Source organism: Micromys minutus, assembly GCF_963924665.1.
Source record: "Micromys minutus genome assembly, chromosome: 5".
Lineage (NCBI taxonomy): Eukaryota > Metazoa > Chordata > Mammalia > Rodentia > Muridae > Micromys > Micromys minutus.
The window spans coordinates 4,347,011-4,419,099 of NC_137974.1; the positions used below are offsets into that span (position 1 = coordinate 4,347,011).

General features: G+C 43.7%; 1 protein-coding gene across 1 annotated transcript; it reads right to left on the reverse strand.

The window, feature by feature from the left end:
* Positions 1-9,686: 9,686 nt before the first annotated feature.
* On the reverse strand, positions 9,687-37,620 carry TNFSF11 (TNF superfamily member 11; the record flags this gene model as incomplete). Its single annotated transcript, XM_080917277.1, has 5 exons — positions 9,687-10,108; positions 14,826-14,924; positions 15,003-15,048; positions 29,825-29,992; positions 37,399-37,620. 5 exons carry the CDS (start codon positions 37,618-37,620, stop codon positions 9,687-9,689), a joined length of 957 nt encoding a protein of 318 aa, XP_080773403.1.
* Positions 37,621-72,089: the final 34,469 nt, after the last annotated feature.

A 72,089-nucleotide genomic window follows, 5' to 3' on the forward strand; every position in this document is an offset into this window, starting at 1 on the left:
TAACACAGTACTTCTAGGGGAAAAGGAGAGAGCTTTCTTTGGAAACACTGCTGATAACAGTGCTACCTTAACAAAGCTGACGTGAATGGGCTGGAGGTATGGGAGTCCGGCAGAGAAAGGAGACAGAGAGAATGCATGTGCTTCTCTACATTGGGAATTCATTTTGACATCCATAAGGTCAGCCTCCTAAGAGGAGCTTTGGCAGAAGTAGTAGCCCTTCCAGGCGTGACAAGGTGGATGATGGATGGCTCTCCACTATGAAAACCAGGCTAACAAAAGGGAAATGGAGGCACATAGTTCAGAAATGTGAGTCAGGCACTCTGAGTCAGTAGTAGTAGGGGTTTTGTTGTTTGGGAGTTTTTGTTGGTGCTGTTTTTTTATTTTGTTTTGTTTTTGTGGTTTCCTTTTTGTTTTTGTTTGTTTTTTTTTTTTTTTTTTTTTTGGTTTGTTTGCTTATCTGTCTGTCTGTTTGTTTGTTTGCTTGCTTGATGAGGTTTCTCTGTGCCCTGGCTGTCCTGTAACTTGCTCTGTTGACCAGGCTGGTCTCAAATTCAGAGAACTCCCAGAGATCTGCCTGCCTCTGCTCAGCCTGAATAAGTATTTTTTTCCAAGAAGGTAGTTTTGAACTCCAGCTTATATAGCATCTTCAACAACAAATAGCACATTTTCAGAGGAGTAGTAAGGCAAAGAAAAGAGACTTTGGGTCTTTCAGCAACCTGAAGGAGGAAGGATAGAAGACAAAGGCTAAACCTGGTTAAGGAAGATGCTGGTCTTAGCAGTTCCTGGCCATTGAGAGCCTACAGCAGCAATTGCTAATCAGCCGTTGTACTCCATGGAACAAGGCTGGAGCAGCTTTGTCTTTTTAAGTAAATCTATGACCGGCACGTAGGGAATCAGTGTAACATCTGCTTCTTCTCAATAGATTTCAGCCCAAAAGTCTTCCATGTTTCAGGGAAGCACATGACAGTTCTCTGCAACATTTTCCCCCAGTGAAAAGCAACTATTAATCTCTCTGGGTGACTCCCCATGAACACCCATGTGGGCCAATCTAAGCTGCTTCTGTTGGCCAAATGGAGGTGTAAAGAATGCTACCACCAGTGGTCCTGCCTGTTCTTTTGTATGCAACACTCCCCTTCCCCTCAAAAATACTAAATGGATACTTTTAAATAGGTTTAAAAAAACAAAATTATCCAGTCAGCCCTAGATTAACTCAGGATCTATATTCAGTGGAGCCAGGACACTGAGTAAGTTCATTTTCTAAGGAGTCCTATGACCACAAAACTTTCCCGGAGCCCCTGATACAAACAAGACATGTCAGTCATATGATGGCTCATGTTAATAATCTATAGACTGTGAACATGCTGAATGCAATGATATGTGCCTTTAGTGTAGGAGGCAGAGGCTGGTAGTTCTGAAGTTTGAGGTCAGCCTGATCTACATAGAGTTCTAGGTCAGCCAGAGCTTCATAGTGAGACCTTGTCTAAAACAAAAACAGCAACAGTAAGAACAATGACAATAAACGTTAACAAGACACAATGACCGGGGACTTTAGGGGCACACAGAGCCTGGGCCACCAGCTAGGGAGCATGCAGCAGGTAGACCTAGGCCCCCACACATTTGTAGCAGATGAGTAGCTTGGTCTTAAGTCTCTGTTTCTTGCCTTTGGATCCCCTTTCCCTACCTTGACTTCCTGATCGGGCCTCAGTTGAAGAGGATGTGCCTTGTCTCACGATGGGGTGGGACTCAAGAGCAGCTCCCTAAGAAGGGAGGGGACAATGGAGGGAGGGATATATAGGGCTGGGACCAGGAAGAAAGAAGGGAAGAGGGCTGTGATTGGACTTTAATGTGAATATAAATACATACATACATACATACATACATACATACATACATACAAGATACAATGAGTTCCTAGGATTTCATTGCACAGGCACATGAGAAGATGTTTTGCGGAAGCAGAGTCGTGGTGGGGGATTGTGATGTTTGGAAAGATTATAAATGGAACCCTATAAACAGCCTGAGGTCTCTCTTGCATTGCTATACCATGCAGTGCTTCACTGGTCCCTGATTACTAGTCATTCAACTCTTTGCTGGTCTTCACTGATCTTCATTTTGTAGAGAGAAACACACCAAACAGCTTCTTGTGGTTTTCTGGCTGATTCTTGACGCTTCCACTGATTCGAAGATTTGGTGGAGCCTTGCAGTTTCGGCTGGATGGAGCTGCTGTTTTTGATTTGTGTTCGGTGCTTGTTATTGGACTGGACTGTTGGTGTCCTGACAACAAAGAATGGAACCACCCCAGAGAACTACTTCTAAACAGCTTCACATCTTCTTTTCCTATAAACCTTCTTTTTTGCCCCTACCGTTACCTCTGGTCAGTGGGCTAGAAGGGAGGTTGAAGTGTTTAAGAACCGTAAATAAAGTAGTTTTAGAGAAAAACCTAAGCCTACAGCAGTTCAGTTTTAGATGTCCACTAGAGTGAAATAAACATTTGGAACACTGATGAGGAACTATTTTTGAGTGTGTCAGGTAGAGTGTTTGCTAAAGTGGCTGAAGGGGGGTCCACTCTCACTATGGGGATCCTCCAAACAGCTGAGAACTGGACAAAACACAGAACCAAAGGTTATTTGTCTCTGTTTTGTGGCTGGTTATCGGCTTCCTTCCCTGCCCACTGACATCAGAACTCTGGACCTTCTGGTCTTTAGAGTGTAGGACTTCTATCTACGCCCTCCACCCCAATCCTGAGGCTTTGTGAGTTAGACTGAATGGTGTGATCAGTATCCCAGGGTCCCCAGCTTTAAAATGTGGGTGACTTTAGCCGAGATGCCTCACTGTGGGGACACAGAATCTGAAGTGGCCACCTACTGCAGCCAGGCAAGACCCCCAGTGGACGGATAGGAACACCAACCCAAACTTTGTCCTGTCTAAAAGAAACACAGGGACACAAATGAAGCAGGGACTGAAGGAGTGGCCAACCAATACCAGCCCAACTTGAAAACCATCATATGGGGCAAGCACTAATCCCTGACATTATTAATGATACTGTTATGCTTGCAGACAGAAGCTTAGCATAAATGTCTTCTGAGAGGCTCTACCCAGCAGATGCAGACATACAGACCCACAGCCAAACACTGGACAGAGGTCAGGGACTCTTATGGAAGACTTGGGAGAAGGATTGAAGGCCCTGAAGGGAATATGATCTCCACAGGAAGACCAAGAGAGTCAACTAACCTGGATCCCTGGGAGTTCTCAGAGACTGGCCCACCAACCAAAGAACACACACAGGATGGAACAAGTAGCACATATGTAGCTCTGTCCCCATGTGGGTCCCCCCCAAACTGGAGTAGAGTCTCTTCCTAAAGCCGTACCTGGTCTGTGGAATCCATTCCCCAACAGAACTGCTTCATCTTGCCTCAGCTGGAGAGGAGGAGCTAGCGGTAGATGCTCTGCAAACACCCCAGTCTCCCAGGCTAGACTTCTAGTGACTGACGTCTCCTGGGTATATATAGGAAGTTGGGTGTGACAAAACAGTTTCTTTTATAAAAAGAAACTCTTTCTCCATAAAATTATATCAGCCAAAAAGAGACAATTTAACTTTGAGCTTCTTGTAACAATCCATTAGAAAGAGACAGAGACATACCTGATTAAATAGCCATGCCAAGAGGATACCATCTTTGAGCAGTTACATGCTAAGGAAACATTTCAATTAATTTATCTCTGTCTCTGTCTTGCTTACTCCCTTGTTGATGGCAGAAAACAAGTTGTCAAGTAATCTTTGAGAAATTACCTGTGAGCCCCTTAAACAGACACTTGAGGCACGCAGGACCTTGTTCTCTCTTCTTCAACAACAGTCTGCTTCCCGATCTCATCTGTAGGATCAGGAAGATGGAGGGAAGACGAGTTTTAGGAGAAAGTGGTGCGGTCAGTAGTTGTGACTGAGCCTGACTCCCACGGGTATTTTTAGCCTGTAATCGGGAATGGAATCCAAGTCAAAGGCTATAACGAGTATCCGGCTGTTTGTAGCTGGGAGAAGTAGCCCCTTCACACTCCAGCTTTCCAGTCACTACCCAAGCTACTTCCCACGCACACAGGCCCCTAAGCCACAGTCTCTTTCCTCTTCAAGGATATTTCCATGCTCTTTAGTACTGACAACAATAGCAGTGTGGGAACAGTGTGGGAACAGGAAGAAAGCACCCATAATCCCACCTCTCCGACACAGTTCCGTGCTGGGGCTGGACTACCTTCCTGGGGCTTGCTCCACAGCTTTAGGAATTTGCACACACACAAAGGGATGTGCATTGCTCGTTACTCTCCTAGTAACAGTCTCTTCACGCCCAATCCCTCCCTCAAGCCAAGGCCCCAAAGGGGAGGGGAGGAAGGTGACTGGCCACAGAGCAGCTTAGACATGGCACCAGAGAGAGTCTGGAAGGTGGATAATGACCCCCGTTGAAAGATATGCCCACGGCCTATAAATTCTGGAACTCGTGAATGTGGCTTTCCTTAGTCAAAGAGCCATTGCAGATGTAAGGCAGTATGTGAAGATGAGGGGAGGGCTGTGCCTTTATAAGAAAGAAAAGATGAGGCTGGAAAGGTGGCTCAGTAGGTAAAGGTACCTTGATGTGAAGCCATTTCCCCGAAGAAGTTCTCTGACCTTCATATTTTAGCCATGATATGCTGGTATCCACACACAAATAAAATAAAGAATGCAGATGGAGGACCAGCAGACAAAAGTACGGAGAAGTGGAGAAGTGGGAAGACTGGGCAGAGGCAGGTTTCCCTGGAAACCAAAGAGGCAAGAACTGGCCCTCAGAATCTCCAGAAAGTTACGGCCCTGCCAGAGCCTTTGTTTCAGCCTCCAGAAGTAAAGAGAATGCATTTCTGCAGTGCTCAGCCACCAGGTTTGTTTGTTATATTTGTTATAGTGGCCATACCAATTCAGAGGTCACCAGAGATTGTCACAGTTTCACGGACGTCATGGAAGCGTTGAGAATCCACCCTGCAGTGTCTCTCTGTCTAGGGCGCACAGGCCCGTGGCGCCCCCTGGTGTCTGGGTAGCCACTCCGCGTCTGGATGGTTTCTGGTGATCCTGCCAGTCTTCCTCCTGAGCTACATACTCTGAGCTAAACAGATGCGGGTAGTAATGGTCATGAAACCTGGGTTAACATGGAATCCCCAAGAATGTTCTATCTCATCCGCATGGGTCAGACGCTCCTAATGACTCTTGTACTATGAACCTGGGAATGAACTCAGCTCAGGGAATTGTGTTGCCCACATTCACGCCAAGTCTAACTTCAACAAACCTAATCTAGATACTCTCTCATGGGCATGATCAGAGATTTGTTTCCATGGTAACCCCATCAAGTTGAGAAGTGATATTGCCTTCGTCCAAGTCCGTTTGGGCTTCTAAAATAAAAACTTCTTCTAAGTTGTGTTATAGGTGACTCAGCCCTCCCTGTAGCATGATGGTTAATTTTATGAGGCAAATTCACTAAACCACCATAGGATTCCCAGACAGACAGAAAAACACTATTTCTGAGCATGTCTGTGAAGGTGTTTCTGGAGTTGATTAGCTGAGTCACGGCTGTCTTCCCCAGCACGGGTGGGCAGTATCTGATACACTGATGGTCTGAGTAGAAGGGAAGCCATTTGTGCTCTCTGCTTGATCTGGGACACCCATCTTCTGTGCTCGGATGCCAGAGCTCCTGGTTGAGGCCATGTCTAATTAAAACAAAAATAGCTGGAATGCTGATTAAGATGGCATAGTGCCAAATGAGCTTCCAATAGAATCTTAGGTTACCAAAATAAAAACAGGGCTGGAGAGGCTCTACATTAAGAGCACTGACTGCTCTCCCAGGGGACTCAAGTTTGATTTTTACCACGCTCATGGTGGCTCCCAATAGTCTGTGACTCGAGTTGCAGGGCATCTGATACCCTGTCTGGCCTTTGAAGGCACCAGGCCCATGCATGATACACAGACAATGATGTAGACAAAATACCAACACATATAAAACAGTATTTTCCAGAAATAAATGAAAGCTAGAGAGCGTAGAGAAAGCACTAAGAGTCGCTCCGTGTCCTCTTTTGGATGCATAGGCCTGGTGTGACTGTAAACATTGATTCAGGAAGACAGATAACCTGGGACTTGGCATACTTTCCTTCCCCAGACTTGGCAGGTTAAGAGGGCTGAAATTCAGCAGGTAAAATGAGCCAGCATCTCAGATCCACTCCATCCAACAGACACAGGTTTCCTGGCACTGCTTTGTCACACTTCCTGCTGACTCAGTTGGAGGACGGGGACATACTCCAGTCTCAGCTCACGGACACGCAACAGCCTCCTTATTTTCTAAGAACCATGAGTATGCTGGTCAGTTTTTGTCAACTTGGCACAGACTTAGACCTGTCTGGGGAGAGAGAACAGCAAGAGGGGGAAGAACCTTCATCAGATCATCCACTGGGAAAGTTGTGGGACATTCTCTTGATCAGAGATTGCTGCAGGGAGGTCCAGGTCACTGTGGGTGGTGCCAGCCCTGGGATGGAGGTCCTAGATATAAGAAATCAGGCTGGGCCGTAAGCAGTGTTCCACTATGGTCTCTGCCTCAGTTTCTGCCTCTGCTCCTGCCCTGACTTCCCTCTCTAATGGACTGTAATTGAAACATATAAGCCAAATAAACCTTTTCCTCCCCAGTTGCTTGTGCTGTGGTTTCTAGCACAGCAACAGAAAACAAACTAAGAAGTGGGAAGTATCGGAGCCTGGGCAGGCAGAGGATAGGAGGCTAAGTCACAGAGAGCAGAAACAACAAAGAAATGCATGGGAAAGCAAAGCAGAAATAAAGCAGGGAAGTACTGTATGTTCCCACCTGCATTCAAACCTGCACTTAGAACATGCTGCTCAGAGCCTGGCAGACCAACTGGAAGAGAGATGGCTTCTTATCTCTCGCTTTGTCCTGTCCCTGCTGTTACCCTCTTAAAAACACTGACTGATCTCTAAACACATCACTAAGTCACTATTGTTCCAGAAAACAAACAAACACAAACAAAACAAACCCAACCTGGAACCTGCAAGTGCAGTTGTTCACGACACCGCACCTCATACTCTGCCTGACTCCCCAGTTCTTCCACAGAGGCTCTTCTTGGCATCACATGAGGCTGTCACAGTTTGGACGGCCCCCACGAATCACCTCAGGAGCTCCTGACACTCTATTCCAGCATCTCTGAGAGAGTGCAAGTTGGTTATTCTTGATGAATATCTGATTTCAAGGGTCAACTAGTCTGGACTGAGAAGCACCTAGATCAGGAGGGCACACCAAACCAGCATGGATGTTTCCTGAGAGGACTGAGGGAGAGACGCTGGCAGCATAGGCTTGCTTTCCGCCGCCTGACTGCCCCACTGTGTTCTTACTGCTCTGCCCCACCATGATCTCTCCATCATGACGGACTGAAACCCTTAAAACCTTGAACCTGAATAAGCCTTCCTCCGACTAAGGTGGTTACTTTAGGTTTGTATCACAACAGTTCAAAAACAACTAACATGCTGCCCCCAAGTAAAAAACAATGCTGGATATTCTGTGTCCGCATTGTAGACGCTTGTTCTACTTCCTATTGGATATTCATTTTAGACTCAGATTCCCAAGACTTGGATGAAGCAGAATATGTTTCTTGCCTCATCTAGCAGAAGAACCAGCTCTAGCAAGGGAGGCTGGGCTGGGAGACTGCCCCAGTGACCATGCTACCCAGCACTGTGCTTAGCGCATCACTGATGCTCCCCAAATTAATGCGGAATGAGCAAGCAGAAAGTGCAGGAGCAGGCTCTAAGGTGGGCTCAGCTACTGAGGATGTGCCAAGATTCTGTGTCTAAGGAAGCCCCAGAAACTCAGCTGCTCCTCGAAGTTTTTCCTTAAAACAAGCAGCGGCCATCAGGATACATGCTTTGCATGGTTTGGACTCAGACTTGCTGACCGATGTAAAACAGGGCATGTATTTGGCCAACACCATCAAGTCCCCCATGATAGCTCTGCTGTTTAGAACTTCGATTTCTTCTGTTACATCGGCTATTCCTTCCTCCGTCATCATCCGAAAACATGCATCTTCAAATGAATATCTCAAATAATGGCTGCCTGTGCCTTCCCAAGCCATGCTCTCTTGTCTCTACATTTCACAAGTAAACGCTGTGGTTTAGACAACTCATCCACACAGATCTCCATGAGAAAATGTGTCCAGGCCAATGTGAGCCCCCCTTAGCTATGGTAAAGAAAAATATGCCCTAATTTCCCCCTGCTCAAAGCACCATGTTTTTCTCATGATACAAGAAGAGCAAACTTTTCTTTTTTTGAGTGAAGAGCCCGTTTTCTCTCTGGCTACATCCTTGCATACAAATCCCCAGCAAATTATTTTTCAGATTCCAAGGTTCATTAATTTAATTGAATCTGTTCCTGGTTTTTAATTAAATCTGCACTTCTCCCAGTAACCTTTGGAGAAAGACAGAAGCTGCATTATCACAGTGGAGAGAACAGGACCACAGAGCAAGACCCAGACGAAAGTGAACAAGAACAAAAAGCCCTAGGCAGGTTTCCTACAAATTTATTTTTGTACCAAAAAATTAACATTCAGAGACAACGCTTTCATTGTACGGTATAATAAAATAACTTTCACTAAATTAAAAAGTGGGGTTTTTTTTTTTTTTTTGGCTGATAAACCACAATACTTTTTCTATAAAAAAAGAAAAAGAAACAAAATTTACAATTTGTAGCTCTTGTAGAAAAAGACACCTGTTTAACAATTACACAAATACTCCTGACAGACTTCAGTAGCCTATTATGTCTCCTTTTTGACTATGTCAGCCCCTAAAGTCAATTAGCTTCTAAATTTGAAAGGCACCTGGTGACCAACTTCCTACTTGTTATTCAAGGTATTCATCTTAATTTTTCTTGTTTGCAAAGGCTTGACAAGTCTGAAAACTCTATTAAGTTAAAAAGAATAAAGAAGCAAACTACGTGTGGTCACCAGAAACAGTATTCGTCCCCCTTAGCTACAAGTGCCCTCAGGGGGATTACAAAGTGCACCAGTTAAAAACATCTGTACATTTAAAACATTAAATATGTCAACAGTGAGACATTTTTAAATATTTCGAATCAAATACTATAGCACAAATATAATTTACAATACTTTGCACAGAAAACATTACACCTGAAATATAACTTTAGATATTATATAAAAATACATATATTTTCTCTCCTCGTTAGAAAAAACCTACTTATTTGCAGGTTCCAGCGCAATGTAACAATTCAAAAGAACTTAACCCTTCAAACTATCATTTCTCCACAACGAACCAGCACCCTCTTAATTTCAAGGTTCTCAGTGCCACATGTCCAGGAGTTAGACCCAGAGACTATGACCCCTTCCGTAGCTCACGTGAAACTTTTCATAAGCATCAGTATACTTCTTCCAATTCCATTTAATTCTAGGAATTCATTACAAAATTGTAAAACTACTGTGTCATCACCATGAGCCTAACATTCCCTATGAACTTTACATATACATGACCTGTACAGAGTCAAGAGAGAGGACCATGAGTTTTGTACAATGTGGGCCATGTCTCTTAGTAGTCTTACACACGTATATACATCATCCATGTTTTAAGAAGTTTCCATACATCTAGGATATCTGTGCCAATGCTCCACGAATGAGCCTCAGTCTATGTCTTGAACTTTGAAAGCCCCAAAGTACGTAGCATCTTGATCCGGATCCAGCAGGGAAGGGTTGGACACCTGAATGCTTATTTCTTCACCAGCTCTGAGCTTGAAAAAACCTCCAACATTTATGGAATAAAAGTGGAATTCAGAATTTCCTGACCAGTTTTTAGTACTCCCGCCTTTCATCAGATTATGAGAACTTGGGATTTTGATGCTGGTTTTAACGACATACACCATCAGCTGAAGATAGTCTGCAGGTACGTTTCCCGACGTTTCGTGGTGCCGAAAGCAAATGTTGGCATACAGGTAATAGAAGCCATCTTGGTTAACCCTTAGTTTTCCATTGCTTAACGTCATGTTAGAGATCTTGGCCCAGCCTCGATCATGGTACCAGGAGGACAGACTGACCTTATGGGAACCTAAAGAGAAAAAAGGCACAGGATTTAGAATCCACATGGAGGAGAAAACCTCATTATTTCCATAGGACGGTGGGGTGGCTCTATACACTAACACAACAGTCCTTATTCCAACACAAAAACTTACCTTGATGCTCATTTTCTATATGGTCTGGGTGCATTCAAATGTACTTAGTGCTTTCTGTCAGGCTCTCTAGAGGGACAAACCCAAAAGTCTTCTATCCTGCCCTTAAGGAAGTTATAGGGAACAAGTGATGAGTCAGCACGGTCCAGAGAAAAAGCAAGACTTCGAGGAAGTACCTAGAATTAATATAAGAATGGGGGGAGGAGGGAGGGAGGGAAGGAGGGAGGAAGGGAGAGAGAGAGGGAGGGAGACAAAGACAGAGAGAAAGAAAGAGACAGAAAGAGAGAGTGGCAGAGAGAGAAAATTTCCATCCTTCATATAGCTTAACCTTTATTTAGTTTGTGGAGAGAGGTGTGTTAAGGGATGTGAGAATTAGGGTCACAGAAGCTCCATGGAGGTCACCCTCCATCTGTTTCACTATCCAGTATCCCTCCCCTCCCCGCAGCCTGAGTCACACAACTGAGTGGCTATCCTCAGAGAAGCTCGAAGCTTCTCAGCTTATCCCAGCTCCTCAACTTCACACAAAAGCATTCACACATTGTGAAGTTACCCCCAAGTTCCAATGTCTCCACCAACCCCTGCTGGTCCATGGAATGAAATGACAGGGGACTTATGAACTACTTATTTTGGAGAAGTCAAAGTTCTCCAGAACATTCTAAATCAGCTGTGTGCCCAGTGGTTTTCATAGTCCATGTCTTTGATGTGTATTACTGGGTCTTTAAAACTTGGTGATACCTCTATAATAAATCAAATGATCCCATATGTATACGAATGTGGACATTTATTATTCTCCTGGAAAAGTGATAACTTGTTGGGTGAGAGGAAAGGACCAAAACCCACATCTTTTCTCCAGGGATCTTATGAAGAGTTATACCAAGCTAACGTTGCCAACCCTCTGATGTCAGCAAGAGCAAACACAGGCTCTTGGACTGCAGAGGCAGGGGACATTTTGTTTCCACAGCATAAAAAAATCCTAAGGTGTCATGTTGCCTTTAGCTTGTTACTCTTGAGATGGTAAGTGACAGAAGTCAGTCAGGGAGACCAAGAGAAGACAAAGATTGAAAGTTCTTGCTCCCTATAAAAACTAGGAGACACTCACGCCCCCACCACACAAACAGAAGGGGCAGTGTTTGTGATTGAGTGTGATGGAAAGTAAATAAGATCAAACACATGATACGCATGAGCAAACATGCCATTATGAAACCTATTGCTTTATACAGCAATATGCATAAATAATTTTATAAGAAAAAAAGAAAAAAGTCCAGAGACTGATATTGAAGCCACCACTCATGAACTAGATTCCAGTTCATGAAAGTTGACAAGTCATTCGTTTGGTGGATCCAAGGAGATCCTTTTATAAATAATAATAATAATAATAACAGCAGCAATAATATTACTTACACTACAGTATATAGAAAGGAATACTACTTTCCTACCATAGCCTGGTCCTGGGAAGACTTTAACACCTGCATCCTTCCCTCGAGAGTCAGAGGATAAACCAGAGAATGGCCTAAGGTCTCTTGGATGTGATCTGAGGACCTCCAAATCAAGCTACAGCAGAAACTGAGCATGTATCAGAAAAAGTGGGAGGGGAGCGAGATGGGGCCAAAGTTGGTCTGCAGTGGGACAGCCCATCGTTAAATGACCAAGAAAGCAATAGTTCCAGTTCCCAAAGAGGACAGGAGTGTTCTCAGAGTTTACAGCAGGGTCTACAGCCAGCAGTCTGCAGACACTGAACATCAGTTGTCCTTCTTTCCCAGCTCTCCCCAGAGTCAAGTGTTCCAAATACAAACACCACTCTAGGGTCCCAAGTGAGTCAGCACGAGACTATAAATCTTGCTCACACATTATCACAAGCACTGGCATTGTAACTACTCCGGCTTGGTAGACAGCCACCTAACCCACAGGCAAATCTCACAAAATTCAAGACATCCTCTTCCCAAGTTATCTCTTAATAGAGATGAGTTAAATTTATAATGTGAAGTCCCTTCCTTCTATGGGTTTAGCTAACTCATGTTGGAGCAAGCTGGCCAAGGAAGGCAAAAAAGTAATACACAATGGTGGTGAGAAAAGACAGGAATCCTGATCAAGTGCCACTCGCAAAGGTCAGTGAGTCCAGCGTATGCTTCTGTGCTATAACATGTCTCTCTGCTTTTCTCCACACCTGTACTCTAGCCTTAGTTAGTCCTGGAGATCCCAGGAGCACACCAAATGAGTCGCACTTTCTCTGGACACCCACTCCGCCCATAATGCAGAACTCGCTCCGTCCATAATGAAAACCTTTCTCAAGTAGTGGACCCTTGGGATGCTTACCACTGACAGTAAGGAAAGTGAGCACAACAAAATATGGCCTGCCCATTGCTGTGTGCTGTCAAGAATAGGGTTGATGTCAATGACAAGGAACTGCCCGACAAAAGCTGGAGAGACTTCCGATGCTCAGCAGAGCTGTGCTTGGTGAGAAGACAGAAGAGCTGAAAAACTAGGAAACTTCGGGTCCAAAATGGGTCTGAAGAGAGGGAGCAAGCATGTTGCTGGTGAAAGAAACGCTACTGGGCAGTGGGGAGTCATGAAGCCCACAGGAGAAAGGCTGGAAAGGTAAGAGAGTGTAATAAAAGGGCTCACCAAAGATGGCAGTCAACAGCAAAGATGGTAACTTGGAGTGGTGGAGGGCTGCCCTGGCTGCCAGGATTTCTATTGCTCAGGAACATGCTGAGAACCTCTCACCCAGTCTGGAGAACCTCCCCAGCTCTCGGTTGGGCTCCCAGCTGCTAGATGTTGGGAAGGAACCCCAGCAAGCATTTAGCCTGCACAGCTTCCTAAGAAAAATGATATATTCTGACCCAACCCCCAAGTAGTTCCTAAGAACTTTGAAACCGTATAAGGTAACAGTCTACCTACAACAGAGTCTGTGCCCTCGTGTGTAAATAAATATGTAACAGTGCTCCAAAATAAAAATAGCAAGTCAAAGCCAGCTTCCTCTGAATCATTCAGTACTGGCCAGCACTTCGAAAACATTGGGTTAGCGGGGCTGTTGGTCCAACCAGAACAACTAACTCTATTTTCTTAAACAGAAACATAGAGTGGCTCGTTTCCCTGCATCCTAAACCAAATAGCTGTCAGAACAGAATCAGGAGTTGTGCCTGGATTTTGGCACTGATTAGATTCTAGGTGCCTGTAGAGGGAGCTTTCTAACTAAAGCATGCTCGCTGTTGCCAAGCCGACTTTGGCACACACTCCCAGGCAATATTTATCCTATGCCATTTACAGTGTACTGAAGAGATAAATGCAGGGTGCAGGCTCGACACACGGCCCGCACGCCGGTATTAATCTGATTGCCTTTGTGAACCCGCGAACCGGTTTTCCTACTCGGAGAAAAGTAGCATAGCTCCATCAGCAGCACACACGGACAGAAAACCTGTTTATGGAAGTAACTGTCTACAGGATCGGAGCAGACAGCCTAGAGAATGTCCTGACAGCTCAAGAGTTGGTTTCTTGCCTTTTGTATCTCCAATCAGAAAAAAAAAAAAAAATCTCTACAACCATCGCTATAATGGTGGCTCAAAACTATTTATTAAAAGATAGGTTTTTGCTATTTAAAAAGCTCAAAAAGTTTAAACTCAAGAAAGGAGAAAAATCCTTAAAGCCATTTGTGAAACAAGGTGGAATTTAAGTTCAAATAATAATTTAAAATCACATCTACTGAATGTAATATGCCCCCCTCCACCTCCAAAACACAGCCTTTCAAGGGGAAAAGTACTTTTCATGGTTATTACATACAAGGTCACAGGCCCAAGAAGACATTGGATTCCAAACTAATCTACTTTGTGCAAAAATAATATGACCCTTGTGACAAAGCCAACCTAGCACAAGTACCCTGCAGCCTGCTTCTAGGACGTACAGCTCTGCTCTGACCAGGAATTAAGTAGAGAGGACTGTCAACTTCAACTTCTGTTACTACAGGGACCTTAAGCAAGCGACAAGCCCTATACAGCACTGTGGCACTGTCTGGACAATCTGAGAGCTAACTGAGGTGAGAGGTGGTGAACACACAGCAAAATACCTCAGCTACTGGAGGTGGGTGGCATGTGCCACAGGCGTGCCAACACTGGTGCTCAGTTGCCACTCTCCCACGATGCTCTCCGTAACCCTTGTCATCTTTGCCTAGCTCATGGCAAGTGGCCAGGGTGGCTTTGCGGTGACACCTGGCGCACTGAGGTAGCCACAGGCTCACAGTGCTGGGTCCTTATCTCAGGTCTCTGGTCTATTAACTAAATATTTACCAGAGAGTGGGAAGACAGGCATAGGAAAGGGGACAGAATGTTTCAGGTTCCGGTGGATTGCTGTCACCCGCTAGCCCTCCACGCCCACCCCAGCCTTCCTAGATGGGAAAATTTCTGGCTTCCTAAATACAGTCATCCACCAAGAACATAGGCATTGGGGGTCCAACTGATATCAAACTGTGTAACATGACTGGCAAGGTGGGGCTCAGCTGGAGGGTCTGCCTCCTCCTTTTGGTTTAGAAGGTTTGAGTATGCCCTTGTGCTGATGAATGAAAGACTGAGAACTGTTTTCAGGATGGGTGTAAATGTAACTCACCCGATGGGATGTCCGCAGCATTGATGGTGAGATGTGCGAATGGCTGAGCCTCGGACTTGCCCCGCTGGGCCACATCGAACCATGAGCCTTCCATCGTAGCTGGGGATGAAAGAACCAGGTGAGCTTAAAGACAACGCCCATATAGGGCTTCAGAAACTCGTTCAAACTCACAATTACCTGGAGCTCCTGAGAAACGTTGTGGCCCCACAATATGTTGTAATTCCTGAAATAAAGGAGAATTTTATTCATAAACTCATTCTTTCTGCAAATCAGTAAAATATAAATGTATTTGCGCACGTGTGTGTGTGTGTGTGTGTGTGTGTGTGTGTGTGTGTGTGTGACTACCAGATGCTAAATGAAGCCAGAAGCTCAGAGGCAGCAAAATTCCTGGATGTCATACTCCAAGCATCTCAGCTCCCAAAATGCCTAAAAAGTCCAACACATACGCACAATCACACACACACACACAGCACCAGCACCACCACCACCATCAGCACCACCACCACCACCACCACCACCATTAACACCACCGCCAGCACCACCACCACCACCTCTACCACCATCACCAACACTACCACCGTCAGCACACCATCACCACCACCACCATCACCACCATCAGCACCACCACTAAATAAAACCTTTGAGGCAATAAAAGATAAGACAATTGAGCATAATTAATATGTAACAGGTACACAAATGGAAATGAAGTGTATACAGTCTTCAGTGGGCCTCTTTAAATGGAACTCAGTAGTGAATTCCTATTACAATGCAGAGGCTCAGCCCACAAGAAAGAGGGTGATACGTGGCTCCCAGTAGTTAATTTTGTTTTAAAGTCAGTGTGTTTAAAGTATGATATGAAGGTCTAAAAGCTTTTGGAGTGCCAATAATTAAATGTTGCTGGAAACATGTCTGGGTGCAGTGACCTGCCAAAGAACGACTATGAATAGACAGGAGTGGGTGACTGCACATTGAGCCTAAGCTCCCAGAATGAAGTCTCTACCACGTGACCTTGTGCCCACCCCATAAGGCAGAGTGGGTTGAAGTTTTAGCTTTTGCCTTGGTTTAGATCATTGGTTTAAAGAACAGAGCAGCCAGGATGGTTAGATGAGGTAATGTAGGTGGACACCAGCTAAGGACCCGATAAATCCAGATACCTTGAGCTACAACACAGGATGGGTCCCAGTTCCCACTTAATAAGACAAATACTCCTGCCAACTATCACTACTCCACGATGTCTAAAGAACAGATCTTGTAACCAAAGTTTTCCCTAGCTAGACAGAAAGGCTTCAGCTTTACAGTGGGACCAACAAATGGGCAGATAAAATGACATGAATCCAATTCTTATCAATTAGGGTTAACATTTTACTCTTCTTTACTAATCTCTCTACCTTCAGACACCATCAAAGGAGATAAGACTGATCTTCATAATTCTTAGAGACACCACAGAGGTCACATAAGGTCAGCCTCTGGTCTGGTCTACTCCGGGGTCTCTGTACAGCCTAAAGTCCATTGTAGGGAATTTTAAGCAGATGGTGGCCCCTTGCATTGTATATATAAGGTTTATTTTATAATTATATATTCTCATGCATTTATACATATAGTGCATCATTTTATGTTGTATGTAAGTACACATTTATATGTACCATTTCCTATATCTATCACATATACAAACACATAAATAACTCATACCGTATAGTTTCCTGATTGGAATAGCCACCTTGGAGACAGAGTTATTTTGAGGTTTAAAGCTTCTGCCTCGTTTCCCACTAGCTCTGACCTGCTCCAGTGTCAGGGGAGAAGCATGGTACATCCCTCCAAATTTGTTCTCTGATTTTCAACACACTCAGCTTCACATAGAGAAAAATCAAGAAAAAGGTCACTGTGGCCAGTGCAGTGCCACTCAAAACCAAAGATGGTGCATGCTGACCTCCAGGAGGGCAGGTAGGTGCCAACTGTGCGATCAGGTAGTCTGAGATCCAGGAGGCCCAGCCCTGACAAGTCTGTGACTTGAATTTCTAATACTGAGACTATAGCAGCTGTTGCAGTCCCAGCTGAGATCAACAAATCCCCTTTGCAAGGGTTCCTCATGGGCAAATGAGGAGATTATCTTAAAGCTTGAGACCCAGACCAAAAGCAGCAAACTGAAGCCCCTGAAATAATGGGCAGGGACATTTTCCTTCCTCTCCATTGAGAATGCACTTTCTCTGCCCACTTAATCAGTGGCTTCTAGGTCACAGCTGCCACAGTCCCATTTAGTTACAAGAAAATTCAATAAATAGCACCTCTCAGAAGCACTGTCAATGCCTGCTGTCAGGGGAAGAAAGGGCTCATGTCCCAGGATGAATTAGAGCTCTCGTTAGAGACCCAGGAGGTAATGCTTTTGTGTTATTTCTCTAGAGCACCCAAGAGCTGCAATTCTCAGAAATTGAGAAAGGAACTTTCAATACCAAGAGGTGATTTTAGGATGAATCTGTGACCTCAGGTCACACACATAATCTAGTTTAACATATATATTTCCATCCCAATCTTTTGAGACCCAAAGTAACTGCTACTTACGAGCAATCATAAACATATCATTCTAACTCTACAATTTTACATTGTCTTTGAGCTTTGAGATGATTAAAAATAACCTTAGCCGAATGATAGCTCAACTGGCATAGCACAACCCAGAAGATCTGAGTTAGACACAGAACTGTAGGGGTTTGTTTGTTTGATTAAAAACAAAAACAAAAAACCAAAACAAAACAGGAATACTAGACATTGGTGCACCCTTGTGTCCTCACACTAAGTAGGTAACCCATATATATATATATATATATATATATATATATATATATTCTCATATATATTACATGAGAAGTATTGGGATTCTGTAAACCCCACCCCACAGTTACCTGGTAATAGCCAGGGATGCTCCGCCCAGTTACCTGACACTATAAAGGGAGCTGCTTGCCCGCTTCTCTCTCTTGCTCTCTTGGCCTCTTGTCATCTTGCCCCCGCCCACCCCATCCACTCCCTGTCCCTTCCCCCCTCTCTACATGCGCTCTGCTTCTCTACTCCTCTCTCTCTCTCTCTCTCTCTCTCTCTCTCTCTCTCTGCCCCTACTACCCTCTTAACCCTCCTCCCCATGCCCTGAATAAACTCTATTCTGTACTATACCATCATGTGGATGGTCCCTCAGGGGGAAGGGATTCCCAACATGGGTCCTCCAGAGACATCCCCCTTGCCCCCAGGCCTCTCCGCACCTCCATGGGCCATACCCCCCCCCCACACACACTTTCTTCATTTTTTTTCCTAACAAGAAGCATATAATAAACATCCCAGAAGCCCAGACAGTTCATAGATTGTAGAACTGAGCAAAGAGCCCTCCTCCCTCCCTAACCCTCTCCCTTGCTTAGGACCCACTGTCAAGTTTTGTTTAAGGGAACATAATTATCTACCAGACTTCCCTACCTTAGAAGATCAACAACCCACCTTCCCAGAACACCTGAACATACACACCTTGATTTGTATAAACTATCCAGGACAACAAGAATATTTAGCCTTATGAGCGTTAATAAGAAACACCATGAATTAATGAACGAAATTATATATGGTCAAACTGTAACAAGTCGTCTTTTCAAAAAGATATATTCATTTTTAGATGAGCATAATTTAGGCCTAAACTATAATAGCTTCCTTTAACAGAACAAGGAAGGGAAACAAAACAGAAGGAAAGGAGAAAAGTGAATAAAGTAGGCACCCCCCCCCAAAAAAATATGCAGCGAAATCAAGGATGAAAGAAATGTTCGGACACAGTGCCACCTAGTGGACACTTTCCCAAATTGACGTCCTCTGGACTGCCACCGATTTTCCAACTGGCAGTGGGAAGTTTCGATTCTGAGTGCTAAGTCTGTCAAATTACATTGCATTAATTTTTCATCTTTGCTGTCAGAGTACATCTGCAGAGACAAGAAGCAACTGATTTGATTTTTTTTCTTAATTTCAAGTGTAGTTTTAACTCACAGGAAACAATCCTGGGATTTCACAATCTTTCCTCCAGGGAACACAGCATAGAGAGATCAATTGTGTAACTGTGGTCTTGACTGTGGCCTTTCTGCGACTTCTCTTAAACAGGACATCCAAAAAGTGCAGTCCCAGGGGTGTGATAGGGAAGGAATCCAGTCTACGAAGACACTAAGACCCAGTTCCCTTCAGACCCCTGCATGGCCTTTTTAATGATTTAGGAGGGTTTTTGTTTTTTTCCAAACCCAGGAAATGGCTGCTCATCTTGAGAAGTTGGACCCACTTATGGGAGGCACACCGGTAAAGCATAAATACAAACTCTGAGTCGTCATTTAAAGGCCTTGGCTGGCTAGAATACAAACTGCTAAATAACCGTGCGGAACAAGACCCCGACTATATGATTAAATTGGTCTGTCTGTTTGACAGAAATCTGGATACCATCCCTCTAAATAATAAAAATATATATCCCAGCTGCTTAGGTTCCATGTGAAAAGTCAAGCTGCTGGAGTCTGCGTTTATCAGTCTAAAATCCCACTTGTGCTCAGATATGAATCATGTGATCCACTGGTACCTGTCAATCAAATCACCCGAAAAGCAATTTGTACAGCCAGATGCTCCCTCCAGACACTATCGGCACCAGCCAGTAGCAAGGGTCTCAGGTGGCTGCCTCCCTCTGCAATACCCCAGCAGCTGCAGGGACATCTGGCTGGCTGAACAAGGATTTAACACCCAGCTCACCAGATATAATACAGGGTTCATACACTTGTTAACATATGTAGTGCATTCATTTTAACATCTTAATGATACCCTTCCTGTAATTCTTCTCCAACCAAGTTACAAGAATAATGCATTCATCAACCAGTTAGCACGTGAATGCCACACTCCCGGCTGTTTCTGAAATGAATAGCCCAGCTCCTCTTCCTTCAGGGAAGTCCTGCAGATGGCTGCTTGGAAAAATACCTCAGAAATCCATCTCCTCCTCCCAGGCCACTGCCTTCAAGTTCTTCTCACTCCTCAAGAAGACAGTTGCCTCTCTCTCCTCTCACAGTCTTGTGCCTCAAAGTGATACAGGCATAGTGGCTGGAAAGAGCATCTTACAAGCAGGGGGAGCCTGTCCCTCCCCTTCTTGAAATCACTTGGTGACGTCAGGAACAAATGCAGTCCTAAGGCTTATGAGGCCCTCATGACTGGGCCTCTCTGACATTGCAAGAAACATCTTCTGTTATTCATAAACCCTTGTCAACGAGGCCTATTTATGCCAATGAGATAACTCATGAGATGGGAGCTGGTTGCTAGAGCAACCAGGTACATGATTAGGAGACTGGAGTTTTGCAAGGTGTCCCATTGTCTTTCCACATCTTAAGACTTAGAAACTGTCACTTGGTGTCTGAAGTCTTGGGGTGTAGAGAGAGCAGTAACTTCTAAGCTGACTGCCTGGCTTCATAGTTCTTCCTCCCCTGTGGGCCACCTTCTCCCACAAGGATGCTCGCAGTCCTCTGGGTAGGCCCTGTGGAGTTGCGTCTACCTCGCCCTAAGTCAGATTTAAGAGAGCAGCCCTGCTGGCCTCTTGAACTTTCTTTTTTAGAAGAAATAAGGTGTTCACAGGGGTGAGAGGTGGCTGTTAGACGTTTTTAGAAAGATAGAAGCAGAGAGATAGAACCCGGGTAAAGTATACATCATGTAAATGGGGTTGCAAACAGTTTACTTCATATCTAAGAAACGGGTGTTTGGTTCAGATCCCAGATTAAGGGACTGAACAAAGAAGACCTGCCCTTCAGATTCTCCCAGCATCCCTCAGTCCCTACTTGTCCCCAACTGTGAACTTTCCAGCCCAGAGACTGGGCTGCCCTTCCCCTAGAGGATCTTCCCTATATAATTCAGACATTTTGGTCTCCTCTCTCTCTCCTCTCTGTGCAAGCATGCTTTCTCTCTTTGCACCCCCCCCCCCAATGACAACCTCCCTGGCCTCTTTCCCTGGGGCCGGAGAATTTGCCTAAAAGCAGCTTCCCAATAAACCTACTCTTAACATAATCTAATCTGGCTTGAATCGACTCATTTCACCAGCAGAGAAATAATTTATCAACAGAAACTTAAGGTTTCTATTTCTAATGAAGAATAAGGTTTTTGTGGGGGGGTTTTTGTTTTTTTTTTTTTTTTTTTTTTTTTGTTTTTTTTTTTTTTTTGCAAAGGCTTAACACAAGACAAATAGGAACTTATTTTTAACTGTCTTAAATGCAAACAGAACCCTTAACCTGCAGTAACAGGAGTACTGGTCCTATTTGCCCCCCCCCCCCCCGTTAACTTGCAAGGTATATCATTCCTGCTTTGGTGTTCCACTGAGCCAGAGTCTCCTAGTGGTTTTCGCAGTGGATCATCTTTAGGCACAAAGCTCTTTTACCTCCATAACTAAGAGAGCAGCCAGCACCGTGTTGTACAATCCTGCCAGAGAAGGACTTAGAATCCTTACCTCAGCTTGTCCTGACCCTAAAGCTCGCACGCAGAGAGAGACATGATTATTTGTCTTTACGATGGCGCACGTCCTTGGGGGGAGTCATTGAGTCCCTAAAGCTAAGGACTTCAGAGTAGTCTGTCTGAGCAGGTACATGATGGGAGATGCTCCTCACTGCGGCTTCCTCGGGCAGAGCGCTGGGCCTGGGAAAGCTTTCAGAATGGACACAACGCCTCACCATCCCCATGAGTACTGAAGAGGACCCAGTAGCCCAGCAAGAAGAGGAGGGGCATTGGCAGAAGGGGTTCTAACCCCACGAATGCTCACTGGGCTCATGAAAGTCTTTGAAAGCTCCTGGTGAAGAAGTTGGCTGTGACAGCCACATGGGTACCATTTCTTCCAGGAGTGAGTGGAAGAGATACTGTACAGCCAGTAATGTACTTCCCACATGTCCTTGTTTTCATAAAGAAGAGTGATGCTTTTCCTGGAAGGGCAATGGGAGTTCTGGGAATAGAAAATTAGTTTTTATTGTTTAACCTTCATGGTTTAAATGAGGAAGCTTCTGTTGTGGTTAAAGGTCTCCTTGGGCTTTGATTTAAAAAATGCCTTATGACAGCAGCATTAGTCTCCGTAAAAGCCCAACTTTAAAGTGTCTTCTACTGTGCTGCTGAGTTTTTTAAAGGTGGGTATACAGGGCTCCAAGGAGGAGCACCGTGTACCTCTGCTTTGCTCTGCCCACAGCAACAAGAACGCCAGCCTTACACCTTGCTTTCCACACCACTAAACTCCACCCCTCCAAAAAAAAAAAAAGTTGGTTTTCAAAGTCTCCCAGCCCTGTTCTTAATATCCTAGGAACAGGAGTCACAGGGCAGCCAAGATGTCAGACCAGCCACTGGGGACGTTGAGGATGACAAGGGAAAGATGCAAGCCACCAGAGAAAGGCTCCTAAGAGGCTCACAGCCACCGAGAGAAAGCTGCCCTCTGGAAACAGAATATACTTGAGACCTACAGCCCTAACAAATCTTATGAGTGTGTACAACAAGTGACAGCCACACTTGCTGACTAGTTTTGTGTGAAGTAGAGTCATCTGAGAGATGGGAACTTGACTGAGAAAAAGCCTCCATGAGATGGAGCTAAGCAAGCATGTAGGGCATTTTCTTCATCCGTGGTCAACGGAGGAAGGCACAGCCCAGTGTGGATGGTGCCAGGCTTAGACTGGTGGTCTGGTTTCTATAGAAGGCAGGCTGAGCAAGCTACAGGGAGCAAGCCAGTAAAGCCACACTCTGCAGCGTTCTCTGCGCCAGATCCTGCCTGGAGGTTCTTACCGTGTTTGATTTCCTGCTCTGACTCCCTTCGATGATGAACACTGATGTGTAAGTCAAATAAACCCTTTCCTCCCCAACTTGCTTTTGACCATGGTGCTTCAGCATAGCGATTATAACCCTGACGAGATACAACGTGACACATAATTCAGGACAGGTGTGGATTATTCACTCATTAACTTTGTGCTTTATGTTGTATTTCTACAAGCCTGCCACTGGGACATAAATGAAAGTCACATGTCCTTGCAAAGCTCACCTACAGTGAGCCAGGCCCAATATGGGTGCATATAGCTAGTGTACAGACAATAAACTCCATGTGTGTTTGAGGCGGCCTCCTAATTACATGGGCAGGTGGGCTAGGGTCAGCCTTAGTGGGAACCTGTTTTGAGAAATACTTGCACTTCATTTTGAAAGACAATTACAAAACAAGCAGACAAAATGGGCCCGAAGAGAAAAAAGCACACACAAGAGCCTAACTCACTCATACATCAAGTAGAGTTCTGCCTGAATGTTTTCTGAGGAGGTAGAATCCAGGGCAGGACGGTCAGGGAGGAGTCGGTGGGTAAGAGGGAAAGACCATCCTCAAGCTCCTAGCTTGGTAACGTGATGACCAAGCTGACAGTTGGGAGAGTAGACCAGAGGTGTAGGAGCAATGGGCATGAGGAGAGGGTTTACACTCCAGAAGAGTTCGACCCTTAACGGTTTAAATCGGTATTTTTGCCGGAGCCATTGCTGTGATCACCACTTGGCCAACAACTCCATTCTCTTTATTACATTTAATTTATTAAACAAACAAACAAAAAGGCTGTTCTGTCCATCGGTGGCTCTTAGCACTCAGGCTGGCCTGAAGTGGTCACAGATTCATCCTTTTGGCTATCAAATCAGAACCTCTAGCCAAGGCACCGGGAGCTCTTAATAAAGCAAATAAGCAAGGGCCCTGAGGTCACTAAAGATGCAGCTAGTTTGTAAAACACAGCCGCAGGACACATTTTCCCTCCATTCCTCAGTTGTCCTCACACTCACAAGCCAACCCACCCCTTAGTAACACACGCTCCATTAAAGGTCTGAAGTTAGCCTGTCATGAATACTCTTCTCTCAGGATCTCTTTCAAGATGCCTATTCAGAATCTTTTCTTCCAATTATCGATGACTGCATATTATGTCTGTTCTTTTGTGACTGGGTTACCTCACTCAGGATGATATTCTCTAGATGCATCCATTTTCCTAGGAATTTCATAAAGTCATTGTTTCTAGTAGCTGAGTAGTACTCCATTGTGTAAATGTACCACAATTTTTGTATCCATTCATCTACTGAAGGACATCTAGGTTCTCTCCAGCTTCTGACTATAATAAATAAGGCTGCTATGAACAAGGTGGAGCATGTGTTCTTATTGTACGCTGGAACATCTTTGGGGTATACTAGCCCCAGAAAGCTCTGAATACCCAAGAAACAACACACAGATCATATGAAGCTCAAAAAAAAAAAAAAAAAAAGAAAGAAAGAAAGAAAAAAAAAAAGGCCAAAAAGTGGAAGCCTCAGTCCTTCTTAGAAACAACAACAACAACAACAAGTGTATAGCACTCACTCAGAGTGGGGTACACCTAGACCTTAAATCACTAATAACCCAAGAGCTAAGAAGATAAGCCTTGTGGCAATTTTTTGTATTTAAAAATCATTATGTCTAATCTATACACACCAAGAAAACTTTGACTATTTCCATGTTATGTTCTGTTTTACATGCACTTTATGCTTATGGTAACTAATAAGATTTCAATGCATACTATCAAACCTTAAAAAAAATCAAGTACTGGCAAAAATATACTCATATAGTTTTATGCCAAAAGGCTTTTAAAAATCTGTACATGTATCTGTCTTTTTATTTAAATAAAGTTGTAAGGAAGGAAAAAAAGGAATCTTTTCTTCCATCCTGTGGTACTCAGAGCACAGATCAAAGGGCACCTCAGGCATCACTTACTGGTTAGTTCTGGATTGCAACCCCCCTGACTCAACCTTCTTCCCTGGGGCTTCCCTGAGATGAGCGTCACACCACCACCATCAGTCTTCCTAGAGTGAATGACAGTGCTGTCTTGTGATTTAAATAAGAATGGCCCCACCCACAGTCTCCTGTGTTTGAACAGTTGGTGGCACTGTTTGTAGAGGTCTAGAAGGAACTACCTTGCTGGAGGAAGTATGTCACTGGAGACAGCCTTTTAGGGTTCAAAGCCTCCTGCCATTCCCAACACGTCCTTCCCTGTGTGTGCGTGCATGTGTGTGTGTTTGTGTTACTTATGACTCTGCCTGCTACATGCTACTAAGCCCTTCCATAAGCCAGCCCCTCATGATCGCCTACCTCTGAGCATCCCTAAGCTCAAACAAACCCTGTCAAACAGGAAACTGACTACAAAGCTTTGGCTCTGTAGGAAATCTCCGTGGATCTTTCTTCAGCTTTCCCATAGTGACAGCTTTTATGCACACTAAATGTGATTGGGGTCGATTGCAGTTCCCAAAACTATGATGGCAAAGGGTATGGAATCCTGGGAAACCACTACATGACTAACACATCTCGATTTGAGAATACCAGTGACCCAAACTCAAGTTTCCTTCTGGGTTTATGAGAAACTCTCTTAGGATACATATTCTTGAGCACAAAGACAAAGAGACAGTAAATGGAATTTTAACTTCCCCCTTGAGCCTCCTCAAATAAAAATAAAAATCCTAGGAGAAATAACATTCACGCAACAACTCCAAAGTCTCCAGGCAGATAGAACCTGTTTAAATTTCCAATGATTTCTAATTTACTTCCATTGAAATTTGGAGGAAATTGTTTACTATATTCTATCTATCTATCTATCTATCTATCTATTATCTATCTATCCACCCATTTACCTATCTATCCATTTATCCATTTACCCATCTTTTTACTTGAGACAAAGCTCTGACTGTCTTGGAACTTGCTCTATAAGACCAGGCTGCTCTCAGACTCACAGAGATTCACCTGCCTCTGCCTCCTGATCACTAGGATTAAAGGCGTATACACAAGCCTGACTAAGCTTTTTTCTAATAATCAAACATTAGAATGCCAAACAGCCATGAGAAAAAAGTTCCGCGAGGGGAAAAAAAAAGATATCCACACAAAACGACAAACCTTCTGTCTTGAAGCAAATGTTTCTGAATCCATAAACTCTAGCTGAAAACAGCAAGCAGCCACTCAGCATTCATTACATTTCCTCTTCAACCTGCTTTTCAGCCTCTCTCCCATGCTGTCTCTAGTTACCTACCTGTGAAGTTTAGAAAATAAAATCCTGGCCACCCAAGCCAAGGCTGGTGCTAACCCTTGATATATCTATATACAACTCTTGTGACCTATGGGAGTGTGTGTACTTGTATATAGTGTGTGTAGGTGTTGTAAACAGTGAGTCCACTCTCCCACATATCACAGACTGCTGATGGCACTTCTCTCTCTGTCCTTGCTGGTTCTAGGGAGCCTCTTCCTCAAGCATCATGGGCAAATGGCAGCTTAGCTGAAAGACAGATGTCTGGCTTCCCTTGCAGCAAGGCATGGTCTTCTTAGTCCTGCCTACCAGCCAACAGGATTCTTAGTACAAGGGCTACGACCACATACTGCCATCCCCTTTCCTATTACCCTTTCCCTATGTAGACACGAGAGCACAAGAGGCTGGGAGAATAGGGACCTGCTGTAGGAGAAGCCAGACCTGGGTGGCTCATCTTAGGAGTACAGTATGAGAGAGAAGGGGAGAACAAAACAGGAAACAAACAAAACAAACAAAAAACAAAAACAAAACCACACACACACACACACACACACACACACACACACACACACACACACACAAAACAGTCCTTGATAATATTCTTCCAGTTGAGATGATGTCAAGTAACGGTGACAATTTCATTGCAGATCAAAGCATCAGAAATGTTGGGTTCTCTAGTCTTCCTATTAGAATACAATGAGCATGTGCGTTATAAATTATACATATACTGACTGTCTCGGGATCAGAATGAGTATTGATCCAGTAAAGACGACTTTCTTACCCCATTTCTTCAGTAAGGCACTAGAGGACCAGAGGTCTGCCAAGAACATAACTTAGTGTCATTACCATCATTGGGTTGATGGTGTTTGTTGCTTGCTTTTAAATGTACTTATTTGATGTGTGTGAGTCTTTGCACACATGAATGTGTGTACCACCTGTGTGTAGTACCCACAGAGGTCAGAAGAGAAAATCAGCTGTTACAGATGGTTTGGAGCCAACATATAAGTCCTGAGAACTGAAGCCAGCACTGACCAATACAGATGCAGATGCTCACAGCCAACCATCGGACTGAGCCCAGGGACCCCCATGGAAGAGCCCGGGGAAGGACTGAAGGAGCTAAAGGGGACTGCAACCCCACAAAAAGCACAAGATCAACTAACTGGACTACCCAGAACTCCCAGGGACTAAACTATCAACCAAAGTACACATGGAGGAAGCCAGGACTCCAGATACATATGTAGCAGGGGATGGCCTTATCAGTAGGAGGGGAGGGAGGCTTGATTCCCCACTGAAGGGGGATTCGAGAGGGATGAGGAGGGAGTGGGTGAATGGATAAAGGAGCACCCTCAGAGAGGCAAAGGTGAGAATGGGATGGGGGGTTGGTAGAGGGGAAACCAGAAAGGGGGCTATCATTTGAAATGTAAATAAATAAAATGATTAATAAAAGAGAAAATACTTGACGTCATCCCCCAGCCTCTGTACATAGAAGCAGAGCCAAGCGTACACAGACACGCGTTGGTGTGCACATGTGTGTGCACACAGGCACACATGCATACAGTCGGCAGTTTTAAAAGTCTAGCTTTTAAAAGTGAATATGAAAAACAAGTGCAGACAGCACAGAAGTTCGGAATGGTGGACCCGGGTTCAATTCCCAGCATCCACATGGCTGCTCACGACTCCAGTTCCAGGGGCTCTTCAAGGACACCAGACACACATGTGGTATACAAACATACATGAAGGCAAGACACTCACACAGATTAAGCAAACAAACAAAGCAACCATGAGCCCTTTGCTTCTTCCCCCTTCAAGGCACAGGGTGTCTCCGTGCGAACAGCAAGGTGACACGTAGACATCTCTATCTGTGATATCAAACCTGTAAATGCTTTAACAGGCCAGTTCCATACAGTTTTTCTACCAAAGGCCCTAGAGTAAGACCAACAACCTGGCACACTAAAGGTGGGTGGAGTCACAGCCCCCAGGGCCCAGCATCTCTACTTGACAAAGAACAGATGTCTCTCACTGAGTCCAAACGGATGGTCCTCCCTGCCACGCATGGCAGTCCTGAACTCACCGCTCCGCCCAAGCCCGGCGTCTGCCAAAATTGAAACCAGGCATTGCGTTACAAATCAGACACCACACTGGTACTAGTGTTTGTTTTATTGGCATAGACTGTTTTGATAGACTTTATAAATTGCTGTTGGTAGAGCTGGGCCAGTAGGAGGGCTTTCAGAGTTCTGTGCTAAAGGGGAAATAAAGCCAAGAAAACCCAGCCACAAACAAAAAAAGGGGGGCGGGGACAAGATTACTTGTCTGACCACAATGAGCTGGGTAAACACCACTTTCTTCACGGCTATAATGTTAGATTGTACTCGAGTCTGGTATGTGTCACCGCTGCATGGGCTGATCTCTCAAGCCTGGCTGCAGCTACACCTGAATTGTCCTTTGGGTTCACTCAGTATCTCTTAGAACTAAAGTAAAGATGGAAACCTCCTTCCAGGATGTTTGCCACACCCATCCTATTTTTAGCATTGCCAAGACAAATTAGAAATCTGATTACGGTGTCCAAATTACGCAGTTGTCACATTAACCAGTGGTTTTCATCAAAGGATAATACATTTGGTAAACTGTTCATTTGACTGGGATAAAAGAGTACGTTCTTGGGTATAAAAAAAAAGGTCTGGCAAAGCGCCTCTGTCCACAGTTGTGTCCTGTGGATGTTAACATTCATCTTCTTCCTAAAGATAGGGCCTGTGAAGAGATGGGATCTTCCATCTCTAGCTCACACTGGTGTATTACAATAATGTGCATATTAATATATACTGGTGTATTGTGGTTATTCATTGAGCTTTTAAAAGGATTTTATAAGTTGCCCAATTTTAAAAAATGTAAATTCCTATAGCATAGCAAAAACAAGTACAAAATTAATTAATCGCAGTCCAATTCCTCTTGAGAACCTTAATTATCTGTTAATATAAAAGAGCCCCCTCTCCCTCCCTTCTCGTCTGTTCTTCCTCCCTCCCTCCTCCTCTGTCCCTCCTCCCTCCCTGCCTCTCTTCCTTGGAGGCAGTGTTTCATTATATTCTTTATGCTAATCTCAAATTCACAATCCTCCTGCCTCAGTTTGGAATTGCAGACATGAGCCACACCTAATAACCATGTTCCTTTAACAGAAGCCTTTGATTCTCCTTGTCTGGTCTTGGTCCCAGATTGCCAAGTTCTGAATCTGAACACAAGGTCTCACCCACAATAAACACACATTCCACTACTAAGGTTTATCCCCAGACCAAGAATGGCCATAATTTTTTTAAACTGGTAAAAAAAAAATTCATAATCCAAACTGTTTACTTATTTAAAATAATTGCATACTGTATTAGATAGATAGATAGATATTCACACGGGCATATAAATAGCTGCCATAAGAAATATGCTTCTTGTACTTGCTACAATAACAATGTGTGTGTGTGTGTGTGTGTGTGTGTGTTTCATTCACAAATTCAGAGAGCTATTGGGTAGGTGAAGTGTGAGATGAATCCCCTGGAGCCAAAGCTGTTTAACAAATTCACCCACTGCACTTCACCTGACAGCCAATTGCACTACCCTGACCCTTGTGGAAGCCCAAGCCATTGTGCAACAGGGAATCCTACAGAGGCAAATGGGAAAGGAGCTACCAGAAAGTCCTGGGAACCTAGAACATAACTTTTAGATCAAGGATTCAACCTAACAACGTCATTGCCTAACTGTAAGCACTCAGCTTCTCCTTCCCGATACGTTATCAAAGCCCTCCTCTTAAAATAAGGAAAGAAATCAACCGCCACCAACTTTGAAAGATTTCTCCTTAAGACAGCCTCATCAGGTCTTTTACAACTTAGTAAAGAAAGAGTTAACAGCAAGTCAGGAGCCTTAACACTTAGGTACTATAGAGTCAGCAGGACCCTTGACTTTATGATGTACCTTTTGCACGGCCCCTTGAAAGGCCTGTTTCATTCTCCTGCAGGAGTCAGGTAGAACTTCTGTGTCTTCGCTCTCCAGAGTCGAGTCCTGCAAAGCTGCGTTGTCACGGAGCCTCAGAATTCTGTAAAAGCAGTGAGTGCTGTCTTCTGATATTCTGTTAGGATCCATCTAAGAGGGGAACAGATATTAAAGGGGTTACAGTTAATGAAGTGTGACTTGATCATAAAGGGTCATGCTTAGAGTTTTCTGTCCCCCAGTGGTTTATAATTAATAAAACCATCCTCAGATCAGGCATGGTGATACACACCTTTAATACAGAAGGCACACGCAGGCAAGTCTCTGTGAGTTAGAAGCCAGCCTGGTCTACAAAGTGAGTTCTAGGGCAGCCAGAGCAGTTACACAGAGAAACATTGTCTTGAAAAAACTGTATTTGTTAGATATATAATTTTATTTTAATATATATTTAAAGCATCTTTTTGGTATGTGTAAGCATGTATGCATGCATGTGTGAATGGGTATGAGCTCCTGAATGTGCACATGTGGTGCACAGGAGTGTCTTCCACATTCCACTTTAACTTTTTGACATGGGGTATTTCATTGAACATGGAGCTCACCTATTGGCCAGACTGGCTGGCCAGCAAGAACTCAGGATCCTCCTGTCCCCATTTCCCATCGCAAGGATATAAGTAGCCAGTACTTTATTGACCAATCCATTTCCCCTGCCCTGAACAGAGACTTCTAATTCATTTTGATGAGTAGCTGACAATAACCCATGATATGCAATGCCACAGATTCTTAACAACATGTGTGTGGTTCACAGGGGATAAACTTCCTGGACAGAAGCGGTATCACAGGTATCGTATGTGATCCAGGCAGCAGGAGACTCATTGAGCTGGGTTGGTGCTGCACAGTTATAATCGACTTGAGAAGCTAAAGCAGAAGAATCACTGTATGAAGTCAGCTGGACTACGTGGTGATTTCCAGGCAAGCCTTGGCTACCGTGAAAGGCCCTGTCTCATAAACAAGAAGACACATGCAGCATGCTAGAAGAAACCACACTGAGATGAAGCCCACACAAAGAAGCAAAGCACAAAGCCTGCATAAATCAGGCGAAATTAACATAAGCTTCAGCTACTGTTACCATTGGCCTTCCTCAATCTATGAGTATTTTGATGAGTGAGAAATAGAGAGTGAGAAGTCCATCTGCACCTCAAGCAAAACAGGAAGGCACTTCTCTTCCTGATGAATACTGCGTAGCCAGTGCTCCTTACCTGGAGTGACATCTGTCACCACACTAAGGTGGAGAGGGTACTCCTGCAGCTGTATGCCTTAAGTGTTAAGAACAACTGAAATAAAAGCATTGTCTTGTCCGACATATCCCCATGGAGTTACTAGATGAATGCCAGGTTTAAAAAAGATGTCCAATGCAGCATCTCTGTGTGCTGTTCTAGAAGCTTCTATTTCCCAAGCTCCCTCAAGACTTTTCAGTGGCTTTGATCACCATAGAAAGGGGAGTTTGGTTGTTATTGTTGGGTTTTGTTTTGTTTTGTGAAACAGGGTTTCTCTGTGTGGCCCTGGCTGTCCTGGAACTGGCTCTATATAAACCAGGCCAGCCTTGAACTCAGAAATCTGCCTGCCTCTGCTTCATGAATACTGGGACTAAAGGCCTGTGCCACTACCACCCAGCTGAACTTGATTGTTTTAACAGCACATCTTCTTCCTTCCAAAGGTCAAAGCATTTCATGACCACCTAGGAATCAGTAGATTTAAAACTAGACCAAACACAAAGTTTATACTAACCAAAGCTCTGTCAGAAATAAACTATCGCTTTCCCCAGTTTAATGAAAATACTCAGAAAGATGTATGCCGTTATTAACCAATCCTCAGGAACAAACTAACGGTATACTCTCCATACACACATAGACACATGAGTTATTATTCTAGTCATGTAAATATAAGGACCGTCCATGCCTGGAGAGATGGCTCAGCAGGTAAGGGCACTGACTGTTCTTTTAGTTCCTAGCGTTCATACAGCAGTGCAAACTGTTTAACTCCAGTTTCAGGGAATGTGACACCATCACACAGACATTCATGCATGCAGAACATCAATGCACATAAATAAAAAGATATATTTAATTTTTTATAATTTCAGACACACACGCGCGCACACACACACACGCACACACGCACACACACACACACAAGCTTGTTGCTCTTCTAGAGGACCAGAGTTTGTTCCCCAGCACTGAAGTCAGGCAGCTTACAGCCACCTAAAACTCCAGCTCCAAGAGATCTGCCCCTAGTGTGGTCTCTCTGAAGGTGTCTGCACACATGCAAATATGCACACAGACACATACACATCTATAAATAAACATTAAAGCTCTAAAATATGTAAAGATGCTCTGTAAGCACAGGTGAGATCATACCAGGAAATAAAGTTACCAGCAATGTATATTTATTTCACGTAATTTCTTTACAATGAGTAGAAATCAGAGCTCGTGAGTCTTTGCTGAAGGGTAGCTGTCAATCTTCCTCTTTATTTCTTTCTTTTTTCTCTTTTTTTTTTTTTCAGACAAGAGCTTCATGGTATATAACTGGGTTCAGACCTCAGGAAAGAAGAATTCTGCAATGGCTTACTACCAGATAAGAACTAAGCTGAAGAGACCATGTGGCATTGAGAAATGCCTAGAGACCCTAAACAAAGTTCACTAAACTTGCATCTTACAAACAGATTAAAGCTATCTAAAAAAACTGGCAGGCTCCAATACTGTCAATTTTCAGGGTGCACCTAGTTACCAATATGGGCTGATGGAGAGCTGTATTTGAACTAGATCCATGTCATGGTCTCTGTATTAAACTGAAAAATAATGCTTTAAAGTATCAAACACACAAACACATGAAGCTATTCTGCTACTAACATGAATTCGAATCTCCACCCTGCTCCAAGACTCGCTGACATCAGCACAATGTCACACCACCTAATAACAGTTCATGACTTGGAACAAATTTTAAAAAGTAGAATGCACAGACTTTGTCTTTTCTCTCTGAAATAAAAATATAAACTAAAAATGGCAGTGACCAGCTCTCATTTGGACCCCCTGAGTCAACTTTATCACATGCCTAAGTTAGATCTTTCTTCAAATACTTAAAAAGCACACATGAGAGCCACTACTCACATCCCTATAATACTTCGGGCCTCATCAATGACTGTGAAAAAAGAAATAATGATCACTCAGCAAAACCTAACTTTGTCTACTTAACTATCACAAGTTAGAAATCCACTCTGTATCTCTCACAGGATGTGCTTTCTCCTTCCGGTGCCAGGAAGGAAGGCGGTACAGGAGCAAATGCTCAGGTAACCGAGGACAGTCTCTGGAAGGAAAGCAGGGCAAGGGATAAGGCTGACGGGGGAAACTTACAGAGTGCAGAGTGACCAAAAGCATGCAGCTCGCAACCAGCAGCACACTCTGGGGTGCAGGGCAGATAGGTACTTGCACGGTTGAAAACCTCTACCATTTTAGCTACTGGACACTTACTTTGCATAATGGTAAATTAGAAATGGAAAGATGCGTAGGGTTGCAAATAATTTGAAAGGCCCTTTCAGTCAATTAAGTATGTCAGGTACTGTGTTAGATGCTGGGACTTGGGGACGGGGGATAAACAAACAAGCCGTCCCCATCTTTCTGGAAAATATATCCACTCACATTCCACAGAATAGCATAGCAAACTGAGTTACCGTGAGTCATACCTACATGTGTACCTGCAAACACTAAGACTTGAGTTATCTGACTGTAAAAGGTTGGTTATGGCTGGGCAAGCATTTGTCTGCCATACTGGAGGCCCTGGGTTCCATCCCCAGTACCACACACACACACACACACACACACACACACACACACACACAGGGGACTTTGGAAATACATCTATTGGATGGTGTTGTGGTTGTGAAATAAATGTGTGAGAGAGGGAGAAAGAGAGAGAGAGGGAGAGAAGGAGAGAGAAACCAATCATTCATAGGGTTAAATGAGGCAGGATGCTTGACATTTGGGCTGCTTCCTTATCAGTTTTTCAAACAAGCTGCCTGCCCACCTCAACATCAGATTTGCAGTAGCAACTGAGGTCCTGGGTGAAAGGCAGCCAGAGGCCGCCATCTGCTATGTGCAGGAGAGTTATAGGGGAGTTCAAAAGCAAAAGGAAAAACCAAAGACAAACAAAACAAAACAAGACTCCAGCTTTCTGAGAGGCTTATCTTACCCTTACCTTAAACTTGAAACGAGTATGGCTTCCCCCACCCCACCCTCTCTCTCTCTCACACACACACACACCATACATACACACCACATATACACCACATACATCTTCATCTACATATATACCACACATACACCAAACACACACAAATACAACAAGCATATACACACCACATCATACCAAACACAGACACAAACACACACATATGCATACAACTTTACAAACAACATTTTAGAAAGACTTCTCTCTTTTCTTTCTTTTTCTTTTTATCTTTTATCTTTTCTTTTTGCCTTTTTTTTTTTTTCCTTTTCTTTGAAAACCATAGTATGGATACTAGTAAACATAGCAAAACCCACAAGGCCAACATGTTGGCAGGTCTGGTGAGAAAAAAAGCAATCTACACTGGATCTTGGCTTTTTTTTTTTTTTTTTTTTTTTGTAGACATAGGCAATCTGAAACACACAGGGTGCCTTTGCATTGGTTTCAGTTTTAATTTTGGTTTTGTTTGTTTGTTTGTTTGTTTGTTTGTTTTGATCCAGTCTAACCTGAACCCTCCTGCTTCAGAGAATTCATATTTTCTCTGTTCTGTACATTTAAACTATAATAAATCTGGCTTGCTTTCTCTTCAGGGGTAAATGTGTTCTCCAATAGTGGATGAGTTCATTTTCATTTAAATGCATTCAGAAATTCCAAATATTTTATTTAGAACTTAAAAACTAAGTGCAACTTAAAAAAAAAAACCATTCAACACCAATACCTAAAGTACAAAAGAAGGTTTTCATAATGTATAAATGTAAACAGAATTGTAGATTGAACCCTTGTGTACCCCAAGCCTATCCCCAACAGCAAGAAACCACACCTCATACATGGGCTGTGATCTCCCCATGCCTGCACACAGTCCACCATTCTGGAACATTTTGCAGACATCATGGACAAGGGTTTCTGGATGTATCTCTAGATGATTAGGATTCCCTTAGGTGTTGAATGCAGATCCCACACTCAGTGAGACTCAGTCAGAATACTCAAACATCTTTTCTAATATTACTCTAGTGATGGAGACAACCTTGTAGTAACAGACCTGGGTTCAGAATAAAGAGTAACATTATATGAAGTGAGTCTCAGAGAGACTCGATCCTTGGAGTGACTAGGAACTAGAGCTATAGTCAGTGTCCTTGGTAAAGTGTTTACCTAACACATACAAAGCTTGGTGCATTCAGTCCCAAGCAGCACAGAAATGGGGCAAAGTGATGAATGTCTGAAACCCTAGCCTTGAACACACAATATCCTTGGTTATATGAGAAGGGGAAGAAGGGACAGGAGTCATGGGAAGAGAGGAAACCACTTGTATCCAGAATTCTAATGACACTAAATTCTCCTAAAAAAAATCATCTGGCTCCAAGTGGCATCTCATCTGTTTATATTGGGAAAAGGTTGTTTCGTATAATTCGTATGCCATCAGCACTACAGTGTGACAGAAGGTGACCATGCCATTAGGGTGACAGACATCTCATGCTGCCCTACCACCATAGAATTCCTTCAGGAAAACTGAACAAGAACCCAACCAGTGACTCCTTCTTCCATAGCCACGCCAAGTCCCAGGATTCCCGGTAAGCTAAGGGCCTCTGGAGCATGCTCACTCCATACTTCTTTCTGAGCTCAACGCTCATGCCACCCTCACTGCTGGGAAAAGATTTTATGACCTAACAAGTTAAAAACAAAAACAAACAAACAAAAACCCAAAAAAAAAAAAAAAAAACAAAAGACACTGGGAAGCACTACTGCTCTTCTTCTGGCGGAAAATGTCTGAAAAGAATTGTAATAGCCTCTCATTGGGAGCATTGTCTACCCCTGGCACACGCGTAGACAATGGGGACTACATATAGAGTGAGTCTTGAGTCAATCCCATAGCTTTTAACAGTGGCATGAACTACTCCGGATGCATTGAAATGCCAGACGACAGAAAGCAACAGATAAACCATCCTTCATTGACTCCTATGTACCCCAATGAAGGAGGGGGGTGCTTACTCATGTTCGTATGGATTTGCATGATTCATACCATAAACAAACCACTCAAACCTTGTCCAAGGAAGACAATCTCCACAGGTACTACATGTGATTACGAACACGCAGACACGGTTTTGCAAAAGCGCCAGTTTATGGTTTATTTCTGCATTAGTGGATAACCACAGCAGTGCTATAAAATGCAGACTGGCAGATCTGAAGATTTAACAAAGCCTGTGATCCAAAGTCCAGTTCAAGAGTTTAGCACATGCCAAAAACCCATACAGTCCAAGCACTGACACATTTTAACATATCCAGTTTGGTTTAGTAATCACCTTTGATTCTGGTATAGCAAACGAAGTCCAAACACAACTTTCTTTTCCCATAAAAATATGCACAGTCAGCCCCCCACTTCCTCTGAGAAAGAATTCAGAGCACCAGACAAGAGTACTTGAATGAATCCAACCAACTACACTGCAATTTCCAAGAAAACACACGAGCACAAACCACCAGAAAGCATATTACAAATTTACCCCTTCCTCTCTCTGCCATCTCCCCACGGTTCTGAATCTTTAGCCTGGAGCTTCCTCCTCTCTTAAAAGGTTGGTAACTGGCTAAACTGTAGTCGGGCTATGCTAACACACACACACACACACACACACACACACACACACACACACACACACACACACCTTCCTTCCTCCACCCACCTCATAGGCAGGCACAGTGGGGCTGTCCCTTCACCCTTCAGAACCTGAGCTCCAGAGGAGCTCCAGAGCCCCAGCCCAGAGACCAGTCACATCTAGTAGCGCTGTCATTCTGTGAATCTGGAGGCACCAGTGTGTTGTCCTTAGGTGTTCCAAAGACTATTGGCACCCTCTCGCTGTGGTGACTGAGTCCCAGGAAAGCAAGGCAGCCACGTGTTAGTTAGTGGCCGTTGGGAAGCTTAGATGCCTAAGTAAAAGTTCTCACTTTCTCTACTTTCCCTAAACGAGTTAAAGTTGGTTCTTAACTCCAAGTGGGAAATTCAAGGTAGGGAGAAAGCGTGAGATCACTTGAGGCACAAGAGGAGAGCAACCAATGCTGCGTCTGGGGGGGAAATTCAAACCCATCCTCAGCCAGAACCAGAGGAGTTCAGCTTCCCCACGCTGCGCTGAAGGGAGAAGGTGCAGATGGGCGTGGCTGGAGGCCCCAAAGTTCCCTTTCCTGGAGGGTCGCTTCTGGAAAGGAACTTCCAGAATAAGCAAGATCCGAGAAGCCCAGCCCTATGGCCAGACTCAGTTTCCCTGGCAGAGAATCGGGCAGGGAAGTCAGCCACTCACCTGCGCCCGAAAGTACAGGAAGAGAGCGATGCTGCAGACCACCTGGCCCAGTCCCAGCCCCAGGAGGGCCAGGAACATGAAGCGGGAGGCGGCGGGGGGCGGCGCCGGAGCCGGTGCTGAAGGCGCGGGATGCAGCGGACCCTCGTGCGGGGCGCCGGGGCAGCCGCCCATCTCCTCCGAGCTGCGCAGGTACTTGCCGTAGTCTCGGCTGGCCCGGCGCATGGCGCGGCGCCCGTACTTCGGGCGCCCTGCTCCTCGATCGATCTCCGCCTTCCTCTGCCTCCCACCGCCGAGCAGACTCCGGGCCAGGCGGCCCCCGCCCCGACCGGTTCACCGAGGTCCTGGCAGTGGCTCCCAGGGACGCGGGAGAGAAGTCAGGGTACCCCAGGCAGCCCTAACTCTTATAAACCTCGTGGAGAGGGCTGGCCTCCGGAGCCAATCAGCCTCCAGGAGGGTGCCTCCTTCACTCCCTCTTCAGCCCTCCTTCCTTTCCTTTGCCCTCCCCCTCTTCCTCACTCTCACCGACCCGCCTCCTCCCTCCCCATCAGGGCCCTCTGTGGTGGAGGCGGTGGGTTGGGTCCAGCGGTTGGTTCCTGGCTCTCAGCTTGCCCCCATTCTTTGTTTGCGTCTCTAGGCCTCAGTTTCCTCTGTAAGATTTTAAAGAGCTCTAGTGAATTCTGAAGCCCCTCCCAGTACACCACTCCCAAAATTTTAGATGAGACCATCTTCAAGGATCGGATGGTGGGTGAGGTTTGGCCTCAGTTACACCTCCAAATATAGCCTCACAGGCTATTAGGAAGACTTGAGGGAAGAACTCCCTCTTCATCTTTAAAGTGACTTTAAATGGGGCAGATGCTCCTGTAAGAGAGAAAAGGAGTAGGAAAAGGAAGGGATTGGGGAAGCCAGGAAGAACTACACAAAGGGATGGGTAAAGGGTACAAAACTGCAAGCAGGCTTCTCAGGGTGGGGGTGACCGGACAGTCAGGAAAGAGCTGTTAACAGAGCTAATGGCAGAGTTCATTTTCACTGTGTAAGAACTCCTTCTGTTATGGCTCAGCAGGTGAAGGCTTTCAGCAGATCTTGCTGGAGTACCTGAATTTGAATGGAAGAATCCTCAGAATTTTCATCCTTCACACACACACACACACACACACACACACACACACACACACACACGAGCACACAAATATTTTTGTTGTTGTTGTTTTGGTATTTTGTGTTTGTTGATTCGTTTGTTTGAGACAAGTTCTCTGTATGTAAACTAGGCTGGCTTGGAGCTTGCTATATGAACTAGGCTGACCTCAACCTCAGAGATGGGCTTGCCTCTGCCTTTGTCTCCTCTCTCTCTGCCTCTCTACCTCCTGAATGCTGACTGACATTAAAGGCATGTACCACACAATTAGAATAAATGTATGTTTTTACTTTTAGTTTTTTAATGTCTTGAGTCAGAATTCTGCCTTTTGGGGAAAGATATTAGCTCTTACAAATTCAGATACATGTTCCCAGTATACATGTTCAAATTATCTGATACATCTTCAAACGTGAATCACTGTCCCTCATAACACCTATAAACCTTGAGCCGTCTCTAACCTTTCTCAGTGGCACTTTCGTTGGAAATTAGTCTCAGCTTAGTTCTCTAATGGACACTCCCAAGGGGTCATGTGTCACTGGTGGCCTATCTCCAAGACAGAGGCGCTTTCTTGCTGTGAGAACCACTGTTCCTCTTATTCTGTTAGCAAATCTCTTGTCCAAGGACAATTTCAAACACAAGGCACCGGTCATTTGGAAAGTGTTGATTCACTGGGTTCCACAGAACTTCCAAGTGCTGACACATCTCAATAGCAAGAGTCCAAATTGTCGGTGCCACTTTTATTCAATCACAAAAATCTTTAGTGTTTGGGAAGGCACCTCCTTGTGACAGAAGTTTCTCAAAGTTAGGTTTTTTTCCCCTAGAGAACTTGAGTTGTATCATTAGCCACAGATGCCGCCTGCTGTTCTCCTTGAATTGACAAGCGTGCCTTGTTCGTTTTGCAGAATAGCCGAGGTTACCTGTCTTGTGATCAGCTTGCAAGCCAGGTGTCTGTGCTTCTGCGAGACTGCCACCTCATTCTGTGGCAGAAAGGTTAAGATGCAGACTTCCCACTTTGCCCACAGGATATTGTATCGAATTGTCACGCTATGACAGCAGTGACTTCTCCTGGGCTATCAAGGGCATTCTTTTGTCTTTAGCATTACTTATTTCATTTGTGCGCATTGGTTTTCATCTGCGTGTGTATCTGCATCACTTGCAAGCCTGCAGCCCTCCAGATCACAAGCGGGACCTGGAAATGAAGTCACAGATGCCGGTGAGCCATCGAGTGGGACTCGGAAACCGAATCCAGGTCCTCTACAAGAGCAGTCCACCCGGGCAGGGAAGGCATGGTGCAGTTTGAGGTGGCTGGGTCTATTGCGTACATAGTCAAGACACAGTGAGAGAACTGAATACTGATGGCCACCTGGCTTCCTCTTCCCCGTGCCTGGCCCCACCATCAACAGAAGAGCAGAGAGCGAAGAACTCTGACAAGGTCCACACAAAAGAAACAAAGCATTCAAACACAGTGTTAAACATACTGACTGGGAGTAACTTGTCTAGCTTTTTTTTTTTTTTTTTAAGCTACCTTTCTTCCCTACTGTCCAGCAAGAATAATTTAGTTTTCTGAACACCCCTTTTCAAGGTGGGCATGGAGTTAGGATTATCAGCATCATAGAATTATGGGAGGACCCAACTTAACTGACCTAGACAACGCGTATTTAGTGTGCTAGCTGCTATTTGGTGATGGGTGCATAAGAACAGGAGAAGGGGAGACCATAAATCAAAGAAATCATGATGCAGTTATGGAAAAATCACACTTAACTCACCATTTCTAATGTTCTCTTATCCATATTTTACATGTAAAGTTCATACACTTCACACGTTTATGAGCATTCGATCTATCTTTTTATTGCATCATTTGGAAATGTTTGTTATCTATGGGTTATCGGTATGCAGTATAGAATAAGTATTTTAAAAGAGGAACGGAAAATCTGTTATCTTGAGGCACTGACTGAAAGGATCATGGAGGCTGATGGGTGTGGTAGCTTCTGTCTCTGTGCCCTCTTGACTATAGCCAACAGAGAAATCTGTGCACACCCTGTCTCTCCTTATCCACTGGGGCCTAGGAGCATGCCTTCACCTCTCATTACAAATATAACAAATTCAGTCTTCCAGACTGCACCTACATTCCCTGACACACAGACCCCCTTTTCATCTTCAAAACGTATCAGTTTAACCTCTGACCTCTGTTTCTATCCTTACATATTCTTTCTGACTTCCACCCATCAGTCTCCATTTTATAAAGAGCCTTTTGCTAACACTGCACCCTCTCAAATCATCTGGCTTTAAACCCTAATCTTAACACCCTTACTTTTAAAACATATTAGATTAGATTAATAGATAGATGATAGATAGATAGATAGATAGATAGATAGATAGATAGATAGATAGATGGATAGTGTGGGCTAGTGTATTAGTAAGGGTTCTCTAGAGTAATAGAACTTATGAACAGTCTCTATATAGCGAGGTATTTATTGGTGACTTATAGTCTGTAGTCCAATCCCTTAACAATGGCTGGCAGCAGCTGTGAAGTCCAAGGATCTAGCAGATGCTTAGTCCCACAGGGCAAGCAGGCAGAGCCCCACAAGGCAAGCAGGCAAAGTCCAAGAGAGAGAGAGAGAGAGAGAGAGCCTTCCTTGTTCCAATGTCCTTATGTAGGTCTCCAACTGAAAGAGTGTCCCAGATTAAAGGTGTGTACCACCATACCTGGATCTTGGAATTGCTTGTCCCAGATGACCTTGAGCTCAGTGATCTTCTTGCCTTAGTTTCCTAAGATTCATAGCCTCTATACCTCAAGATCAAGATCAAAGGTGGGCCTCCCAATTCTGGATTGTGGTTCATTCCAGATATGGTCAAGTTGACAACCAGAAATAGCCACTAGAGCTAGTTCATAGAAAGAATTGATTTGTCTCTTACAGTATAAGAAAGATCCATTTTTTGCTTGTTCCTGGATTCATCATTATTTATTATTAATCTGCTTAACTGACGATAGCTCTTCAACGTCTGATCGATTTTGCTTCTTGGGTTTATCAACCTTTTCTTGATAAGACTTGGTGTGATGTGTAGTTAACCTTTGGTGTTTATGAATTCTTTCCTGTTGCTCAGAGTGGATAGTTTTCATTTCCTTTTAATTGAGTGTATTTCCTTAATAATTACACCATCCTTGTCCACAGTGTTCACATGCTTCTTTTCCAACTGATCCACACAATGGTTTCAAAGGTCTATGCTCTGCTTTTGTTCCCAGTCCCCACTGTAAAGATGGCTAAACGAAGCGGTGTACAGTGCTTCTTAGGCTGCCTTGGAATCTTTCCTTCCAAAGATCTTGAAACTTGTATCTTGAAACTTAGTCTACTAGAGTCTCAGAGCAGAGACAAAATATAGACAATAACTTTGTCACAAAATAATGAGTATCTATAAATCCAATCCACAATAGCATCCTCATTCCTACCTGAAACCTCATGATCACAATCTCTGTTGTCAATCTTCCTACCAATATTCTAGTGTTTTGATCTCCTACCATAACTTCCCATTAGGTTTCACTAATGGCCCTTTCAGCTTTCTCAGACTAGTTTCTTCAAAAATTTCCAAACCTTCTCAAAATCTATTTCTGAAGGCTCTGAACTACATGATCCAGTTTGGTCACAGCCATGACTCCACTTCTGGGAGGAGAAAAAAAAAAAAACTTAAAAGGAATGCTTGTGTGTTGACTCAGCTTTCAGAATCATGGAGGTAATCATGGTGGTAGAAGTGTAAAAGGCATTAACCTTTTCTTTTTACACAAAACCACCCTGGGTCTGCTTCTCCGCTCAGGGTACCCAGGCACATTAGACATCAGACTAGACTGGAGAAAGTGAAGCCTAGCTAGGTGGGTGGGTAAGGCAAGATCTCTGTTGTTGTGAGTGTGGGACAAACAGCCTTCTCTGGAAAAAGTTTTCAGTGAAACCTCTCTCCTTAATGGGGGAAAATGAGAGCTACACAAACCTTGGGGAATGGGGTAAGACTGTCAGAGTGAGAGGACAGCACTGTCTGGGGCTGAGGTGCTGGGAATGCTTCATTTGCATAAAGAGAAATCCCAGGTGCTTGTTGGACATGTCCTGGTAGGAAGAAAGGAAGATGGCAGAGGTGAGGGTCACATGCACCAGAATTTGCAGGCCCAGACCAGGAAGGGAACAGTCCTTCTCCTGCCAGTCTCAGGATGAGAGTTTTGGAATTTGGACATGTCTCCACCTCACTCCTGCCTGAGACAGCTCCCCCAGTTGCTCAGCTTTCTGTCCTCGCTCTACCAATGTTCACTAGTGTGAATGTCTATTGTACCTTTTTGTGTCCGGTGACTAGACCCACCTTGGGCAATGATAGGTATTTATAAACAAGGTGAGGAAGGTGTGTCTTCCACAAGAGAGCAACTTAAGGCAATCCAATGAGTTTCTGCCAGTGCTGGGAACTTCCAGTATAATACGGGATTGCTTCTCTTTTCAGACTTTATACACTCTATTTTTTTATCTGTGTGTTTGTGTGCCATAGAGCATGCATGTAGCTCAGAGGACTGCTTTGCAGGAATCAGCTCTCTAGTCCCACCACATGAGTTCTGGACATCAAGTGGGACCGCTGGGCTTGGTGGCAAGTGTCCTTTCATGCATGATCCGTTGCCACATAGGCCTACCCATGGTTGTAAAGGGTTGTGTCCAGGAGTCAGTCTATGCCCTTCTGTTTCTATGCTGTCTCATCAGATATGGAAGCTGTAGGCCAGTACCCATAATCATATGTTTTCTGTGCTATTTAAGACAGAAGCAAGCAGATATGAAAGAAAATCATCTCTATTGACACGTTCGCAGAACTCCAGTTTCCCTCTCCCTTCCTCCAATTCTCTTACTCCAATTTCTCTTAAAAAATTATTTTGCAAAAATAATTTTCTTGATGCTCTACCTCTCCCCATAGGACCCATCCTCCCGGGTCATCTATTGATCATGTGTAATTGGCTATGTTACCTTTGTAATATTTGAGGCCCCAGCATCTTGTTCCTTCATTATAGGTGCGTGTCTTCAGTCTCACTTTTATTACTCACTGTATTTAAAATTCTAGTTTGGGAACATAAAGCAATTATAATGCCTTCATATTCTATGCTGTTTTTGTCAACCCTTCATGTCTTTGTTCTTCTTTCTGACCTTTGTTCACTCAGCAAGCATTTACTGAGTACCAGTTATAAGTCCGATACGGTTAGCCTAAAGCCAATTCAATAAAACAAAACCTTCAAAAGTGATAAATATAGAGAAAATATCATTTGACAATAGAAGCACAACATAAGAAAATGAAAATAGAACACATGAAATGCATGGAACACAACCAAATGGTCTAATATATGTATAATTGGAGTCTAGAAGGAAGAAGGCTGGAAAAGAATCATCTAAATCACCACCGTAAGAGATTTCCAAAATAGTTGAAGGCTTTGATTCGGATTCAAAGGTCAGAATATTTCAAAGACTCCACATATATACACACCACAATCAAGTTCAAATACTCAATCAATTTCAAAAGCTCAATAATAAAGACCTTAAAATCATTGGATAAGTATCTTTTTTTTTTTCTTTTCTTCATGGCTAGACATGTCAGGCTAGTCTCCTAATTTCTTTGCTTACACTTACATGACTTTAAATGTTTTTCATTTAAATGATTTTTCTTCCTTGTCCAGTGCTATCAGAAATGTTATATGGTGGGGAGAATTGTGAGAGGAAGTGGTGGGGAATGGGTTAAGTAAGGAATGATAAAGAATAGGAGGAGGAGTTCTGATTTCACTATTGACTTTAGGATCTGGGTGGATGCTCTCTGTGTTTGGTAAAAATGTCCAGGGCTAATTACTTCAAGGGGTATTTTAATGACTCCTTGATGGCTTCTCTCCAGAAACTTATGACCTTTCCCCAGCTGAGTGCTTAAAGCACTTGTGGCCCCCACCAATCAGCTTCTGCACCTTGTGGCACAGTCCATGGTCTTTCTTCTGGCCAGCCTGCCTCATGAGGTGCTTCTTGGATCAGGTCCCTTTGACTTTCGTCCTCAGACTGTCTCCTCTCTGGTCATGGGTACGATTTGTCCCTGGGATACACTCAGTCCTGTTGTCAGTGAAAACAAACTATGTTTTCACAGTGTGCCACTTTGTCTCAGCTCTGCCACTAGCAGGGCTTCTAACTTTTAGACTTCTTAGAAAAGGATTAAAATTACACTCTCTGCACTTCAACAAATATCACCCTCCCTGGCTCCTTTTCTGAAAACACATCTCAAGCAATTTCTCCATTAGGTCAGGTTTGCTTTGCTTACCCAGCCTTTTGTGCTAATAGAATTCTTTGAAATTCTCCCTCCTCCCCCCTCCCTCCCTCCCTCCCTCTCCTTCCTACTTTAACATGCTGTCGCACAAGCAGACAGCCACTTACCATATAGTATAATTAGCAAAATGTCTTGGGAGCACATAAGAGAAGTTTTAATCTTGGCCTTAAAAGATTTGTTGAAGGAAGCCATATTTAAACAAGACTTGTGGGATGAGTAATAGTTATTTAAGCAAAGTGGGAAAATATAGGGGCCAAGAAACAAAACAGGATGTATTCAAGGAACTGAAAGTTTAGTGTCACAGTGAGGCTGGAATGGGAGAACAGGATGCTGGGAAAACAAGCCTTTGTCTCTTCAGATAAAAAGTTGGATTCTCTTCCCAGGCAATACAAAGTCTTTGAAATGTTTTGTTATGTGGTTCAGAGGGAGATCTGGCTGCAGTGTGGAGGACAGAGATGAGGAGGAAGATCATAAGTGATGGACAGAGTGAGCCTGGAGGGGATGTCAGCTGTGTGGCCACTGCCAAATCCAGGCGAAAACCAATGATAATTGGCAGGAGCGGTGTGGAACTAGGATCCTCATGGCCATTTAGGTAGAGTCCACTGGGTTTGGTTGTGGGAAGATGAGGAAGACCAAAGAACCAAGACGTCACCCAAGGCACTACCTTCACTGAGATGAACACCTGGGAGGAATCATGGGCTTGCCAGGTCCCTCCTGCAGGTCAGAGGAGCCTGTGACATTTTTCCTGCTTCATTACTGAGGTGACTCCTATTCAGTCTTCAGATCCCTGCCCAGCTCCTTCCTGCTTCCAGCTTCCGGAACACACTTAGATCGAACTAAACAACCCTTGTTCCTCCCTCACTTTACCTCTGTCGCTTCCTTCATCACAGTGGCTCTAATCACTTATGTGTAGTCTTCCCAGTAGCCAAGAGCTTGAAAACATGGTGTCTGCTTATTTATTATATGTATCCCACACCCCACCATTCAGTAGCCAGATTCCTGACACACAGCCGACTGAGGCTTGTTGGATAGAGTGAGGAGCGACACAGATAGGATTGCTTGTGGTGAGGTATTTCTGAGCCGGCATGTTTCAGAAAGAACGGCTGTGGCATCTGTTAACCATCCCAGCAAACACCCATGTCACCTCTCCATAGCAACAAGGCTCTTCCAGCCTGGGAAAGAGAGAGAACTGAGTTATTCAGACGGGACCTTGTTTAACACAGAATGTACCTAATGTCTGAGTAAATGTCTCGCTGATGCTGTCTAGTTAGAGACCTTTCGTTCTTTCTGTAGGCACCGCTGCCAATCATCAAACAAGATGTGGGTTTTAGAAAAGGCCCCCATGGAAACTTCAGACTAGAAGGGACTGGTATAACCATGAATCTATTTATGCTCTGTGACAGAGTGAAAGTGTTAGGAGTCTGCCCTAAAACCAAGCCATTGAAAATGGGGACTCTGTGGCTTCATTCACATCCTGTGATTAAATCCAAGCTGCACCGCTTACAGGAGAGGTGACCTCTATTTCTGGGTCTGAGTTTCATTCTTTGAAAAGCTAAGGTAAAATGCACTGTAGGGTGGCTGGCTGCGGGGCCGTGGAGCCTGCATACCTGAGTGGTGAGAGGCCCAGTTTGGTACTGACAAGCTGTTTTGAGTTCAGTGTGAGTGGACGTATATGAAACCCCAGTTAACATTGCTCAACATACATGTTCCAACCACTCTTCATGTTGCTACTATACTTACTACGACCATGTCACAGCATCCTTACTCAACCTGTCAGATATTATTTTTGAAATTGACTTTCTTTAGGCTTCTTAATATGTCCGGGAATTCCTGAGCTCACGGGATCATCCTGCTTCTGGTCCCTATGTGCGGCTTCAGATGGATGTCTGCTACGATTGTCAGCACTGGAAATAAGAAAAGAGACCAGGAAAGATGGTCACAGGATCTATGTTCTTCGCCAACCTGCCTCAGTGGAGCTGCAAAACCTTCAGTAGGAAGAACAAGGCAAGGGGAGTCCAAGTTCAAACTTTTCAGGCCAGATTGGTCCACCCGTGAGACAGACCCTCATCCCAAAAAAAAATGTAAAACTTACAAATGAAAGTCTGCATGCTTTATCTAGTGATGGTATCTCAAATCTTAGCGGAATGAACATTTACTCAAGTTTCTGTCTTCAAAAGTAAACTTGGGCTCACAAGCAGAGAGAAGATGTAATGCTATAAAAGAACTCTCCTATAGCCAAGGTCGGCCCACAAGAGAAATGGCAGGGGTTGGCCCGGATGGAGATCACTAAGAATGTGTAAAGCACAGGAAGGTTTCTGAGGTCACGATCCAGCACAGCTTGGCACCGCCATATTCTGATCCGGTCAATGGGGCTGTCAATCACAGACATGTGCTTGAGCTGACATATTTCGGGGATATTTCTAGAATCAGTTACATGAATTATAAAAGACAGGCTTAAGATTTTATTTGAAAATTTCATTCCATTTTCAATTGCAAAACTTAAAAAGAATTGGCATTGTATGTGAGACAGAATGAGACACACAGAAAAATGAAAAGGGGGAGGGGAGAAAGAGGTGGGGAAGAGGAGGGAGAGGTAGGGGAGGGACAGGTGGGTGAGAGGAGCGAAAAGTGGGGGAAGAGAGGGAGAGGTGAAAAAGAAGAGGGAGAGGTGGGGGAGGGGAGGGAGAAGTGGGGAAGAGATAGGAACATAAATGCAATGGCTTGAGTGTGGATGTCAAGAGGTGAAAAGACAATTTCAGTTTCAGTTTTCTTCTTCTACAGTGTAGGTTTCAGAGATCAAATCAGGTCATCGGGTTAGTGGCAAGTTCCTGTATCCTGGAACCATCTTGCTGTCCCTTCAATGTTAAAGTGTTTTTTTGAGGGGAAAAAAAGTCATTGAGAAATCTGTAAGACTGTCATTAGTAAGGTCGTCTGTTTGGCTGTGTTACTAGATCCAAACTTTTTTGTTATCAGTAGCACACACAGGAACCTGGGACAAGCGGGCAGATTCTTCCGACATTCGAGTTCACGTTGGCATTTATTCTTTCTCTTGAGCATTTTAATGGAAATTGTGTGACTCACCTATAAAGGCTTTGTGTGTATAGAATTCTTTCATATTTGCAAAGTAAAATTAGAATTTCTACAGTCCACATTCTGAATTATTCCAGCCATTGTGAACCACAGGAAGTTGGTTGATAAAAGCCCCTGTCATAGGAGGTAATTTCCATTTGTTAGAATTGTGAAACTCACCACAGACAGACCAGGGAGATTGCATTCTAGAATAAATTAATGCTCAGATGGGTAGTTTGTGTAATCTAAGATGTTGTATCCAGTCTGCTATCTTCATTGGCACTTAGGTGTGAGACATGAGACTATAGAAAATGTGTGTGTGTGTGTGTGTGTGTGTGTGTGTGTGTGTGTGTGTTTATTGCATGCTGTGTTCATCTAGGTATGCATTCGAGTAGAGGTGCATGTACACACGTGTACATGCATGTAGAAGACTGAGGTTAGCATTGCTTGCCTTTCTCAATATATCTCCATCTTATTTTTTGTGACAAATTCTCTCAGTGAGCCTGGAGCTCATCAACTAGATTGATTGGACAATAAGCTCCAGAAACCTGCCTGTCTTCCCCACTCTCTAGCACTGGAGTTATAGAAATGCAACCATTGTACCCAGGATTTTAAGTTTTGGGGATCTGGACCCAGACCCAGGTTCTTGTGTTGCACACCAAGCACTTTACCAAATGAGCCATCTCTTGAGCCCCTGTGAAATGTCTTGATGTGGAAGTGTTCTGAAAATATCCATACTAAATTGTTTATATTTCCAGCGGAACATTCCAAAATGGCAAGATGCTCCGGATAACTGCCATTCAACATGAGAGTCATTAGACACAGCTGGTTAGGAACATTGTGATTAATGAATATTGGACCTTTGCCTATTAAAACTAAAGAACTGAATTTCCTCAGTGTCTCACTAGCGCCTGAGCTTGTGGCCACCACATGGAGCACATAGACCTAAACCCATTTTCTTAAACCCCTCACTTATGGAACTGGAGAGATTGCTCAGCTGCTAAGAGTTTCTACTGCTCTCTCGCTGAGGACCTGAGTTTGATTGCCAGCACTCACGTCAGGCAGTGCACAGCTTCCTGTAACTCCAGGTCCAGGGGACCTGACACCCTCGTGTGGATCCCACAGTTACCTACACTCACACATGCACATACCCACACAGAGATGTACGCATAGACACAGAATTTTAAATAAAACCCTTTTAAAATGTCAGATCTCTTCCTGTTCACTAGCATTTTGCATGTAATCACTATACTGAAATTCACTGAGGCTCAGTACGACCCAGTGACTCTGGAGGAAAACAGAAGAGAGGAGAATTCTTGACAAAGTTGGGAAGAATCAATCCCATTTGCTTCCTCCTTCTCCTCTTCTTCTTTTCTTCTTTTTTGAGAGAAAGGTTTATTTATTCTTTTAATTTTTTTATTGGATAGTTTATGGATTTACATTTCAAATGTTATCCCCTTTCTTGGTCCTCTCCTCTGCCATCCATCTCTCCCAGCTTCTATGAGACCCTTTTCCCTCCTACCCATCCACTCCCACCTCAACACCCTGGCATTCCTCTACACTGAGAAAACTAGCCTTCACAGGACCAAGGGCTTCTCCTCCTTTTGATGCCAGCCAATGCCATCCTCTGCTACATATGTGGCTGGAGCCATGGGTCCCCAGATGTGTACTCTTCGGTTGGGGGTTTAGTCACTGGAACACTGTAGGCTTCATAGTTCATTTCCACTGGGCCAGAAATACTAGGACCATCCAAGTTTAAGAACTTTGTGAACCAGCTCACACATGAGCTCCGAGGTTAGTCAACATCTTAAGCAAACAAGCTGTTCTCTCTTCCTCTATTCTACTTCACCACAGTCTGGGGCCGGGACAAAAGGAATGAGCTGAACATTTATCTACCTCTTTAGCTTTCGTCTCTTTCTCTGCCATTTCATCAGTTTAACCTCTGAAATGTCTGGCTGATCATACAAGAGATGCCAGCTGTCCTGGGCATCAGTGTACTTACCCCATAACTGTGTCAGGAAGCTCTCTTTCTATGGGATCTAGCTGAGCCCACATCTTCTAGGGTCCCTTCCCAAAGAGACATGGCATGCCTCTCCCAATCTTCCTGTTTATCTGGCCAAGTGTCCTCACCATAGACCTGTAGCCACAGTAATGGTAAGATGAATATAGCTGCAAGAACATTCACATTTGGGTGTTTGGTGTCCAAAGGGGGTGTTTTTGTAACACCAAGAAGAGTTTAAACAAATAAACACGATCAGGACACACTATAATTAATGGCTCCACCACAGCCAAACTGTCCAGCTTCATAGTGTCAGCCTGTCTAGACTCACCCAGGGCTTTGCTTTCTCTTCCATTTAGGAGAGCAGGTCTGATCTGGCTGCAACAGAGTAGGCAGGCTCACTTGGAACCTAGTGTGATGATCTCATTACATGGAGATGTTAACTGGATGACTTTGGCCATCTCTCTTCTATGGGTGGAAATTGCTGAGGGCCCTAGGCCTATAGATACAAAGTGTTAGAATATAATTCTGGTGTCAATTCATTATAGTCAGAAATAAATACAGGTTGTTGAAGGGCTAACAGGCCCAAGCATGACAAACATGGCACAGTCAGGTTTTACCCACCTTGCTTCTTTCTCCCTTGACAAACCCTTAGATTGTATCACTAAACCTAGCCCCCAGGGTCCGTTCCCCTTTTTGGCAATTGACTCATTCGTGAGACTGGCCACCAACATCCAGCAGTCAAAACACCAGACCCTGCAATCAAAATCTACTATTTGGCTACAGTAGCTAACCTGTTCAATAAGTTCTTGCAGCTCAACCCTAGCACAGACTCCCCTTTTCTCCTTATAGACCCCATTTCTGAAAAAAACAAACTAATGAAAGACAAACATTTGCTGCTGCTGCCTGTCCTCTGCCTTGCCCTATCCAGAGACAATCTGCCCAGCTCCGATGCATCTGTTTGCCCCTCTGGGGCAATAAATCTCCTTTGTCTTGAGTGTTGTGTTCGGTGTATCCTGTGTCAACTCCGAGGAGCTGCTCCAACCCTTACAAGTATTATGGACAGAAATGTTTCCTCAAAACTTACACGGTGAATTCCTAATCTCCAGTATCTCATAATGTAGTGGTATTTGGTGGTAGGAAAGTCATTAGAATAGCTCCTGGTCTGAAATGGCTGTCCTAAGGAGGGCAAAAATTGGATACGGACTTGTACAAAGGGAGAGCAATGTGAGGAAGTAGAAGATGCCATTTGCCATTTGCAAGTCTCAGGGGGCCCCCAAACAGAGCCTCTCTTATGGTCTTACATTCTGCTTACATCTTATAAGGAAGGGGGAGTAAGCCCCTAGTGACTGTTTTATTGTCATTACCATGGCCATGTCAAGGACCCCTAAGCCTCACACCCATGGAAAAAAATGGTTAGGCTAAGGGAAATGGAAAACCTTCCTTCTTGGTCCAAGTGTGGATATTCGTGGTGTGTGCAGAAATATCCACCATTCCCCACCTCCTCCTGCCCAGATATAGGCATCCTGAAGCCTGCTCCCTACAGAACCCACTCCTACTGAAATCAACCAACGCTGTCCCCCTGACCCAACATCTGTATGTAACAGCCTGCTTTTTCACTCAGCCACATGCTGAACTCTGTCTGTGCATAACAAGCACACTTCTCCATCTGAGAGCCAAGACCACTGAATCCCAGCTTTTCCCTGTCTCTGGGTCTGTCTGTCTTTCCTTCATTTTCTTGCTACCCCTAGTGAGATCCATCCCTGAGCCATTCTGGCCTTGCAAACTTTGATCTCTGTTCTGAGAAAGTAAGTTTCTGTAGCTCAAGCTACCCCATCATTGTTGCAGCAGCACTATCAAGCCAATACATGTCTCCTGTAGCTCTGCCTCTGCAGGGTCACAGATTTCTTAGTAGAGATAAGAAGCCTTTAGCCAGGTGTACTGGCTGGTTTTGTGTCAACTTGACACAGGCTGGAGTTATCACAGAGAAAGGAGCCTCCGTTGAAGAAGTGTCTTCATGAGACCCAGCTGTAAGGCATTTTCTCAACTAGTGATCAAGGGGGGAGGGCCCAGCCCATTGTGGGTGGAGTAATCCCTGGGCTGGTAGACCTGGGTTCTATAAGAAAACAAGCTGAGCAAAGCAGGGGAAGCAAGCCAGTAAGTGACATCCCTTCATGGCCTCTGCATCAGCTCCTGCTTCCTGACCTGCTTGGGTTCCAGTCCTGGCTTCCTTTGGTGATAAACAAAGATATGAAAGTGTAAGCTGAATAAACCCTTTCCTCCCCAACTTGCTTCTTGGTCATTATGTTTGTGCAGGAATAGAAACCATGACTAAGACACCAAGGTTACTTTATTTCCATGAACACAGAACCAGAAGAAATACCAGGCTACCTCTCGGGCCCAAGCTGGGGCCATTTTTCCCCCTGTGTATTCCTTCATCCAAAATAAAACAAAGAAGTAGTAACTTCTCTTGCTTTGAATTCTCTTCTGTCATCCGGGATGAATTGATCTTTGGAGTCCAGAACTTGATGCTCCTCTGGAGAGGTCAGAAAAGCCCTGAGGTATCCCAGACCCCACAGCAATTCTCCCAAGCACAGCGCTAGAAACACCAGGCTACTTTGGTAGTAGTTCTTGCCAGATTCTTCTGGGACAAGAATTTTCTTAGAATGTATGGAAATGGGGGGGCTGGGAGGGTGGATCTGTGGGTAAAGCACCTGCCACACAGGCAGGGGGACCTGAATTTGCAGCCTCAGAATGCGCACGCGCTGATTTACTTATTTTGTAATTTTAATATAGCTATACTTATTATAAATGTAATGTGATAGAAAATCTATATGTATCTGAATAAATGTGTGAACCTTAAAAATAAGGTAATTATACAACTGTAAATGGTAAAATCAGTGTGGATAATTTAGGATACACACCAATAGTTACTTTTTAAATAAATAATCAATTACAAATAAAAGTGTATTCTATTTTCATTATTATGTACCGTTTGCTATCTACAGCTTTGGGGGCAGTAAAATACCTACGTTTTCAAGTCTAAATCATGAATTATCAGTATACGATGCAGCCTCGTAGTACGTGTGAAAACCACCTCATTACTCAAATCCCTAGAACGGGGGTCAAAAGAAGAAAAGAGAAACGGTTCCTGAGATGGAGCAAGAATTAAACACTTTACTCCTCAACTTGGAAATCCAGTGGTTTGCCCGGCAGAAACAAAATCTGTCTGTGGCATCAGAACAGTCACAGCTAAATGAACGGCTTCCCCTGCAGCGGCTGAACCCAGGGACTGGATTAGCCGTCACCCACTGCTGGATGCCCACCTTGTTTCCAACGTGTCCTCATATGTGGGGGCGCAGGTGCCTTTTGCTGGCTGTGGCTCTGTTGCCCTTTTCCATTTGTGACTCTTAGACTATGTCTCTGAGAGAATTATTGGATGAAAAGGTAACATCCTATAGTTCTTGATTCATAGAAAGCTGTAATTTATACTCTTGTGACCCCACACTACCTTCAGAAAAACGTAACTTTTCACTACAGCACACTTTTCGACTTCCTTCCTTCTAGTATCTTCAGTGTCTGTGAACTATAAGCTTCCCTCTAAAGAGATGAAGTTGAGGGAATTTTCCTACCAGTCTTGAATGGAGAAGCCTGCTTGCTAACAGGTTCTTTGCATAGGACAGAAGTGCTTTGGGACTCCTTCTCCCTGCCCCCAAATCATGTGTGCCTTGTTCATACAGCTCTGGGTCTCTGACTAAGACAGCTATTCCTTCTTTGGCATACACACACATAAACATACAGAGACACACACGCACACGTGCATGAGCAATGAGTTAAATGCCATGCTGTCAAGGAAAAGAAGACAGCAGATGCGATGGACACATTGTCCAAAATTAAACACTAACATGATTAATCTGGCAAGCACATACCCATGTGCAAAGACAATGGAGTGCATCGTATCGTTATGAAGACCCCTGCAAATGATATCCATTGGATCTATTTACATGCATTTGCTCCTTCAGTAACCCGGTCCCTACAGTGTGATGTTCACCTGCTGCTGGGATGAAGGCAACTACACGGTGGGAACAGAGGCTCAGCCTCCACCCCCGTGGAGCCTGGGTGGGTGAGAGCAACCCGTACCATGATGAAGTCAGATGGGGAAAGCCTTCCTGCCCAGCTGGGAAAGCCTGTGGACCGCACAGTGCAATCTGACCTTTCCAACATGAACCCAGCCAGCCCCACTCCCAAGCCTCCCACAGTTTCCCAAGATGAGTCTGTGTGAGCTTATCTTGACTCTTCGAACTTTAAGTTGAGAAGAGCTGACCCGGCAAGCAGTAGAACTGGAAACAGGAGAAGAGATGCCACTACCCAACTGTTCAGCCCCCACATTAGACACGTCCTTGAAAGGAGTGAGTGAATAGAAATGTCCTGTACCACGCTGGCTGTGACTAGGGCAGACTGGCAGGCTTCCTATGCAAATAAAGGCTCCTTACTCTGTGTCTAGAGTAAGCTTTATTTGTAGACCAGCTAACCAAATTCTGGGGCTCTAGTGAGAGAGAGCCCAGAAATGCGCAGAACTCACGGCCACCCAGTTCATACTGAGCACATCTGCTCATGTGCAAATCTTTCCAGAGATCTGTCTATTTGTCTGTCTGTCTGTTTCCTCTCCAAATCTTTAGCAATTCAACAATAAACACCAGAAACCAAACCCCACTCAAAACATTCGCAAACACACTGCAAGCATGTTTAATGGCATTGAAGCCAAGGAAGTGGGGCTGGGGGAGACGGGTGTTGGTGGGTGTTCCCAGTTCCTATGGTCAGAGCCTTAGCCACAGCCTGAAAACACAAGGTATCAGGTTCTCAGCTAGCCCCCCTTGGTGGGGAAAGCTGGGAGCTTCTGACCTCCTTTGGGGTTATGGCTGCTGTTCTCAGTCTGTGCGTAAGCGAGTGGTCACAGTCCTTAATTGCAAAGGGGAAGTGGTCAGAAAGCACACTGTCGTGGCGAGATTGATAACTTGTAAGATCTCTTGGAAGAACGCCAGGAAATAACAATGGGGTTGAATCTGAACTAAATATACATATACAACACTCGCATGTTTGCTTATAGTTTCCAGCATGCTCTGAAAGGGAAAAGGGAAAAGCTTTGCTGGAAAAGAACAGAAGAGAGAGTTTATACCAAAGCCCATGGTACTAACTGCCATTGCCCACTTTAGTGAGGGGATTGAGAGAAGAACAGACAGCTCATGCTAAATCCAAGCTCGAATACCAAGCTAGTTAGCACCCTCTAACAGATTTAGTCATGGATCTGCCTCAGTAACTTACGGAACAGCCCTATGGTCCCATTTCGCAGATAATAAAACTAAAGTCCAAAGACTTTTTAGTTAGGAAATACTATAACAAGAATTTGTTCTCCAGGTTTTGGAAATTAGACATTACAATTCCACCTGCGTGCCATCGAAGTCTGAGCCCTTTACATCAAGTTAATTGTTTTACAACCAATTTTATGACCATTTGTTTTAATCATAAATGCATTTCATGTCTTTTTTCATATTTTTATTGGATATATTTTATTTACATTTCAAATGCTATCCCCTTCCCCTGTTTCCCCTACATATTCCCTATCCCATACCCCCTACTCCTGCTTCTATGAGGGTGTTCACCCATCAACCCAGCCCCTCTCAACTCCCCAACCTGGCAGGACAGAGGGCTTCTCCTCCCACTAATGCTCAACAAGGCCATCCTCTGCTACATATGCAGCTGGAGCCATGGGTCCGTCCATGTGTACTCTTTGAATAGTGGTTTGGTCCCTGAGACCTCTGGTTGGTTGATATTGTTGTTCTTATGGGGTTGCAAACCCCTTCAACTCCTTCAATCCTTTCTCTAACTCCTCCATTAGGGACCTCCTTCTCAGATCAATGGTTGGCTGTGAGCATCCGCCTCTGTATTTGTCATGATCTGCCAAAGTCTCTCAGGAGAAGCTAAATCATGCTCCTATCAGCATGTACTTATTGGCCTCAGCAATATTGTCTGAGCTTGGTGGCTGTATATGAGCTGATCTCCAGGTGGGGCAGTCTCTGGATGGCCTTTCTTCAGTCTCTGTTTCAAACATTGTCTCCACATTTCCTCCTGTGAATGTTTTTGCTCTTCCTTCTAAGAAGGACTGAAGCATCTGTAATTTGGTCTTCCTTCTTCTTGAGCTTCATTTGGTCTGTGAATTGTATCTTGGGGAATCCAAGCTTTTGGACTGATATCCATGTATCAGTGAGTGAATATATATGTGTGTGTTTGTGATTTGGGTACCTCACTCAGGATGATATTTTCTAGTTCCATCCATTTGCCTAAGAATTTCACGAAGTCACTGTTTTTTAATATCTGTGTAGTAGTCTATTGTGTAAATGTACCACATTTTCTGTATCTATTCCTGTCTTAAAGGACATGTGGGTATTTCCAGCTTCTGGCTATTATAACCAAGGCTGCCATGAACATGGTAAAATATGTTTCCTTGTTATATGTTGGAGCATCTTTTAGGTGTATGCATAGGAGTGGTATAGCTGGGTCTTTAGGTAGTACTATGTCCAATTTTCTGAGAAACCTCCAGAATGATTTCCAGAGTGGTTACACCAGCTTGCAACCCCAAACACAATGGAGGAGTGTTCCTCTCTCTCCACATCATTGACAGCATTTGCTGTCACCTGAGGTTTTGATCTCAGACATTCTGACTGGTGTGAGGTAGAATCTCAGGGTTGTTTTTATTTGCATTTTCCTGATGATTAAGAATGTTAAACATTTATTTAGGTGCTTCCTGGTTATTCAATATTCCTCAGTTGAGAATTCTTTGTTTAGCTCTGTCCCTAATTTTTTTCTTACAACTTTATTTGAAGAAGAGAAATACATGTGCAGATTTTTTAAAAGCATTTTGGAAATTCTTTTAGAGGTTTGATAGCATGCATTGAAATCACACTAATTACCATATGCATAAAGTACATGTAGAACAGAATGTAACATGAAAACAGAGTTTTCTTAGTGTGTATAGATTAAACATAATGACCTTTGAATACCAAAAATTGCCACAAGGCTATATTCCTAGCTCTTGGATTATTAATGATTTAAGGGCTAAGTGTACCACACTCTGAGAGGGTGCTACACACTTATTTTTTTCTTAAGAAGGACTGAGGCTTCCACAATTTGGCCTTTGTTATTTTTGAGCTTCATATGGCCTGAGTGTTGTTTCTGGGGTATTCAGAACTTTCTGGGGCTAGTATCCAATTATCAGTGACTGTATATTATGTCTGCTCTTTTGTGACTGAGTTACCTCACTCAGGATGATATTCTCTAGATGCATCCATTTTCCTAGGAATTTCATACAGTCATTGTTTCTAATAGCTGAGTAGTACTCCATTGTGTAAATATACCACAATTTTGTATCCATTCATCTACTGAAAGACATCTGGGTTCTTTCCAGCTTCTGGCTATTATAAATAGGGCTGCTATGAACATTGTAATGCATGTGTCTTTATTGTATGTTGGAGCATCTCTGGGGTATATGCCCAGAAGTGGAATATCTGGGTCTTCAGGTAGGACTATGTCCAATTTTCTGAGGAACCACCAGACTGACTTCCAGAGTGGTTATACCAGCTTACAACCCCACCAACAGTGGAGGAATGTTCCTCTTTCTCCTCATCCTGGCCAGCATCTGCTGTCATCTGAGTTTTTGATCTTAGCCATTCTGACTGGAGTGAGGTGGAATCTCAGGGTTGTTTTGATTTGCATTTCCCTGATGACTAAGGATGTCCAGTGCTTTCTTAGATACTTCTCAGCCATTCAATATTCCTCAATTGAGAATTTTTTGTTTAGCTCTGTACCCCATTTTTAATGGGATTGTTTGATTCTCTGGAGTCTAACTTTTTGAGTTCTTTGTATATATTGGATATTAGATGTCTATCAGACGTGGGTTTGGTAAAAGATCTTTTCCCAATCTGTTGGCTGCCATTTTGTTTTCTTGACAGTGTCCTTAGCCTTACAGAAACTTTGCAATCTCATTAAGTCGATTCTTGGTCTTAGAGCACAAGCCATTGGTGTTCTATTCAGGAAAATTTCCCCTGTGCCTATGTGTTCTAAGGTTTTCTCTATTTTCTCTTCTAATAGTTTCAGTGTACCTGGTTTTATGTGGAGATCTTTGATCCACTTGCACTTGAGCTTTGTACAAGGAGATAAGAAAGGGTCTATTTTCATTCTTCTGCATGCTGACTGCCAGTTGAGCCAATACCATTTTTGAAGAGGCTATCCTTCTTCCATTGAATGCTTTCAGCTCCTTTGTCAAAAATCAAGTGACTGTATGTGTGAGGGTTTATTTCTGGATCTTCTATTCTGTTCCATTGATCAACCTGCCTATTTCTGTATCAGTACCGTGCGGTTTTTAAGACAATTGCCTTGTAATATAGCTTGAGGTCAGGGACGATGATTCCCACAGATATTTTCTTGTTGTTGACAATGGATTTTGGTATTCTAGTTTTTTTGTTATGCCAAGTGAATTTGCAAATTACTCTTTCCAGCTCTATAAAGAATTGAGTTGGAATTTTGATGGGGATTGCATTGAATCTGTAGATTGCTTTTGGTAAGATGGCCATTTTTACAATGTTGATCCTTCCAATCCATAAGCATGGGAGATCTTTCTATCTTCTAAGATCTTCTTCAATTTCCTTCTTCAGGGATTTGAAGTTCTTGTCATATAGGTCCTTCACTTGCTTAGTTGGAGTCACACCAAGGTATTTCATATTGGTTGTGACTATTGTGAAGGGTATCTTTTCCCTAATTTCTTTCTCCGCATGCTTGTCCTTTAAGTAGAGGAAGGCTACTGATTTGTTTGAGTTAATTTTATATCCAACCAATTTGCTGAAGTTGTTTATCAGCTGTAGGAGTTCTCTGGTGGAATTTTTGGGGTCACTTAAGTATACTATAATGTCATCTACAAATAGTGATATTTTTAATTCTTCCTTTCTAATTTGTATTCCTTTGATTTCCTTTTGTTGTCTAAATGCTCCAGCCAGGACTTCCAGTAGTATGTTGAATAGGTAGGGGGAGAGTGGGCAGCCTTGTCTCACGCTGATTTTAGTGGGATTACTTCAAGTTTTTCACCATTAAGTTTGCTGTATATTGCTTTTATTATGCTTAAGTATGGACCTTGGATTCCTATTCATTCCAAGACTTTTAACATGAAGGAGTGTTGAATTTTGTCAAATACTTTCTCAGCATCTAGTAAGATGACCATGTGGCTTTTTTCTTTGAGCTTTTTGTATGGTGGATTACGTTGATGGATTTCTGGGTATTAAACCATCCCTGCATCCCAGGGATGAAGCCTAATTAATCATGGTGAATGATCCTTTTGATGTGTTCTTGGATTTGGTTTGCAAGAATTTTGTTGAATATTTTTGCATCAGTGTTTATAAGGGAGATTGGTCTGAGGTTCTTTTCCTTATAGGGTCTTTGTGTGGTTTAGGAATGAAGGTTATTGTGGCCTCAAAAAATGAGCTGGGTAGTGTTCCATCTGACTCTCTTTTGTGGAATAGTTTGGAGAGTATTGGTATTAGGTCGTCAATAAATATCTGATAAAATTCTGCACTGAAACCATCTGGTCCTGGGCTTTTTTTGGTTGGGAGGCTTTGGATGACTGCTTCTACTTCTTTAGGTGTTATGAGATTATTTAGATGGTTTGCCTGGTCTTGGTTTAATTTTAGTACTGGCATCTGTCTAGGAATTCATCCATTTCCTCCAGATTTTTCAGTTTTATTGAGTATAGGCTTTTGTAGTAGGCTCTGATGATTTCTTGAATTTCCTCAATTTCAGTTGTTATGTCCCCATTTTCATTTCTGATTTTGTTGATTTGGATATTCTCTCTTTGCCCTCTAGTTAGTCTGGCTAAGGGTTTATCAATCTTGTTAATTTTCTCAAAGAACCAGCTCTTGGTTTTGTTGTTTCTTTGAATGGTTCTTTTTGTTTCTGTTTGGTTCATTTCTGCTCTGAGTTTGATAATTTCTTGCCATCTACTCCTCTTGGTTGTATGTGCTCTTCTTTTTTTTTGTTCTAGAGCTTTCAACTGTGCTGTCAAGGGGCTAGTGTATGCTCTCTCCAGTTTCATTTTGGAGGCACTCAGAGCTTTCCTCTTAGTACTGCTTTCATTGCATCCCATAGGTTAGGGTATGTTGTGCTTTCATTTTCATTAAATTCTAGAAAATCCTTAATTTCTTTCTTTATTTCTTTTTTGACCATGCTATTGTTGAGTAGAACATTGTTCAGATTCCATGTGTAAATGGGCATTTTGTTATCTTTGTTGTTATTAAAGACCAGCCTTAGTCCATGGTGATCTGATAGGGTGCATGGGAGTATTTCAATCTTCTTATATCTATTGAGGCTTGTTTTGTGACAGACTATATGGTCAATTTTGGAGAAGGTGCCATGAGGTGCTGAGAAGACGGGTGAAATGTTCTGTAGATGTCTATTAATTCCAATTGGTTCATAACATCTGCTAGTTTCACTGTGTAATGGTTCAATTTCTGATTCCATGATCTGTCCATTGATGAGAGTGGGGTGTTGAAGTCTCCCACTATTATTGTGTGTGGTGCAATATATGTTTTGAGCTTCAGTTGGGTTTCTTTTCTGAATATGGGTGCTCTTGTACTTGGAGCATATATGTTAAGGATTGAGAATTCCTCCTGATAGATTTTCCCTATAATGAGTAAAAAGTGTCCTTCCTTATCTTTTCCTGATAACTTTTGGTTGAAAATCTACTTTATTCGACATTAGAATGGCTACTCCAGCTTGTTTCTTAGGGCCATTTACGTGGAAGGTTTTTTTTTCCCAGCCTTTATTCTGAGATAATGTCTATATTTGTCTCTGAGATAAGTTTCCTGTATGCAAGAAAATGCTGGATTCCGTTTATGTATCCAGACTGATAGTCTATGTCTCTTTATTGGGGAATCGAGTCCATTTATGTTAACAGATATTAAGGAATAGTGGTTGCTCTTTTCTGCTATTTTTTCTTTTAGAGTTAGAATTATTTCTTTGTGTCTTTCTTCCTTTGGTTCTCTTGCTTAGTTATTTTCTTGGTTATTCTAGGATGTAGTTTTTTTCCTTGTGTTTGGCTTTCTATCTATTATTCTTTGTAGGGCTGGATTTGTGGTCAGATATTGTATACATTTAGTTTTGTCCTGGAATATCTTAGTCTCCCCATCTATGGTGATTGAGAGTTTTGCTGGGTATAGTAGCCTGGGCTGACATTTGTGTTCTCTTAGGGTTTGTCTGATGTCTGTCCAGGATCTTCTAGCTTTCATAGTCTCTGTTGAGAAGTCGGGTGTAATTCTGATTCGTCTGCCTTTATATGTTACATGACCTTTTTCCCTTACTGCTTTTAGTATTCTTTCTTTGTTTTGAAAACTTGGCATTTTGACTATTATGTGTTGGGAGGAATTTCTTTTCTGGTCTACTCTATTTGGAGTTCTGTAGGCTTCTTTTATGCTCATGGTCATCATTCTTAAAGGTAGGGAAATTTTCTTCCACAATTTTGTTAAAGATAATTACTGCTCCTCTTAGTTGATATTTTTCACCTTCCTCTTTTCCTATTATCCTTAGGTTTGTTCTTCTCATTGTGTCCTGGATCTCCTGGACATTTCGGGTTTGGAGCTTTTTGGTTTTTGCATCTTCTCTAAATGTTTTGTCTATGTTTTCAACGTTGTCTTCAGCCCCCTGAGATTCTCTCTTCCATCTCTTGTAGTCTGTTGGAGATGCTTGCATCTGTGACTCCTGATTTCTTTTATTAGGTTTTCCATCTCCAGGGTTGTCTCTTTTTGTGTTTTCTTTATTGTTTCTATTTTTATTTTCAATCCCTTGATCACTTTGGTTGTGTTTTTTTTTGTAGTTCTTTGAGTTCTTTGAGTGATTTTTGTGTTTCCACTTTAAAAGCTTCTATTTGTTTATGGTTGTCCTCTGTACTTGTTTAAGGGAGTTATTCATGCCCTTCTCAAAGATCTCCATCATCATCGTGAGGTATGATTTCAGGTCTGAGTCTTCTTTTTCTGGAGTGTTTGGCAACCCACTGCTTGCTGTGGTGGGAGAGCTGGGTTCTGATGTTGCCAGGTTGTCTTGGTTTCCATTGTTTAAGTTCTTTCATTTTCCTCTTGCCATCTTGTTGTCTGTGATTATACGTGGTCTTTTTGTCAGTGTTTGGTACCCATCTCTCCTGTGGACCTGAGGGCTCGTGGGCTCAGGAAGAAAACTGCTTCTGAGAGTTTGGCTTTTAGGTGGCAAGCAGTGAGTTCTGGTAGCAGTGACTCAGCTCTGTCTTTGTGGGCTCAGGTGTGGGAGCTCTTGTGATGCTGTTCTGGGATCTCAGCCCTGTGCCCACAGGTCCTGAGTACTACTGGCAGGGATCTGGGTCTTTCTCTAGGCCAAAATTGACCCTTTTCCAAATAGCACAGTACTTTCTGCTCTCCGAGAACTCCCAGTGTGCTCTCCCTGGGCCTATGTGCCAGGCTCGCCTCTGATCCAGGTGTATGAAGGTCTGTAGAGTTGAGCTTCAAGCACTGCCTTTCCCGGGCAAACCCCAGCTCTCACTGACAAGGGCCTGTACCTTACTGTGGGCTGTGTGTCTAGTCTGTGAGCCCGGGCTTTCCAGGCAGATCCCGAGTCCCTATGCCAGTCCCCACTGTGGGCCACAGGGTTGCGTCTTCCGCGTGCTCTGCCTAGCCCTCTCTGTGCTTTGGTAACTCACAGCACAGTATCACCAGGCCTGTGTCCCCAGACCTCTGCTATTCCAGGTGACAAAGGGCTGAGCATTTGGTCCGCTCCCATAGGCTTTCTGGGTGGAAACCGAGTCCCTATGCTAGAGGTCTGGCCACACCTTGTGCCACAGGGGCACATTTTCTGCGTGCTCCGCCTAGCCCTCTCTGAGCTTTGGTTACTCACTGCGCAGTATCACCAGGCCTGTGTCTCTAGATTTCTGCTGTCTGTCCCCCATTTTTTAATAGGGTTATTTGATTCTTTGAAGTCTAACTTCTTGGGTTTTTTGTATATGTTGGATATTATCCCTCTATCAGATCTAGATTTGACAAAGATCTTTTCCCAATCTGTTGGTTGCCATTTTGTTCTAATGACGGTGTCCTTTGCCTTATAGACACTTTCCAAGTTTATGAGGTCCCGTTTGTCTATTCTTGATCTTAGAGAATAAGCCATTGATGTTCTGCTCAAGAAAATTTCCCCAATGCCCATGTGTTTGAGGCTCTTCTCACTTTCTCTTTTATTAGACTGTATCTGGTATTCATCAAATTCAGAACGAATGCTTCCTGTGGAAAGGACTATAGTTAGAATCATGCTGCTGGCTAGTAAAGTTGTCTCCTTTAAGACCAAATCTCAAGGATAAAGAGTGGTTTACATCGGGTGTGTCCCGCGCAACCATCTCGCCAGCAAGAACGACGCAGCACACGAAATAGGATTCTTCTGCAGTAAAGCTTTAATGCATCTCGAGAGGCAGAGCATAAGCTTGCAACAAGTGAAGACGAAGACCCCGAACTATCTAGCCCGTCCCCTTATATAGGAATCAGTCCTCGCCTTGGACGTGGAGCCCCCTGATTGATTGAAACTCATCAGGCCCTATGACGCCACGGGAGAGGCAGAGCTCAAGGAGTGGAAAGTTACCCAGCGAGTGTGCACATAACTTGTTTACTGCTAACTCCAGCCGGATGTCAGCGCCATCTTGTAATGGAGAATATGCAGGCAGCGCCCCACAGGGTGGCCAGAGCTGGGAGAGGAGGGGAGCTCCAGGGTTGAGACATATATTTCTTTTATTTCCTGAAAACATAATCTAGAGAAATCAAAGAAAATGCTGACCACGTGCAGCTTCTGATTTGCTATTGAGTGTTGTTTCTGCATCAAATGGCTTTTCCAATTCTTTGTCTGCCTTGAAATAAAAGAATTATTGACAAAGTAGGCTATAATTTCACTCCTGGAGTTTTGTGATTGAGTAGGTATATTGGTGGGTGAGTTAGGAAAGAAGGAAAACCTCATCCAGAACAAGAGTTCAAGGATGAGAAAACAAACAGTGGGTCCCAACATGACAATGGTAGGGAATTTGAGGATGAGTTTAGGATGGGTCTCTGTGTATACAAATCTTCCCAGGTGTGTGTGAGGGAACTGAAAGATATGGGTATACAGACAGAGATACAGATAGAAGATGCATATAATCTTATTCCATATATTACATATATATTATACATAATCTTGAATATCGTTCAAAGACTTGTGGGATTTGTTCTACATATTCAGGAGGTGTATGTTCAAGAGGCTTCTGGGGCCTGCGATTGGTGTCATTTTCTAAGATTCTTAAATAATACCCCTGATCATGCCATTCAATGCTCAGAAACTTGGTTGATCACCTTCCTCTTGAGTGATTGCCACAAAGTAACACTTCGACTGTAATAGCCAGTGTTGTATAAGTTGATAGAGTTACTTGGAATGTTCTCCATCCTGACAGCTCGAAGCTAAGTTAATTTATAAATGAGCAATCCATCCAAGTTCTGTTTCTGGAAGTGACGTGACGGCACTGGTTATTAAATTCCACAGTTTTACACATATATCCTCTCACCGCAAAGTCTACTATTATACAGCAATAAAAAGGAAGCTAGCAACAATTGTATTTTTTTTTTCTCGTGTAGAATATAAGCCTTAAAACATCTTTAAAAGCAGCCTAATGTCACCTGGGTGAGGTGTTTGTACAACTAAAAGTTGAGCAGTAATGCCTTGGCTGGCCCTTACAGCCTTGAACCCCTCATGCTGAAGGGGAGGAGTCAGGATAACCCTGGAAAAGAATCCTGGTTTTCTGCCAGTACTGACTTAGCAGCAAGCTGTAAGATTTTTTTGTTTGTTTGTTTTTTGTTTTTCTGGTTTGTTTTGGTTTTTGTTTGTTTGGTTGGTTGGTGTATGTATGTTTGTTTGTTTTTGTGTGGGAGGCAAAAAGAGATTGTCATGGAAAGAAAGTTGGCTATTAAGATTGGATAAGTGGTCTCATGAAAGCTGAGTAAAACCAGAACCTAGGTGAAACACAGAGCATTAAGTTGCGTCTTCCCACCACTCACAAAGACAGCTGCCACAAGCTCAGCGCTTTTAGTTCCTGCAGGCTCCTCATGACAATATGGATAATAAGACAGGATGGTTCCAAAACACCAGTTCATAACATTGGCAATTCCTCCTTTATAAATTCAAAATGTGGCACATTGGCCTTGCCCATGTGATCAGCTCTAACAACAAGCAAGAGGGTCATAAATGTTTGGTTGGTGTTTTTCATATTCTAACATCCCCAGAGTTGAAAACTGGTAGAGTAAAAAGCATTTTCCTCCCTGTTCTCATGGCACACAAGAATGCCATTGCAGGGGCTGGAGAGATGGCTTAGGGGTTAAAGCCCAGGTTGCTCTTCCCAGAGGACCCAGGTTTGTTTCCACGCACTCACATAGTGACTCAGAAGCATCTGTAACTCCAGTTCCAGGGGATCTTCTTCTGGCTTCTGTGGGCACCAGTCACGTGTGTAGTATACATACATGCAGAATGCCAGCACAGGCACAAGCAATACTGCTGAAGGCAGCGATGAGTAAGGGTCTAGACTCCAGTCCAGATTTAGCAACTCGGAACGTACTCAGATTTCCTCTGGATTAGCTACTGGAGCTTGTTTCCCTTACACTTACCTACAGCTTCTTTTCCAGCTCTATCTTGGGCTTAAGTAGGAACATCTTCATGCTTCAAGGTTGAGGAGGCAAGGAAGTGGAGACAATAAGGTTAGAATTCTAACAGGTATCAAAATGGCCATGAATGACTCATGCCCCGAAAGAATGGAGTAGGTCTGTTAGATCATGAAGATACGACCATAGGACTGTAAGAGCAGCCCCGGAAGTGTGTGAGTGAGGACTCTTGTGCACGTGCTAATGTGGATTGGCCGAGTGACCCAGTCTGTGACTTCAGCAAGAGACATAAGCTGAAGCAACTGATACAGAAAGAAAATGTCGCTGAGTGGCGAAGGCTGTGGCCGGGGCTCTGAGCTCCACAGGAGAGTCAGGACCCAGCTTCCCTTTTAAGATGCCCCCTTTGGCCACATCGCTTAGTTGTTTCCGTTCCACAGAGAGGACCCCATGTTCTCATTCTTTGTCATCTAGAAAGCTGAGTATCCAATCAGTGCTGAATGGATGGCTGTTTCTTAAGAAAGAAATTATACTCCAGACCTGATATGGTATTAACCCTACCATCTGCTAGTGAAAAAAAAAAAAAAAAAAAAAAAACTTCAAGATGAATAAAAATAAAACTTTTGCATCCCAAACTCTGGGAAAATTTTAGGACTAAAAACCTCTAGTTTTCCAAGGCCACGAGCAGTCAGAAAAGATTTCAGTTAACTAGTTAATTAATTAACTAAGACGGAATCACACTATGTTGCTGAGGCCAATGTGGAACTTTTTATTCAGCCCTGGCTATCTTCAAATTCGTGTTCCTCTGCCTCTGACTTCCAAATACTAGGACCATAGCTGTGTGTATCACATTCAATCCATCTGTAAATTGTTCCCACAGATGGAAGTTAATAATCCCTGTAAGTCCAGCCACTTCCCTTAATTATGTAGCCTTTGCTGTCCATCTCTCCAGGAAGAACCTTATGCCACCCTCGCCTGTGATGTTTCCCATACCACAGCTCTTCCCCCCATCACCACATCACCTGAAGCAGGAATATTTTCAAACAGACCAAGAGTTGAATAGCTTCACTCTCTGATGCCAGAAAAGCTCAGGTTTTATGTTTTTTATTCTGTAGCTCATGGTGAAAAAAAAAAGAGCAATTGCTTAGGGAGGCATTTTGAAGACAGACGGCCTGGAAAAGCAGATATAATTGAAGAGGAAATATTTGTAAAGAGAATGTGCGCCTCGTGACCACTCACCCTCACTTTACACATCGGCTCCTGCTTCCCTGCCGTGAGAGATTTCCCATCCCTCTCCATGTTGTGTTTACTTGCTATGCTCACAGAAGATCAAAAGATATTTGCTGGGTACATTAAGTGCCAAACACTCTGCTGGGCTCTAGGAAGATGGTGCTGAGCAAAACTGATGCAACAGGTGCAATCCCCAGAGCCAATCACAAAGTTTAAACACATCACCCTGGCAATGGCCAAACCTCCCAGTGAGCTCTTATTTCTCTCAGTGAGCGTTCTTTCTTGAGTTTGCAGAACAAACAGGGACAGGAACATGCCCTCAGGTGCCTAAAGATCCTAGTGTCATGGACTGTTTTGTGAAGAAGTCTCTGGCATCTCTCCCTAAGGGTTCAGATTTTTCTCTTCACATCCCCACGTGTCAAGGGGATGCAGAAATGGCGGTACAAAGGCGCCTTAAACACACAGAGAGCTGCACCCAATCTCCCTGCTACTCTGGCAAGATGAGGATAAGTTCTGTGTCACCAGCACTTTCTTTGTTAACACAGGAAAGGGTCGCCTTCAGTGTCTCTTAACATTCCCTAAAGCTTTGTCCAAAAACAGTGAGTTTCAAAAGCCTGTAAGGACTAATATGGAAGGAAGAAAAAATGGGAAGAGGAGGAATTTGTGTAAAGGAGAGGGAATGAATGATCTTACACTGTGCATGAGTTGGGGCATCTCGGATCTGCACACAGCTACATAGACATGCTTAGATCCTATACATCGCATGTATTGCCATAAAATTTAAATTTGTGACAAGGAACAAGGGCCAGAAAAAGTGCTCCATCATCTTATATGTCATTACAGACTTGGAATGGAACCACAAACCAGAAACTGGGGAGCCAGACAGGGTCATGACTGGCCAGCAGTACCACTAACAACAAATCTCATTAAGTCCACGTTCTCCTGACTGCTACTAAAAACCCTGCTGAAGAAGAGCTTGGAAAAATCCTGCACTATGTTAGACTTTTCCTCTTTTTTTTTCTTTTCTTTTCTTTTTCTTTTTTCTCTTCTTTTCTTTTCTTTTCTTTTCTTCTTCTTCCTTTCTTTCCTTGTTTCTCCCCATGGTGTGAGTCTCTTACACCATCATGTGTGCTATGTGTGCTGGTGAGAGCCCTGGGCAGCGTGGCTCCAGCTGCGATGAGACAGGAAAGGCTCAAAAATCCCAGTGCTTTAAACAGAGGGCAGGGGTTTTCCCCTCACCTTTGTGGAGGTCCACCAAGAGAGCGCTGGGTGCCATCTGGACAGCAGTTAGCATTCCTTAGGAAGACTTCTTGGCCCATAGAAAGGATGGTGTTGCCAGTGGAGAGGAGGTCACTGGGAAGAGAGCGTGCTTAGGAGATAAATAACTGAAAATGTCTTAGGACTCTCACGGCCACACAAGGAGCACAGCAGGCTCATGGCAAATGGTGTTGACGGGAAAGAAAGTTGGAAGGTGTGAAGGATGAAGAGGAGTGGGGAGAAGGTTCTTCAGGATCATCCCCTGCACTGTATAGACCAGAAGAGAAGAGGGATGATGCTGACAGTCTCTTGCTAACATAGCACAAAATCATTGTCAAGATACGTGGTACCCAGGAGATCTTGGAAGCGATGATCATGTACCTGGGGCAGCCTGCCTCCTCTGAGTGATAAGGAAAGCTTCCTGAATGAAGTGATCCTCGAGGGGGACAGATGAGTCCTACAACCTAATAAGAAAAACATATTGAGGACAGGGTATGGCAAACACAAGAACACACGCGCCATGTGGCTGCAGGAATCACAGCCTACTTGGATGAACATGGAAGGTGCATTGTTTTCTCTAAGGGGTCTGAGAGTAGAGATTGCAGACACCTGGCCATATAGGACTTTACCAGGCAGAAATTCATGTTGTTCTTGTCCAAATAAATTAAGAAAGTCCCCAGAATTAGGCACCAGAAGGACTGGGTTTTTTTTTGTTGTTTGTTTTGTTTTTTTACACTCAGATATTATCCCCTCCCAGTCTACCCTCTGACTATCCACATCCTATATCTCCTCTCCACCCTCCCTGTCTCCACAGGGATATCCCCATCCTACCCATCCCAGCAGAATTCTAAAATCCCTGGGGCTTCCATTCTCTTGAGAGTTAGGTGCATCTTCTCTGACTGAACCCAGGCCTTTGCTGCATATATGTTGGGGGCCTCATATCAGTTGGCGTATGCTGCCTGGTTGGTGATCCAGTGTCCGAGAGATCTCGGGGGTCCAGGTTAGTTGAGACTGCTGGTCCTCCTACAGGGTCACCCTCCTCCTCAGCTTTTTCCAGCCTTTGTCTAATTCAACCACAGGGCTCAGCAGCTTTTGTTCACTGGTTGGGTGCAAAAATCTGCATCTGACTCTTTCAGCTGTTTCTTGGGTCTTTCTGAGGGCAGTCATGATAGGTCCCCTTTTATAAGTTCTCCATAGCCTCAGTAATGGTGTCAGGCCTTGGGACCTCCTCTTAAGCTGGATCCCACTTTGGGCCTGCCTCCTGACTGTGGATGTGACCAAATGGCTTGGTACCCTGCCACCCTGCCCTTCATACAGTAATGGATGATAACATCTGTGAACTATGAGCCTATATTTACCCTTAAGTTGTTTTTGCAGGAGCATTTTATCACAGTAACTGGAAAAGAAACTAGGACAGACAGTTTGCAGCTGAGACCAAGGTGTTGGAGATAGAGTGGAGACAAGTTCCAGAGGTTTCTAGGATTTAGTATCTGTGTGTCTGTTCATCCAATCCACACAGTAATTACTGCAGAGTAACAGTGTCTCCAATAACAATCCTGGCCTCGTGGGGAATTTCTAACTAGTCAAATGTAGACAGGGACAACTTTTCACCTCAGAAATCGTTTAGTTATCTAAAAACTGAGTGATAAATAAATAAATAAATAAATAAATAAATAAATAAATAAATAAACAAACACTGGGTTCTATTAGCAGAGTTCTGAAATACAGCCAAGCATCGTATGATGCATAGGCCAGTTCCACACAAACAAGTATCTGGCCAAAACACAAAGAATACCATGGTCTAGAAACCGTGGTGTAGATACCCTATTTCCCCGAACAGCCTCTCTGAAAGCTAATAGAGGAGTCCCTTCTATCACTATGGGAGAAACAGATGCTGAATGTACACATCCACACGTAGCAGTCAGAACTTGTCATTGTCTACTTCACATCTGTCCAGCTCCCAGCTCTGGCCAAGCTCTGATCTAGGCGAGGAATTCCTTGTCATCTTATTTCCCATCCTCCCCACCTAACTGCAAGCATCTTGTAACAATATGTGCGAGAGCTCTCTGCAATCCAGAAGTTTGTCTCTTGTTAGGTCTGTCCAGTGTGTGCAGACTCTGTGTCTACCATTATAGCAGGTGGCTAATGAATGACTGTATACTCTACTCTAAGAAAAACAAAGCCTCTGGGTTAAAGTTAAGGGAGACTGGGAAGAACTGAAGTCGAAGGTGACTTAATAATGATTGCTTTGTCCCCAGATGTTAATTCTGACAAACAGTGGTTCACTTTTCTTGCTAACTCTCAGCACATTCATAGTATGATTATTAAATTTCCCACGATGGTTCGTATGTTTGATCATCTCAGTTTCCTACTGGCCGTGACCTCTAAAAGGTTGTAGAATCTTTAGGGAGGTGGAGTCTATCTAGAGGAAGTAGGTCTGGGGGCAGGGGTGGAGGGGTGGGCTTCAATAGTTATAGCTCAACCTCTCTAATGTCTCTGTTTCCTGGATTGCCACCAAGATGTGAGCAAGAAGCCTCACATTTCTCCACCATGCCTTTCTTACCACGCTGGATCCTGAAATCATGAGTTAAAACAAGTCCTTCCTCCCCTGAGTTCCTTCTCAGCAGATGAGCAACTGTCTTATAACACCTCTGAAAATCAGGTTGAAGGCTAGACCCCAAATTCTTTGCCCTTTCACTTGCAACTCCTCCTTCACCCCTCCATCAGCCAACACTCACCTCTAGGCTGAGATCACAAAGTTGCATCCTCACCAAGTTTGTTCTACCTTCTCTGGAAGGAGGGCGATGGTCCCTGCGCTCAGCCTTCCTTAAGCCCTGCTGTAGATTGGTCTCCTGCAGTTCTCCTTTTGTAGTCAGAACAAGAATTGCCAAGGCTCCCCCAGTTCCATCTCAACAAGTGGAACCACAGTCTTTTTTCTTACAGAGCATTATCCCAAGCTGTGACCCAAAGCCAGAGACAGAGGTAGGAATGGCTGGAGATAAGGGATCGCCAAAGCACCAACAAGAAAAATGAATGGTGACAGCTATGTTCTGTCAATGAAGATAAGTATCCAACATTCATGCAGAGAAGACACTGACCCCACAATCGGGGCTGCATGGTAGAAACCAAGACCATTTGCTGCAAGACCATTTGCTGTTTTGTCGTCTGTCAGATGGAGTTCATTTATTTTCCAAACCCCACCTTTCCTCTGTGTTCTCATCACTGTACAATATCTGCACACTGTACAAATGAGCATTTTTATCTATGTAGAAACAATGCTAGTGCCGGAGTTGCTGATGAAAATTTGTCACACAAAAACTAGAGATGAAAACTACTTTGATTTTGTGAAGATTGATTTCCCTACCCTGATGAAATCTTCAGATTGGCTTTCCTTCTGGGTGTTATAGAGAACATTTGATTTTTGTTTCCTTTCATACTCTCAGAAAAGCATGATTCATGTTTCTTTTGTTGTTAGGGTAAATATGATAAGCAGCTGAATTATGAAATTCAAGGCAGATAAACAGAACCTCACAGAGGCTATTTTTATTTATATACGATTTCCAAGCATAACCCAAATGGGAAAAAAAGTATGTGGCAATTGCCAAAAAACAAAGCCATTTCTACATGTCCCATGCATAGCTTCAAGGGAGGAGAAAGCAAGTCCAATGGTATGCCATCGACAGCCTGATAAATAAAGAGTGTGCATAAAGCAATGTCAGGGTTACTAGAAAGTACCTCTCTGCCCTTAACTGCTTCCCTGGCAGCATTTGGAAATCTCTGCATCATTCCTGTCTAAAGCTGAGCACCAGGCTGCAATGTAGCTCATGATAGCATGTGCAAGGTCCTGGGTTTGATGCTCTCCATTATTGCAAATAATATAGGAGTGTCGAGCATTCCTTACAGTAGTAGTGTTACGGAAGAAATCTAAGGTAGGTAGTCATTAAAAGTGTTGACACTGTCTCCAAAGAAAAAAATT